The sequence below is a fragment of the Morchella importuna genome, assembly GCF_003444635.1.
Source record: "Morchella importuna strain M04M26 chromosome Unknown Morimp01GS071, whole genome shotgun sequence".
In the NCBI taxonomy this organism is placed as follows: Eukaryota; Fungi; Ascomycota; class Pezizomycetes; order Pezizales; family Morchellaceae; genus Morchella; species Morchella importuna.
This window is the reverse complement of record NW_025763467.1, coordinates 801-71,689: the sequence shown is the minus strand read 5'-3', so window position 1 is coordinate 71,689 and position 70,889 is coordinate 801. Positions and strand designations below refer to the sequence as shown.

General features: G+C 46.9%; 12 protein-coding genes across 12 annotated transcripts; 6 read left to right on the top strand and 6 right to left on the bottom strand.

Annotated features, from left to right (window-relative positions):
* Positions 1-6,160: 6,160 nt before the first annotated feature.
* Positions 6,161-7,495, top strand: LAJ45_11507 (uncharacterized protein; the record flags this gene model as incomplete). Its single annotated transcript, XM_046121014.1, has 1 exon — positions 6,161-7,495. One exon carries the CDS (start codon positions 6,161-6,163, stop codon positions 7,493-7,495), a length of 1,335 nt encoding a protein of 444 aa, XP_045965800.1.
* A 4,419-nt stretch (positions 7,496-11,914) lies between these two features.
* LAJ45_11506 (uncharacterized protein) lies at positions 11,915-12,265 on the bottom strand (the record flags this gene model as incomplete). Its single annotated transcript, XM_046121013.1, has 1 exon — positions 11,915-12,265. One exon carries the CDS (start codon positions 12,263-12,265, stop codon positions 11,915-11,917), a length of 351 nt encoding a protein of 116 aa, XP_045965799.1.
* Positions 12,266-14,251: 1,986 nt separating this feature from the next.
* Positions 14,252-16,714, top strand: LAJ45_11505 (uncharacterized protein; the record flags this gene model as incomplete). Its single annotated transcript, XM_046121012.1, has 13 exons — positions 14,252-14,420; positions 14,479-14,557; positions 14,661-14,706; positions 14,770-14,864; positions 14,937-15,087; positions 15,167-15,228; positions 15,288-15,400; positions 15,460-15,517; positions 15,580-15,585; positions 15,641-15,817; positions 15,870-16,057; positions 16,116-16,447; positions 16,502-16,714. 13 exons carry the CDS (start codon positions 14,252-14,254, stop codon positions 16,712-16,714), a joined length of 1,689 nt encoding a protein of 562 aa, XP_045965798.1.
* Positions 16,715-19,561: 2,847 nt separating this feature from the next.
* On the bottom strand, positions 19,562-21,993 carry LAJ45_11504 (uncharacterized protein; the record flags this gene model as incomplete). Its single annotated transcript, XM_046121011.1, has 3 exons — positions 19,562-19,820; positions 20,249-21,171; positions 21,229-21,993. The coding sequence occupies 3 exons, from the start codon at positions 21,991-21,993 to the stop codon at positions 19,562-19,564; spliced, it is 1,947 nt and encodes a 648-aa protein (XP_045965797.1).
* A 6,279-nt stretch (positions 21,994-28,272) lies between these two features.
* On the bottom strand, positions 28,273-28,515 carry LAJ45_11503 (uncharacterized protein; the record flags this gene model as incomplete). The annotated part of the gene is made up of 1 exon (XM_046121010.1): positions 28,273-28,515. One exon carries the CDS (start codon positions 28,513-28,515, stop codon positions 28,273-28,275), a length of 243 nt encoding a protein of 80 aa, XP_045965796.1.
* Positions 28,516-30,034: 1,519 nt separating this feature from the next.
* LAJ45_11502 (uncharacterized protein) lies at positions 30,035-30,627 on the bottom strand (the record flags this gene model as incomplete). Its single annotated transcript, XM_046121009.1, has 3 exons — positions 30,035-30,153; positions 30,208-30,399; positions 30,468-30,627. 3 exons carry the CDS (start codon positions 30,625-30,627, stop codon positions 30,035-30,037), a joined length of 471 nt encoding a protein of 156 aa, XP_045965795.1.
* A 7,954-nt stretch (positions 30,628-38,581) lies between these two features.
* Positions 38,582-40,431, bottom strand: LAJ45_11501 (uncharacterized protein; the record flags this gene model as incomplete). Its single annotated transcript, XM_046121008.1, has 5 exons — positions 38,582-39,085; positions 39,159-39,476; positions 39,545-39,875; positions 40,017-40,048; positions 40,297-40,431. 5 exons carry the CDS (start codon positions 40,429-40,431, stop codon positions 38,582-38,584), a joined length of 1,320 nt encoding a protein of 439 aa, XP_045965794.1.
* Positions 40,432-41,946: 1,515 nt separating this feature from the next.
* Positions 41,947-44,115, top strand: LAJ45_11500 (uncharacterized protein; the record flags this gene model as incomplete). Its single annotated transcript, XM_046121007.1, has 6 exons — positions 41,947-42,393; positions 42,503-42,864; positions 42,923-43,151; positions 43,214-43,330; positions 43,383-43,498; positions 43,575-44,115. 6 exons carry the CDS (start codon positions 41,947-41,949, stop codon positions 44,113-44,115), a joined length of 1,812 nt encoding a protein of 603 aa, XP_045965793.1.
* A 2,579-nt stretch (positions 44,116-46,694) lies between these two features.
* On the top strand, positions 46,695-47,400 carry LAJ45_11499 (uncharacterized protein; the record flags this gene model as incomplete). The annotated part of the gene is made up of 4 exons (XM_046121006.1): positions 46,695-46,776; positions 46,852-47,019; positions 47,095-47,194; positions 47,259-47,400. The coding sequence occupies 4 exons, from the start codon at positions 46,695-46,697 to the stop codon at positions 47,398-47,400; spliced, it is 492 nt and encodes a 163-aa protein (XP_045965792.1).
* A 2,562-nt stretch (positions 47,401-49,962) lies between these two features.
* LAJ45_11498 (uncharacterized protein) lies at positions 49,963-50,510 on the top strand (the record flags this gene model as incomplete). Its single annotated transcript, XM_046121005.1, has 2 exons — positions 49,963-50,276; positions 50,336-50,510. 2 exons carry the CDS (start codon positions 49,963-49,965, stop codon positions 50,508-50,510), a joined length of 489 nt encoding a protein of 162 aa, XP_045965791.1.
* Positions 50,511-54,935: 4,425 nt separating this feature from the next.
* On the top strand, positions 54,936-55,485 carry LAJ45_11497 (uncharacterized protein; the record flags this gene model as incomplete). The annotated part of the gene is made up of 2 exons (XM_046121004.1): positions 54,936-55,249; positions 55,314-55,485. 2 exons carry the CDS (start codon positions 54,936-54,938, stop codon positions 55,483-55,485), a joined length of 486 nt encoding a protein of 161 aa, XP_045965790.1.
* Positions 55,486-58,189: 2,704 nt separating this feature from the next.
* Positions 58,190-59,020, bottom strand: LAJ45_11496 (uncharacterized protein; the record flags this gene model as incomplete). Its single annotated transcript, XM_046121003.1, has 2 exons — positions 58,190-58,456; positions 58,793-59,020. The coding sequence occupies 2 exons, from the start codon at positions 59,018-59,020 to the stop codon at positions 58,190-58,192; spliced, it is 495 nt and encodes a 164-aa protein (XP_045965789.1).
* Positions 59,021-70,889: the final 11,869 nt, after the last annotated feature.

Genomic DNA, 70,889 nt, shown 5'->3' with positions numbered 1-70,889 from the left:
TTAGTGTAACGGGGACAGTCTTTCTACGTATCGCTAGAACCCGATAGAAAGATTTGGCCGTGCAAGATAAAAATCAAGTTTAGATTATTCAAATATTCTTTGCTAAAAACTCAATAATCTTTAAGGGGTCTGCTACTGAGTAGAAATTACTTAATGGTTTTGATGAAGACTGAGGAATCCGGATAGTTGGGCGGGAAGGATCCTGAATACTTATACTTCAAAGGATTCCGTTTTGCTACTCCTACTTTCTTACTAAGTTCCGGTGATGCCTTCTAGTGGAAGGGAAGCAATACCGCCGCTACCTCAGTTCTCTCTAAGCGTTAGCAGGTGCTTCCGGTTCCGAAGGCAAATACGCTTAGTCAAAGTCTTTATAACACCTGCAGTCTTGGTTGTCGCACAACCGGGACTTGCAAGAATGAGCCATCGCTCAAGTGTAAGCTTAATCGTTGCTGTAGAGCTCGTCGCTTAGTGTAGACTTCCCAGGCAAGGTCCCTGCCACTACCGGCGGACTTATCATACTCAGATTATGTATAGAATCACCGAGCACTCAGAGCTTTACTCTGGCTGGCCTTCTAGTCGTTGGCGAGGCATAGACTCGTCAGTCATTCCTCCCATGAATAGATCCTCTTCCTAACACTCAGAATGTAGTTACTCTGACAGCTGGTAGCTAACCACAATGGTGGTAGTTGCATGTCACTGTGCAACTGGCTTCTATCAATTACTTTCAGCATGTAACCGGGCCCTGTGTATACTCATACACCAGACAGTTGAAATGGCTCTGTTACAGTTAGATACTAGGCTTTGAACCTTTTAGGGATTTAAAGGGGGTCTTTCCCTTTAGCTTACTATGAAGTAATCGGTTTTTGAAATGGACAGCTGTTGAGTATGTTTCACCCCATAACGATTTAGGATGGTCCATGATCATACACATGACCTTTGTTGTCATCGTCCTATTGAATCGTTCTGCAACTCCATTTGATTCAGGAGTGTATGAGGGAGTCTGTTCGTGGACTATTCCTTGTAGGTTGGAGTAATCCATTGTGTCTTTATTGACGTATTCAACACGACCATCAGTTCTGATTCTCGGTATTGTTGTATTATACTGTTTCTCAATTTCGTTACGTAGTCTTTGATGGCTTTTATCGCATCGTCTTTCTATTTTAGCAGATATATCCAGGCGAAGTGGGTGTAATCGTCAATGAAGAACATGTAGTACAGGATCCTTCCTTGGGATTTTGTGCCGGATTTTCCAGATAGGTCTGAGTGGATTAGTTCGAATGCTCGCTGGGATATTGTACTAATTGTTGCAAGTCTCTTGTGTAAACTTTTTGATAGTGCGCATTGACTGCAATGGAATGTTTCTGGTTTGAGAGGTAGCTTATGGATGTCTTCGTACAAGTTATCTTGTTTCGCAGGGTGGCTTAGTGTTTGATGCCATTCAGAATAAGTGTGCAAGCGAATTGTATTACTAACTACTTGTACATTCCAGAGTCCCTTATCCAATTTTGCCTAAATTATTCCTTTCTTCTCTTTTGTTACCAATTTGTTTCCTCCTCCTGACTCCGTTATAAACCCCTTTTCCTTGAGTATGTTTTCTAAAAACAATCCCTCATTTCCCAACCAGCAGCACGTCGGTGAGGACAACTGTAGATTTATCTCCATTGGGAAAGTAGCATTCGTAACTAGCGTTTCCCAATCCGATTATAGCGTGGGTGGTGCCGTCGGCTGTTTGGACTGTTCTGATTTAAGAACGGATGTTGAGGAGTAGGTCTTTGAAAGGTGTTACGTGAGAAGTAGCTTCAGAATCAAGGATACAGGCAAGGGGCAGGGAAGGTGAGAAGTCGGTTCGTACCATGCATACCGTTGTGGACAATTCGTTGATTACTACCGATGCTGAGTTATCACTGCCTGATCCCCTCCTGTTTGGGTCCCTTGTCTTATTCTGTTCTCAGAGCAATCTGCACTACTTGTACTTGTGTCCTTGGTACGGTTGGTTCAGTTTCTTGTACTAGGTGCATTCCTTGCCATTTGGTATGGGTGTATTTCTGGTATGAAGTACCCTTTTGTTGCCGGTGAAAAGGATTTCCTCTTGTAGGTTTTGTAGCCATTGGCCTACATTTTCATATGTAACATCTTGTTTGGTCTAGATGTTATCGACGACGTTGCTCACCGAGTTCGGCAATAAAGTTAGTAGGAATTCTACCATCGCTTCGTTGGATTTGGTGAGGCGTAGTAGGGCTGAAACGAGTTTGTGGTCACCGCTCTGACACCTGGTCTTTAGAGTGTTCCAGTTCGTGTTGACGGTCTTGAAATTTTCAGTTAGGTTACTATTGTCTTGAATCTTCGTGTCCAGAACACGGCTGAGGACGGTGATCGTCGTGTTTGGTGATATGCAATCATAGATGTCTTTGAGCGCCTTCCATGCGTGATAAGCATTTTCGGCGAGGATGACTGTTGGTTGTATGTCTTCGGCTACAGCTCCGATGAGAAGGCTGTACATTTGTTTTTGGGCCTTTTTGATTTCGGCCTTGTTGAGGTCTGTGTCATCTTCTGTGGGGTTTTTGATGCTCAATGTTTCCCAACAGTCTCCTGTATCGAATGTAATCCTCCAGGCAGACCTACAAGTTTGGTAGTTGGATTGTCCCTTTAATTTGGGGAGTGCATCAAACTTTATGCGAATGTTACAGGGGCTCGTGTTGTCTGAGGATTTAATCCCCACGGCCTTAAATGATTCACCAGCATCAGACATGATATTGTATGAAGTGTAATTGAGTTAATCGAGGTGGTGAGTATTGTGCGGATTTTATATGGCAAAACCTGGGCTCATAACCTGAAGTTTGAAGTATGCGAGAAAATGAGTTGAGTGTGAATTGAACACGTGACCATAAGGGAGGATGTGTTTTGTAATGTGAAGAAGATACTATTGCACCACTAAAGTTCCAGCAACAATGAGGGCGTTTGAGCACTCTATATATACAGATATTCTAATACCACCTGATCCTCCGATTACATAATCCCTGACACTAAGCCTTGTCTGAATCCCTGTTCCTTCTATGAGTCATCCCTTATATAGGAGAAATTCCATATATAACCGATGTCGCAATGTCCCATTTCTATAAGGGTGAGTACTAAAGCCTCCGGGCGCCACATATATACGTTGTGATATAATAAGTCCATCAATCCCGAGGTTATTCTAGGACTTTCAATATTCAGTCTCGAGATATCTCTTCCTGTGGAAAGCGGGTTTCGTTAAATCCCGGGATTCAGTCCTCTTAAGATTGCTGGAACATCTCGTTACGTGCTCACCACTATTCTCACGCTTAGCGCCCTTGCGATATTTACTAATGTGAAGCCGGTTAAAATAGGAATGCGCAGTTCGGGATAGACTCCAACCGCAAAGACATGGGTTGCGTTCTCCCTCGATCTCTCTAACCTTTCAATTAGGTTCTCGGTCTCCCTAACTTGCCAATTGGGCGAAAGTGCCTCACATATCTAAAACTCTGGAACTGGGACACGAACGATAGCTTCCGCCCTGTCTAACACTGCCTAGCTCTCTTCCCCTCCATTTCCTGCCTTTGTTTCTGGGCACTCCAACTGAAATTTATTTTAACTCTTTTGATGTTTGTACAGTACGATGCCAGTCGTGAGCGTCAGGCACAGCATCACAATGCCACGCGTGCAACCAGATTTCCACAACCTTTTCACGGAGGGTTGGTATACAAGCTATTAAATGTCAAATTATTGTTATTTATCTACTATTTAAAAAGTATACAAAAAGTCAGTTCACCAAAGGATCAATTGTGGTTGCTGTACTGGTACCCATAGTGGTTTGGGCGCATTGAAATGCCGCGCCACATGCTCACGACTGGCATCGTACTGTACCTTCTGAATATATATCACTTCCCTAACTATACCGCATATAAAAGGGCCCTACCTCTCACTAGGCTCATCTAGATTGTCATGTCGATATACTAGCCCCTCCACAACACAGATATATATATACTTATTCTTTGAAAATGCCAGAAGAGTCTCTGAGCCACGAAAACGATCATAGAAGATTTGTGGCAATATTTTCTGGGACTACAGTCACGCACACCGGTATACAACGCGACGGTACACCTTTCTTGCAGGTATGGAAAACAATAGACTCTCTTGGGTCAGGAACATACGGGGACGTAGTCCTCCAGGAGCTACAAGGCAGTCCAGGAGGCGGACGCCTCCGTGCAGTCAAGTCGATAACCAAAAAGGCTCACAAGAATAACAAAAAGATCCTGACGAATGAGTTGAAGGTACTGATCGCCGTGAAGAAAGTTTGATACCATCTCCAAGTTTATAACGTTCCCCGGTTCATGCGCTAATGTATATGTTCATGTCCCTCTATAGCACCCGAACAAGTTTGGCACTTTCCACAGATGTTACCAGGACCCTCAGCAAACCATGTTCATCGCCATGGAATATGTCTCTAGTGGCAGTTTGGAAAAGTACATGAGAAAGCTGGAGAGAGTTGAGGTGAAAGAAATATGCCGTGAAAGAAATATCCCGTGAGGTCACTGCACAGCTGCTGGAAGCACTTGTGGAACTGCAAAGAAAGCAAATAGCGCATCGTGATCCGAAGCCATCGGTTTACCACCCCAACATCCTTGTTTGGTATTTGTGATTTATGTTTCATGATGCTGATTTGATGTACAGCGGGAAGACATAACTGACCGAAAGTGCGGCAACATCGCAACGCGGTAACCATGATTTTCACAACCTTGACAAGCACGATGCCATCACCCCATACCACCAGAGACAGAAAACCCCGCCAGATAGATAGGAGGGAGTGCCTGGAATCCCTCCTATGGCAAGCAATCGGAATGAGAAGGGTTGGGACCACTTATTCGGCAATTCCTAGGCTTACTTGTATACCAATTTCAACCCTTGCCACTGCCTGGGCAAGGTATGAGAAGACTGACCAGGTTAAACCCACAACCAGAACCGGCAGACCCCTAGAGACTACAGTTAGAGAAGATAGACAGCTTCTTATCACCAGTAAAAGAGAGAGGAAAATCACCTATGAACAATTGCGCCAGAATTTCGCAGGCAATGTATCAGTCAAAACGATCAAGAGGAGGCGTGATACCTTTGGTGTGCACAAGCACATAATGGCTGAGAAGCCCAAGCTGACACCTTATAATGCAAGAAGGTGCCTGCGATAGTGTATTGCACATAAGGATTGCACTGTTGCTCGCTGGAATCGGGTGGTATGGAGTGATGAGTGTAGTGTGGTCAAATTTGCAGATCCATCTGTCACTTGGGTCTTCAGAACAGCAAAGGAAAAATGGCTTCCTTAGTTAATTAAAGGTGTCAGAAAATCGGGGGGGGGTATCAAAGATAATGTGGGCATGCTTTGCAGGGGAATTGAAGGGCACCTGTAATGGGGTTATGGTGGAAGAAGGGGGGTGGGTAAATGCAGAGGCATATATCAGGACTCTTGACTTTTTGCCTCCTTGATTTTTTGGCAGAGCTACAGGAGAAGGGTCTCAGATCAATATTTATGCAGGATAATGCTAAGGTACACACTGCTGAAATTACCACTCAATGGTTGGAGGAGAATGGGGTTGATGTTCTGAAGGACTGGCCTGCCTATTCACCTGACCTAAATCCCATTGAGCATGTTTGGGTACACCTCAAGAAGCTTTACCATCAACACTACCCCCATTTGGCATATGATACTAGATCCCCAAAAGTAATTAAGCCCCTCATGGAGGCAGCTCTTATTCATTGCTGGGAACTGTTACCTGATGATTTATTTGGTAGGCTGGTTGAAAGTATGCCTAGGAGGATGGAGGCTGTAATAAAGGCAAGGGGCTGGTACACAAGATATTAAATGTCATTTATTCTCTCTTTATACACTAAATAACTATTCTACAAATTATCAGCTCCTCAAAGGATCAATTGTGGCCTTTGTGCTCATAATCGTTGTCCAGCGGGTTGTGGTCGAACCCGTTGCTACGCCCCACTTTCGGTCAGTTACGTCCTGGGGCCGTATCTCACTGACTAGAACATCCTCATCTCGTCCATCTCGCCACTACTTGTCAAGATTTGCGACTTCGGCATTGCAAAGTCAGCGGATATCGATGCCAGTGGCTTGAAGACCTATGCTGGTACGGTGAAGTATATGGCTCCAGAGATACAGGGCTATCTCCCCACCGAAAAGTATGAATCACGGGGAACGTACACCATCGCGGTTGATATGTGGTCACTGGGAATGGTCTGCCACGAGCTCCATACCGGGTCTGTACCGTTTTGGAAGACGGTGGATGAAATGGATGATGATAATGACGACGATGACATATCCGGGCTCTTTAGGTCGTCACTATCTCTGAAGGACCAGGAACCAAGATATGAAACCGTGTACACATCGGTCAAGACCCATTTAGACCAGAGTAAAATAGGATATGAAACCGCGCACACATCGGTCAAGATCTACTTAGACCAGACCGAATTTCGGCGCTACTGCAACGGAAGCGCGTTTCCGGACAAGCTTTTGAACAAAAGCGGCGTGTCAGAGGACGCCAAAGAGTTCATCCTCTCCTTGTTAGAAGTCGACCCTATGGAACGTCCGTTTGCGCAGCAGGCACTCAGGCACCGCTGGATTACCGGAGGTGGATCGGCTGCTAATAGGAGTCCTCAGCAATCACGCTCCTCGTCCCAATGCAATACGCCCCAACCAACTCGCTTGAGTGTTACTTCACCCCAGGTTAACTATAACAAACAACAACAACCTCCGAACCCGGGAGTGAATGGATCTTGGAATCCTCAACGGATATCCTCACCCCACAATTGCAATACCAGTGCATCTCCTTCCGGATCAGCTCAGAGAAGGCGCCATGCTGATAATTACCCTCCCCGTTCGTCCTATAATCCTAATGGCTATGCATCCTCCAGCCTCAATCCCAATGGCTATCAGTTGCCTGGCCCTAATACCCATGGCCATGTGCCTCCACAGTCGGGGCCCAATCCGAACGGCTACCTATATCAATCTCCAGATCCTAATTCCGGTGGCTATCCGCTGTCTAGCCCTGATTTGAACGTCTACCAGTCACCCGGCTATAGCCCTAATGGATATCAAGATTCAGTCCATAACACCAATAGTTTGCAGCCTTCGAACGGGATGATGAGTTATGGTGGGCAGCCCCACCAAAACATGGGCCCAGCCCCAGGGGAAGGGAATCCATATTTCTCTCAATCTCCGATATATACCCAGCAGGGAATGCCGTCCCAACAACCAGCTGGCTATGAAGGTCCCCCACGCGGGTACGAAGGACCTATGCACCCGGGTGCGATGATAGGCAGTCCTTGCTCTTGTCCAGAGTGCTATGAGTCAGACTCTAGCTCTGATGATAACGGAATGCATCTTATGCCTATGCCGGGGGGCATGGGACCCCCGGCGATGGTACCCACGATGGTGGGTCAGTCACCATCTGGTGTTATCACATACTACTGGACATAAATAGCAGAGCCTGAGAGGTCGTGGTAATTGTACACGTTTGGAGGAGAGATGGCTATGGACTGTTTGCGTTAGGTTAATCTCGGTAGGTGAAGAAGGGGGCCGGGGAGTATGGGAGGAAGGGGGGTGGGTGCCAAAAGGGGACGATACCGGTTGTGTTGGAGGGATTGATTTTGGTGCTGGAAAAGGTCAACGCGGAGAGCTTACTGTTGAACAGTACCACATTCGTTTTCTCAATTTTCATAACATTAGTATTTTGAGTTTTATAATATTTCTCATCCTTTTTCGTCATATGTTAACGCCCTCTTTCTTCCAATTTAACCATTTTGTAACTCCTTCCTTGTTCTCTCTTTACTGTGTGGAAGCGTAGATGTTATGTCTTTCAATAGTGATATCTGGGTCGGCAAAAGGACTTTTGAATCTCAACTTTTTTTAGTAAATATCGATGCTTCATTTCTATGCATGCGAGTATGCCCAATCATGGAACTGCTATATTGCCAATGTCGGTTAATGGCTAGCCCGCCATGGGGTCTTTCGGCAATGAATCTCATGATGACTTACTTTCAAACGGTGATGATAGGAAGTAGCGCCACTCATGATTTACCAACGCCGCTTTCAAGATATCAGAGAACAATTGAAAGAAAGGCTGGCTCTCTATCAATGTGTGGCGGCACGTACATGATGGGACTGACGCAATATATGGCTCATTGAATAATGGCACTGAGACTCGCGTGTTAATTATATGGTCGGATGTCATTGCGACCACGAGCGAGCGAGACCGTACTGATATTGTCTGCGTGCAAGGAAGAAACGACCTGAGCCCAAAACTGGACCCGTCACACGGCTGGCGCCTTGGCTTAGCATTTGTGAGGTACATATATACAGTTCGAGCCCTTCTCTGCTCGCGAGCTAGCTGGGAGTCAGGTGCTTGCCAAGCTTACACTCCCGCACACAACTGTTTTCTTTCTTTTATTTCCTCATCTAGTTGCAGCTGAAGGAGACCTCGGAGGCGGGCCATAGTAGTTATCAGGGCGAACGGATAGGCCAGGCCCCGGTTCAAGGGCGGAAGCTGGTCCTTGATCCTATGTACCCATCTCCTCTGGATTGTAATTAGCGACTTGAATTTTGCTATCAATGAATACCTCGACTCCCCCCCTCCTGTCCCGGGGGAGGGTGTAAGATGATGATATGACGGAAGCGCGTGCGCTCGCCCTAGCCAAGTTGGCTGTCTCTCTTGCTTTATTGCGTGTAGGTATATTGATAGCTGGGTAATATATAACTTTGCGTGTCTGTGTTGTAATCAAAGCCGACCCAACCCCACCCCGCGATCTGCATGTTTCACGGAGTGAAACGTGAGGATAAACATACCTGGGCCGCATATGTTACAAGATTATGTAGCTACATTATAGCAAGCGTACGTCCAGCCGAATGGTAATACCAGGATTACTCCGACGAAGAGCGCATCCTGCTCCGTGCGTTTCTTTTCTTTTGTTCTGTCAACGCGACCTGTACTGTCGTTCACGGGGTATTGGCGGGTACTGGGTGTTGGCGGATAAGCCTAAAAAGAGACAGCCAAGCCAATTTTTGGCTTCAATCCGCCAACACCCAGTATCCGCCAATACCTCGTGAACGACAGTACTAGCCGCGTGACAAACTCGGAAGGTTCAAACCGAGTTACTAACAGACAAGTTTAAACTAGTTAAAAACTGTGCTGAGGTAAGTTGGGTGTCATGGTCATGAACTAGCTACTGGCCAGTAGTGGAAAAGGAGTTTTTTTGGTATGGGTTAGGGTAATTTGGAGTGTAAAAACTGGAATTTGAGGTGGACTAGGGTAATTTTGACGTAAAATTGGAGTTGACATCGATCAGGGTTAGTTCTAGACATTGACAGTTTAGGAACTACTATTTATGACAGGCTGAGTTTGTTACGGGTCACTAGAAGGGATGGCCCTGTGCGGCGCCTATCGGGCCTACTTGCGCGGGGGCGGGGCAGAATAACAATGCATATGGCAAGGTACAGGGGGTAAGACGTCAATGTGCTACTCGAGAGTGGCGCAATATGGATATAGGAAAGCTTGTTTTGACGTCGCGGACAGTGTGCTCCTTTATTGATTGGGCCCAGCTTCCGCCCTCTCATAAGCGGAAGATAGATAGATGTTAGGTGTAAACTTGTTGGGGTTTAGTTTGCCGCGGGGGCGCCTGTTCCGGCTCATTCATAAAGTCGGTTTATTCATGCCCATTTTCGCTTAACACCTCATCTATGCTAACGCAGTGCTCCTCTACTCCCAGACGGCCTTCTTTATCGTATAGTTGGGGAATAACCTTTGCAATACGCGGATCAGCAGATTAGGAGAATAATCTTGCAGTACACCGTGGAGAGAGATCAGCTGGAAGAGCTCACCATCTTAATCCGTAACAATCAATACTTCCTGATTGAACTGGTTCACGCATGAAACTCTGCGAGTGAACTGTCTTCGTGAATGAGCCGTAACATCGCTTGAGTCTGTATCGTTGCCACTAGCTAGCTAGTGATGTTAGTTATCACATGTGTAAGATCTACTAGCTATAGACATGCAGCGGAGCATCACTTCCTTCTTTTTCCCCCGCAAATCTTGGGATGATTGGTCACTTCGCAGTTGGCCAATTGGCACTGAAAATGGCTCACTACCTATGTTCCTACCGAGTACTACTAGGAGTACTATCACAAGTAGCTGTGGTCCTGTGGACGGCGCGATTGTGTGCTATCAGTTACACATGTTACAGAATTACAGAACTCAAGATCTCAAAAAGTCATGGCGGCCGATTGCGATACGAATGGATATATGATACGCTTCTTTGATCTGAAAGCTTGATTCGATTGCACGCGCAGCAAAATTGCGGAGTACCTGCCTTAATTATATGTAACGGTGGACTCCCGACAGTTACTATAAGAAAGACCTCATTCTCCACCTCTACCCCTCCCCATACTCTCCCCAGGGGCAAGACGGTATTTGTGCGGACGACCTTCCGACTGGCATGTGTACCCTCACTGGGATGGTTATCGACGTTTGCGGCTGGGACACATAAAAAGAAGGTTTAACACTGTCTTCAACTCGTCCCGGATGTCGCAGCACTAGGCCAAGTCTGTTTCACGTGTCTAATCCTAGCGAACTTAGAATTATAGTTAGGGCTTCTCTCAATACCGTAGCTTACGCTTGAATACCGGGCTTGGACTACTTAGGACTTCGGGCAAAGAGGAGATAGCCGTGAAAGCTGGTGGTTGATTAGGAAATACATGATTGCCGAAATCTGTCACCGGTGCTCTGCCCCGACGTCATTCCACCTGGTCCCGCGAAGATTGCGGGTGATACAGGTGGGCATATATATATCGGTGGATATTCAGATTCAGCGCACCCCATCTCCACGCGCAGCGTTGCGTTTTACCTGTTACTGACGGTAGGAGGTGGCGCGGGGGCTTAGGCTAGAGGTGTTGACAATTGGGAATGCCGAGAGAGGGACGGAGGGGGTTTCTACGTTTCAACAAACGCTCGGTGCTTGTTCCCCTCCAGCATCGTCGAGAACACTAGGAAAACACGGCATGATTCGGGCTTTATAATATTCTCCGACATGATGACGCGCCGGTGTTCCATCTTGTTTATTGGGTAGTTGTATGTTTTTCTGACTTCCTTATGCTTTTATTTCTCCCTATTTCTCCTTCCTCGAATCGTGATGTTGCCAGAAAGATGCTTATACAGCAAATGGTGTGATTATTCTACAGGGGCCTAAAAACAGGTTCCTATGGTCGGGCAAGCTAGAAGGACTCCTCCTATCATAATCCTCAGTGAATCATTCCAGCCGCAACCTTGGTTAAAACAATCCCCACGCGTAATTCTTTGGGTCGTCTCAATGTCACGAACCGCCGTTTCAGGGTTAGGGTTGAGTCGGCAAGTTCCGAAGCTCGACTCCCCCGGCCCAATCTATTTAGCGCGCTATTTACATAGTGAATGAGCATGTAGATCTTAATCTCTCTGCCTGGAATTGAGCCTCACAATCTAATTTATTCATTTAAACCGCAAACTAGACAAGAGTTATCATCGGGATTAAATGGGCTTTTGTCCTTCGTTGCGCTTGACCGCACCTCATCCTACCATCTCCTAAACATACAGCAGGCGAAACTTGGCTAACGGACATTTTGTTTATTCACCATCTCTATATCTGGAGAGGGCTGGCCACACCGTTTGACCATTTATCACGAATCTAAGCACTGAGTCATGGGTTGTTGAAAGGCTAGCAACAATAGTTTCATCAGAAGACTGGTACATTGTCAATTCAACACTACGTATACTATCACAGCCCAAAGTGCATATATCTCAAATCTCCAAATTCTTGCCAAACAACCAGCGCAACGATATCCGACAACTACCTTCATAATCCTAACCGCCTGCTACTCCGGGCAGTTGTTATCCATCCACGTCTTGAAGAGCGCCACCGCTTCCGGAGGGAATTTCTCGGTGGAGTCGTATGTCCTTGGCATATCGCCGGAATATATTGCGTCGTAGATGACCTTAGCTTGTGTAGAAACATCTGGATATTGATCGAGGTTGAGGTTATAGGGCCGCATTTTGAGGATCCAGTAACTGCCGACGATTGTCCGATCACCGTCGGGTAGCCAGAACGGGGACTGGAACAAAGCCGCAATGTCTTTCCACGTCGGGTTGGTTGGGAGAGGAGGTGCGGAGGCCCCAGATGATTCTGTCGGAAGAGTGGATTGAATACTGCCTTTGGAATTTTCCATTTGGGGGACTAGGAAAGGTATGAAGGGTAGAGGTATCTAGTCTTTTCCAACGCTAAGGGCTCCAGTTAATTTCTTAACCAAAATACTGCGCTTCCACTTGTCTTATATCTTGAATTTGGTACTCACTATTCCGGGTATCGGGTGAATGTCTTACTATGAACAGTTAGAATATGGTAACCACGCTCCTTACCTATTCATAGGAAAGCTGGGATGTAACCAATGAACGCTTGGGGGACTGTGCTGACCTCTTCGTTAGACCGTCCTATCGGTCTGGCCCTGATCGGCAACTGTGTCCGTGATGCTGTAACTGGGGGGGACATATGTTTTCTTTTCAAGTTCCCCTTCTATTTCGTAACAAAGACAAAAGTTTTATGAGAGACAGTCTTACACAAGCACAGGAATCCTGGGCGAAACTTGCACTCTAGGTAGGAGGCACAATCCACCCTGCGGGCATATCTACATTGGGCTCGATTACAGCGTCCATATTCCCGTTTGGTTTCACGTGAAGAGCCTAAGGCTAGACAAGCAGGGCTCATTACGCACGGATTTACCAAAAAAGATTAACGTTGTAGACCATAGCAATGGTGTGTGGTTCACCCTCGCAATCGCGAGCTAGCGCGTCAGGTGTAGCTGAAGATTTGTAGCTTAAGAATGTTTTATAACAATACTATCGCGGGCGCCATGCGTAATAGTAACAATGACATTAACCATGCTCAGCCCGCAGGATGAATGCCATTTGAACATCCATCTATCCTATTACTCGTTGGAAGAAACTCAGTATTAAAGGACAAAAGCCCATACTCAACCTTCCACCAATCTCATCCTCATGTAATGTTTGCCAGGTATAGTACAGCGAAAATCTCCCACAGGCCGGATAGGTAATTCGCGGTTCACATCCTTCTGCCAATCCCGTGGGGTTCAAGGATTCATCCCATTCGCCGAGGGTGTTCAGCTGGTAGCAAGTCACTCAGATCTAGACCTATGTACCCCGCAACGTTTCAGCTGTAATCGGTTGCCTCTGCAGTGTAAAATATATTATGATAGGTCTTCTTTGTGCAAAGAGTCTTCTTTAGTGGCTTGGCTTGTGCTCGTTGCGCTGTGACCTCCAGCATCCAGCCCGGTGGTCAAATCGACGAATTTGACGTCTGAATTTCAAACTCCTGTAGCTTCATCAGTTTGTGCCCAATTCCCTTCATTTTTAACTCACTCAGACGCGGGTTTCGACGGGAAGCTAGGTCACATATGGAGAGTACTATAGGAGGCAGCGCTATATTGTGAAAATGCGCCTTGCTACTAAGTCTTCGGTCGAGAAAAGCAACACCTGGTGGCGACCTGTTAGAGCCGGATGGGTTACCTATTGCAGGTAGGTATTCTAGTTGGATCAGATCCGAAAATTGGTTCTAGATTATCCCGTGATGAGATAGTCCGCCTAACCGATGCATTGCAACTCCACCCTGTTTCTATGGCGAGAACAGAATCAAGGTTGCCCTACCCCACTTGGTATTGCACGGGCCTGTCTCACAAAGTCACAGACCGACCCTTTCCTTCATTGGTTTTCTTACATGTTGGCGACCAACAAAGGGGTGTCAGAATTGTCTCAAAGGTTTATGGTCTGCTCTTGGCCTCCGTAATGGGCGTTTCAATATCGTACAGAACGACACTTGCTAGGTCTTACTGTCTCACATTTCTTACACATTAGCGGCGGGGTTTCTGAAAGCTTTTTACCACTGGCTGTTCCATTTTGAGCATCATACATCGGTGGTAGTCTGTAAACTTTCCTACTTGAAAGGGCTGCATATGTGCCAGCTAGGTTCGAAACTGGGGGAGGATAACTACTGACCTATTTGAGAATACCACGAGGTAGTTGTCGCATATTGATCAGTTTAAAAGCGACCAAAGCCGTCCTCAGACATCACTCAAGATATTACAGTTCATCGCATCTCATTAAACTACCCCAAAATCCTATCCTAAAACCCCGCATTCAATATGGAGGACTATGCCATCGAAGGCACGGGAGATCCTAATACCCGACTCGATATTGATGACTTCAGCACAAACCCTGAATATACAATCCAGTGGGGTCTTTTTTTACGTTCTCTCGCAAAGCTTCAGCTCGCGCCTCCGGAAGAAGCCATCGGTTATTACAGAATCGCCGGTATCAACTCGTTTTTCTTTGATACTAATTTTACAAAAACAACTCTGACAATGGTAAGGTATTCATGGTTGGCCACTGGTCACATGGCCGGAACTTGAAGCACAGCCTGGGAAGACAATGTATTGCTCGCATGGAAAGTAAGCTTCCCCGTCTTTCAAATTTCCATATAATCTAGCTTGTCCTAGTCGCTGTGCATAATGCTAGATTCTGACTACACTATGTACTGGGTTCTGTAAATAGTACACGGTTTCTTACCTGGCACCGCGCCTACCTTCTTCTAATTGAGGTAGGTATCATCCAGCATACTGACGTATGGAACCAAACGCCGGTACTGAACAAGTACTTCTAGCAACGCATTGTTGAAATAGCCCTCGAGTTGGCGGCGGGTGCACCCCCTGCCTTGCAGGACCAATACACGGAGGAAGCAAAGAAAATCAGAGTCCCGTAAGTCAATAGCACACCTTTCGGTTCAGCTCGTTGACCTAAGCGGAAAATATGTGGCATTGACATATGCAGAATCTGGGATTGGGCATGTAAACCAGCTTTGCCTGCCTCCATGGTTAAGCCAGACGCTCACGTCATTATTCCGGAGAATGACCCCGTGAACCCAACCAGCATACCCAACCCTCTGTACTCATATAAGTCTACGGGTGATTCTAGGGATCCTGTACACCTCCCCTGCTCCAGAGGACCCGAGTTCCCTTGAAAGCATAGTCACCCAGTAACTGACAAGATCTGGTTGATAGTTCATAAATGAGACCACGCGTTTCCCGGATGACGAGGTAGAGAAGAATATGATCAATTCCAAGTGAGCAGAAACTAGGCTTGGTATCACTACGTGGTTATTGGCTAATAGTGTGTACTTAGCCTTCGCTCCCTCGTCTACCACGCGATCACTCAGAATAAAGAATATAATGACTTCAGCAACACAATATCTGGCGGGGCAAGCTCAATAGAGCAACCACATAACAACGTTCACAGTAGGTTCTTCCTTCATTTCCGGTGTATTTCTTGGGTTGGGTTGTTAATGTGCTCTTAGACGCAATCAGTGCCATAATGCAGGACCCTATGGTTACTGCATTTGATCCGGTATTCTGGTAAGTACAATCGCAGATACGACAGTGGTGCTTGGAGAGGGTTGCTAACGTGGGTTGGTTAGGGTTGTGTATGCATTACCCGAGCATTTGCTATGACATTATCGCTAACGATGCGACTTCTAGTCATGTTGCTATAGACTACTACTATGTAATGTGGCAGACGATCAACCCTGATGTATTGTACAGCGACAATTGGGGTACCGACACTCTCAACTTGCACCTCCGCCCCTTCAACCGCGCACCGCCGACTGGTCCGTGGACAAGCCGTATGGTCCAACGGTCTGAGGACTTTTTTCCAACGTGTGTATACACTGAAACCGTAAGAATAGTTGCCAAGAGCTAACCCCGAAAGTACATGGCAATTCGGATTCCAATACCCTGAAACATTAGTCGATTGGACGCCGGATCAACGACTGAAAGCTGTGCAGGACGCCATCAAGCGCTATGCACCCCCGCCTAAATCTACTGGCGAATACCCCCCCGGGGCAACGAAAAGAGAGGATCTGGTAGATCTCCCCGGATATCGTTCAGGTTTCCCAGGTATTGCCATCCTGCCCCATGTTGGTCGTATGGCTGACTAACCGATACTGTGTTGTAGACGAGGCCACCTTTCGGCGCGAATGGCGGGTGGTGATCAAGGTTAAGAAGAACCTCCTCGATAGCAACTTTACTATTTTTTTCTTCCTCGGCCAATCAAACGACAATCCCGGGGAGTGGGGTACCCACCCGAACACTGTTGGGTCGTTCAATAGTTTAAAGGCCCCTCTTGAGAGCTGCAAAAATTGCCAAGATCACGAGGCACACCTGATGCATGGCTCGATATATTTGACGGATAGGATGCATCATTCGTTACCCGATGGGACCCAGCTTCATGATAAAGAGCCGGTGTCGCGTTGGCTGACGGAAAGGTTAGACTGGAGGATACGCAAAGTAAGTCGGATAAGTTGGATGCAAAATAGTAACGTCCCTAACTGATACATATAGGCGGACGGAACGGAGTTTCACCTTCCAGATGGCGATACGACGAGCCTTTCTGTCGGAGTTGAGAGCTTCATGGAGGCCTACGCCCCCATCGATCGGAATCGTGTTCCTATCGAGTCTGATGATAAGAATATTCTTGGCCACACATTCGACCACGAGAAGCACCCGATGATAACTGCTCCAAGGTCTTCCAAAGGAGGCGATACTATTTCCTAGCCCTCAAGAACCAGATTTTTCCCGAGAAAAGTTGACTCATCTAACCTCCGATGAGACTGTCGTATACGATTTTGTTATGTAGCAGTGCTATTGGAGAAATGGATTATGATATAGCAAAATAAATTGACAAGCTGATGGATGACTAAACTGAATGGCCGCATCATCATGTGACGAGCTTCGTGAACAGAGCCGCGCTTAGTTTCTATTGCCTACTATCAGTGTTGTGTCGTGCCGTAGGACTGGTGGGTCAAGGTCTGATTCTTTGAATTCGGCCTAGGTCTTTCTTACTTTCCAAGACGACTTCGGTAGTGCGGGTGATCAATGGGTGGCGGTGCTTGTGGCGGTGGAAGCGTCTAGGGTGCAGAATACCTACATCAGAAGCCCTGTGCGCCAAACAGGCTCCAGGCTGCCAATGGTTCCTACAATGTATTAATCAATGAAATCCCCCACCCCGCAAACTACATATTGCTGCATGTTGCACAGAGTGAAATGTGGGGTAAGCATACCCGGCACCGCATATGTTACAGGTTTAGCTACATATCAAGCGCTCTTATACAGCTCGCTTAGCACCCCGCGCTTCCTGCCCCGTGCCATTTCTTGTCTTTTTTTTTCTTTTTTCTTTTGGTTTCATCGATGCTAGTGCCCCGTAACGAACTCAGTTTGAAACTCCCGAGTCACGGGCCTCTAATCGATGCAACCTCCCGCGCATAACCGTGATGAGGCTCGAGCTCTAAGCCGCGCCAAAAACAGCGGGTACCTGCGTCAAGATTGACAACCGGGCTGCATGTGTAGATCGACAGGGATGTACCGAACAGGGCGGGGAGGAGCGTTGTACCAGGATCTCTACCCATGTCACGACGAACAGGGGTACGAAATAAGTCAACAATACATGTATATATCTGGGCACGTATAATACCTTGTTACAAAGGAAGCGATAAAGCTCTCGCATACTCAAAGAACGCATCAAGTATTCCATCAATCGGAACTGCCGGAAAGGGCTTAAATGAGAAATGAGACCCTGTGCGGTGCGGGTTCCGGGGTCTCTTAATCGGCTTGGCGTGAAGATGCTGAGAGATCCGGCTCTCCATCCCATCTTCTAACCCCCAGAGAGACGGCTAATCGCGAAACTAGACCGCCACTACTAGTTCTAATATTTGTATAATTACTAAATGAAGGCTTTTTTCTTCTCGATAACCCCGTTGATCCCTGTCCAATAACCAGTGCCTTGACAGATAGATACCAGAGGGACGTCAATATGACTGTGGCGGGCGTCTGCACGGCCAGGTGTTGCAGTGTTCGGGGTCCGTTTTTTTTTTTTTTTTTGGATAAATATTAGTCTCGTGCCAGACTACACGGGCGCAGGGTTTTTAGGGTTAGGGTTGTACGCAGGGCTAAGAAACCGGGAAAGCGACTGAGTTTATCGAGACTAGATAAATTGGGCCTATATTTATTGATAGGAGGCAATTAATCAAGCGTTCCGGTCTGTATTTATTTTATGATTTGGAACACCGACCCAACGCGGCACCCCGCCAAATACTGCTGAAATGGTTCCGTGATGGAAAGAAATGATTGATCGTCAAGTACAGTAATGACTCGGGTTGAAAGACCGAATAGAAGGAGAAATGGAAAGTGGTGTTGTGTGCGGGTACAGGTCAAGAACATTCATACAGAGCTCCGGCCTTGCATACTTACGCTAATGAACGCAACTCCAATATATGGGCACGTGGAGGTGTGGAGGCGTGAAGACGTGGTCAAGGTGGGGGTAGAGGTGGGCGCAAGGTGGAGGTGCAGGTGGTGCGTGTTCGTGGTCTGGGCGCGAGGTTATAGTATATACAGGCGGACTGAGTTGGGCGCAAGGTGGCGGAGTTGGTGGGCGCAGGTTGGCAGGGATTCCGTTCCCTATACGTCTCAGCTCACAGTAACTCCTATCATCTGAGCTGTGATGCGGGCTTCCGCATTGCTGGCGGGAGGCGGAGGTGCTGGTGGTCACTAATACTTTCGAGAAACCCTACCCTAGCTCACTGACTGTCGAAGATTAAGACAGCCGTTGTGGTGCTGTATGAAGTCCTAACGCTATGACAATGTCGGACATTCTATTCCCAGAACATCCTCTCACCACCATGATAGTGTCCTAATGATAAGAATATAAAGTTATAGAAAAACAAGATCATAACGAAATTTCCTTTATCACAGCTCCTGTTGTCCTGTTACGGCTGATTCACGAAGCCGAGTAATTCACGAAGTTCGATGAGTGAACTAGTTCATCCAGGAAGTAAGATATATATCGGAACGTCCCAGCTCTATCAGGAATAATTCAGCCCATTCACAAAGTCAGCGGCGAACTATAAGGTAAAAAAACCTCATGCCAATTGTCGCTTATCACATTACACATGCTTCCAGGCACTCATACAAGGTACCACAGTGCCCCTCCGGGTCTGAAGGGTTTTCTTTGCTGTGTAACCGTGATCAGGAAATAATCCCCGCAATACACTGAGGAGGGAGGTCAGTTCCAAGAGCCTAAGGTTATCCTATCTTCGTGAATGAGCCGTAACGGTCTTAAGATGACTGTTCAAAGGTGATGCCAAAGACAACTTATATAAGCTCCATTCAAGTTGGCCCAATCCAACCCTGTTCCATCTCCTCCGCTTCTTTGTTTTCTCTTCGTCTTCTCTTTGCCCAGTGCTTGGAACGCACTTCTTGCACGGGCACTCCATCATTTAAACACAATCATCTCATCCTCACCCTTGTCCTCGTTCATACCCGGTCCTCATACTCATCCTACTCAGGCACATCCTCATCCTCACCCATATCCCCACCCCGACCCTCATCCACCAATTCAAGCATACTTTAATCCGCATAATCTTCATCTTCACTGGGTCCATCCCAACCACCTTCACTAAGTTCATCCTCATCACCCTCATCTTCACCAGGCCGGGCCCTGTAGCACCACTCGTACTCTGCTATCTCATCCACGCACGACTCAATGTGTCTACATCTAAAGTCGAGGTCTTCAAAGTTTAAACCCCCTTCCATCTCTAGCGAGGCGTCCTCGTCAGGCGAATTTGGGTTTATGTTTATCACCAGCATCTTCCTTTCTAAGAATTCCCTTCCATCACGCGAGACGATTTAGAACGGTGTAGAACCGCGTATACCCTTGCGATACGGATCTACACCTATCTTTGGCAAGCAGCGCGTAGTTTTATGGTTCACGCAGTGAACAGAGTAATGAAGAGGAGTTAATCCGTAGTTGTCTATGCATTGACTTCCGCATGTTGTTCCCTAATCAAAGCCCTCGCTTGTACTAATCTGGACACCACAGAGGCTACATGCAGTGGTGTCAATCCATGTTGTTCTCTGCAGTTCGGGTCCCCTTTTATGGCTAGTAGCAGGCTCACCAGCTTGGGATCTTCATCCTCACATGTCATTGCATAATGAAGTGGGGTCCATCCATGCATATACTGTGAACCGGGGTTTGCAATCCCCCCCACCAAGTCATTCTTGCCACAAAGGATGTCTATATGCAGTGGTGAATACCCTCTTTTGTCTTTCAAATTGGGGTTCGCACCCGTTACGAGTAACAACAAAGTAGGGTCTGGATCCTGGAGCTCACTCGCGAGGTGAAGGGGGGTCAATCCAGTCTTATCCCCCAGATCTAGATGCGGCTTCATTTCTAGCATCACGTGCAACAATTCGAGATTCCCGCCCTCAATTGCAAGATGAAATGGTGTCTGACCATTCTTTGCTTGTGGACTGGTGTTAATGTCGAGGTCAAGAAAGCACTTTAAAACCTCGACCGGACCCCCAGACACGGCGAAATGAAGTGCAGTCCACCCATCCTTAGATTCTATCTCAAGCGCCGCGCCCCCAGCTATGAGAGCTTTGATAATATTGACATTCCTTTGTTTACAGGCGATATGTAAGGCTGTCTCTCCATTTCGGTCCTTTGTCGCAGTGCTTGCGCCCTCGGCCAACAGATCCCCGATTTGCTTTATGTCTCCTAACACTGAGGTCTGGATTAAAATGATACCCAGCTGCTCAGCATCTCTCCCAGGCCACTGTCGGTATTGGTATGTGATCCTTTCCCAGGCCCCTGGGATGGTACTCAAACGACAGTGGTTGGGACTCCGCAGGCGAACCTTGCCAAAAGGGCTTCGAGAAAGAAGATGAGCTGGCAGTCTCTGTAATATCCCAGCGAAGGAAATCATGTCGGATTTGACTAAGGGCGTGATAGCTAAACGTGGAAAGGCAGTCCCATGACTGTAGTCCCTAATAATCCGCTGCCGCTTTTCGACGCTTTCTGTCTTGAACAGCAAGTGCAGTGCATAGAGGAATGAACCCGATGTTACTGCAACACCCAGGATCGACGCTGTTTGCCCCCAACTCTTTACATCCTGAGCACCTTTGTACCACATCAATGTTGACTCGCGGTTGATGACTGAAAATACGATCACCGGGATCTATTCTTGATACTTGGTGGTAGCCGTAGCAGGAATTGAATTGTGAACTGTCTTTACAATTCGAGTGCTAGGGACGAGGCAATCACTTCTCTCTGCCTTCTCGCATTCGTCATAGAGTCCCGTATAGTGAAGTGATAGCCAAGACCCGTGGAGTGCGCCAGTAGCTCGGAGGAGATAATATACAACGAGGCTTGGCGAGATTCCATGGCAGGAATCTATCACACCCCACCAGTAGATTTGAAAGCAGTCACATGTGAGAGGACTGTCAGATTCCAATGTTTCGGGAGCTATGACGGCGCTTCTAGAGCGTTGAATAAGCACGAAGGTCACTACTAGGCCGAAGTATTGAGTGAGATTTGCCAATCGAATTATGTGGCGAGCTGATAAGCACTCCTTCATGGAGGTTGGCACCGAGTCGATCATCAACAGGCAGTCGAGAACCATTGCACCAATCACTTGGCCAACTGGCATGATATCCTGAATAAGATTACACCCGTATATTATCAGGGCGCCGAACAACGCTAAATGAACATTCTTAGCACCCATAACCTCCCTATGGAAGTGCCCCAGCCCCGCAGTGAGGATAACAATTCCAGCAGGAATCCATAAGCTTACCCGAGCCCCAAGGCCAGCTATATATGGATTGGGACTTTCGCAAGCTTGGGCAAGCGTAGGCCGCTGGAGAAATAGCATGATGAGGTTCATCACACAAAGGATCGCCCACACAGCTTTGGGGGCATTGGGACCTAGAATCCGGTAGTTGGGAGAAGAGGGTTCTTCGCCACTGTTCGGCGCCCCAACTGATGAAGGAATGGATCCCATCTCGAGGCGCCGAGTCTCCAAGTACTCGTAAACGTATGCAACTATCGAAATACATGCTCCTAAAATGAGGAAAGAGAATAGGGCCTTGCTGTATAGATCTGTTCCAGAGCTCCTGGGAGTGTTGGGGAGTAAAGAATTAGGGTGGCAGTGAGAAGTTAAAATGGGCGAGGCACTGATCCCCGGTATAAAGGGTATCAAGGATAAGACAAAAAACACTGGGGAGTTGTGCAGCTATGTTAAAAATGTTAGCTCCTGGTCACGCCTGCACTCAAATTTACACTAACCTGTCTAGCACGGCGAGCAAGAATTATTTGGCCGTTCAACATCCCTAGGATTTGATAACATGCATCCTAAAATGTAACCTTGTTTAGCCGCAAAGTCCCATGAGTATTGAGTGTGTGTAACACTAGATACCGGAGGAACAAGTGAATCATTACTTATTTTATCATCTCGATCGAACGATGCTAGGGGGTCTTGGAGCAGCAAAAAGTCCACATGGACTCTCTGTTTCTGAGGCCCAGCCAAAGCCCTTCCTGTATGTCAAAGTCATCTTAGCTATCCTTTCATGAAAGGAGATGATAAATAGAGAGGTAATTAATTGATTAACTATGGACGTTGAGAATGTAAAAGTGAGAGAAAAGTGGAGTTGCCCCCCCCGGGCACTGCGCATGCTGAAACACGTGGTTCCTGATTATTGGTGTTTGAAATGTGGGGTAAATATACCCGGCACTGCATATGTTACCAGTTGAGCCACCGCCATAACTCGAAAAATTGGCTAGCTTCCGGAGATCAAAATTACTTATATGAGAAACCTCTGAAGCAGATCGATGTCATTCAACCAACCACTAGAGCGATTATCCCTGGCCGGAGACAGCCAATCCCTTTGCTCGTTCCCCCAATTCACAACTTTTTGCCGAAGAAACGGCGTGGCGATATTCAGTATACTAGCCGCGATTGGATTGTAACGCTGCCAAAAAGAGAATAAACTCATTCAAAAAACGAAACAATCTGAAGGAAGGGTGGCGAGCGTTACATTCACACTAAAGCGGTTCACAGCGCGAGAATTAGGTTTATTAGTAGAGGATTTACAAGAGATTTTGCTTGACCGGTTTAGTCTCTCCAAATAGCGCCCGGTCCTGAAAGATTACTCTGATGAAGAGCGCATCCTGCTCCATGCGTTTCCTTTCTTTTTTTAGCCGAGGCGACCTCTAGCGCACAACCGCAATGAGGCTCAAGCCATGAGCCGTGCATGCCAAGACCAGCGGGTACCTGCATCAAGATTCACAACCGGGCTGCATGTGTGGGTGGGATCGGTGCTGGTACTTGCATGTCACTGTGCAACTGGCTTCTAACAATAACTCTCAGCATGTAACCTGGCCCTGTATGTACTACAATATCGACACTCCTCTACGTACGTTGTAGATTGAAGAGTCGCAGTACACCTACATTACTCTAGCACGTTTACTAACGTCATCGCAACAGAACTGCCTCACATCCCTACACTCTTGGCCCTGGCCACCCCTGTCGCAATAAGTTCAAGCAGCATGGTCTCAGAGTTTCAACACCACAAGTGCTTGGTGTGGCGGTGCGGTCCGAGCACCTTCCGGATTAAGATATGGTCCTTAAAATACCCCGTTAAAAAATATATAGTCACACACAGTTGCTCCCATAGGTGGTATGTAAACTTCATTATCGTCTTGTAAGATAGAGAATGTTAAAGTTGGCTATTTTCATCGAGAATGAACCACTCATAATGAAAAAAATTGATAATTTTTTGACTGTCTCTAAATATATCTATAAGTATACTATTTATTTTTGCCAAATTCACTACTTATTTTAGAGGTATGGTAGTGGAAAATCACGAATTTCAGGCTTGCAAAATCGAGTGCTTTTATGACCTCGGTTGCTATGTTTGGGCAACGCCCTCGGGTGGGCTACGCCCTGCTTTAATTTCCTTAAGCAACACCGCGGACATCGCGCTCAGGACAGGGTCTGTGTAGGGTGATAGCTCTTCAGGCTCGCTCGGAGGTCTTGGCGCTAGTGATATCGTGTTTGGCTGTAGATTACGAGATAGGGCCGATAATTCTGTGAAGGGGATGAGGAAGGGGCGATATATATATCGCGGGTTATTTGTTAGGAGTAGACATGGGGGATGATATAGCACCTCTGGTGAGCTCTGATGAGATGTCATGCTACGATCCCGGCATTGCGTGGTTGCTAATCGGGCGGGGCGGGCTAATGCTGTGTTTGTTGGTAAGATTCCCGGTTGCTTGCAGGAGCAACGCCGTGGTGGAACGGGAGTTGTGCGGGCTGCGGCGCTTGGCAATGGCGTTGGCTTTCTTGTACTACTGCTGTGGACAACCGCTTGGTACTGTACTGGGAACGCCGTAGAGCTAGCCGCTCTGCTGCGTGTTTCTTGGCTGCTGTAGCAGCGCCGCCGCGCTTGGCATAGCCGGAGACCTGACTGTACTACGCCGTACTATTGCTGTATGATCGCCTTGGTGGTGGGCAACGCCATAGAGATTTCTACAATTTACTTTTGGTGGGACAGAACTGTGGTGTTGGGAATGCCGCTCGCATGGTGCCGGTCAACGCTGAGACGTGCTACGCCTTTCCTTTCTGGCGGAGCAACGGCGGGGGTGCTGGGCAACGCCATAGTCCCGACCGCTCTGCTGGTCTGTGGCTGCGGGTGGCGTTTCTGGACCAAAGCCGTATATTTGTCTCTGGTGCTACCCCTTGCTTTTTGATATATCAGCGCCGTGGATATCGCGCTCAGGGCTGGGTTAGTATAGGGCGACCGGAGGTTTGGCGCGAGTGATATCGTCTATGGGCAGTCGAGATGGTTGGGCAGTGCTTTTTGCTTGGTGCCATAGGGTGGTGGTGGTGTAGAGACAGAGTTCGAGGCATTTGGTGCCAGGATTACAGCGACAAAATTCGGGGGGCATACTCGATCTCGGGTGGAGGTCTTGGCGCGAGTTATCTCATATGACTAGACGTATTTGGACCATGAGGTTTGCCAGTGCCTGATTATTAGGACTAGCGGTTGAGCGACAGCGTAGTTTCTACTCCTCAGTCAGGGTGTTCTCTGCGGGAAGGTTCAGCTTCGAGACATGACCAGTCACTGGTGGAGGACTATTCACGGTCGGAGGTCTTGGGAGCGAGTGATATTTTATGATTACCTGCACCGATTCTACGGGCGGGGATGAAAGCGGGGCGATATGATATCATGGGATATTTACTAGCTGTGGGCGTGGGTATGGCAGGGTTGAAGGACCGTTGTCTCGTGCTGAGGATTGAGGCGTCGAGGCGCTGATGGCAGCCCCGGGCGGGCTCCTACCGCCGAAAGCGGGCCGGTCTGCATGCGGCGTAGACGCGTAGACGTTGCTCGCGGCCCCGGCCCGTTGGGGATACACACGCTGGCGGCCGGCATGTATGTGGGGAGGCTATCATTGGTACCCTGCCTGATTCCAACCCACCCTGTGGGAAATATTGGTCAGCGAATCTGGCCTGATTCAGGGACTATTCGATAAAGTCATTCTTGCGGGCTGTGAGAATAATGCCCAAACGTCCCCGCTGGTCCCCAAGGAAGGAGGAAGCTATCCGGTCGATGTATTTTGAAGCGCTTTACAAGATCGGCCTGCGCTTTAAGACCCGGTTCTAGGAGCGTGTTGCTACCCCGTCATTTGAAGGACAATCTATAACCGACCTACCAATCCGATGTATTGTGTACCCATCCTACGGCATCGAGACCGATGAACCCGGGGTTCTCTTGCTCTATTCGTGGATGACGGACGCCTCATTGTTGTCTTTTGTCACGTTCAGCGATCGTGTAAGATGCGCCCTACAACACCTCGCCGAAGTCTACAAAGACGAAGATGTCGACGTGTTTGGCGAGTTTATGGCAGCGAACGATATGCCTTGGGCCGAACATAGCCCTACAGGTGATTGTATGTTCCTCCCGGACAGTTCACAGAGTTTTTCGAGATCGCCCAGCAACCCGAGGGTAACATTTATTTCGCGGGCGAGCACCTGAGCCGCCACCACACCTGGAGCACTGACGCGCTCGATTCTGGGAGGGCTACTGCGACCGCTGTTTTCAAGATTTGCAGCCTGCGGAGTTCAAGTTGGCGGCTTATAATGGGTGGATCCCTCAAAGAGGTGGACCACCTGAGGGAGATTACGATCCTGAGGGTCAGAGGAAGAAGCTCATCAAAGAAGGGTTAAACCGCATTTCTGCGGGTCCCCAGAGTTTCGAGAGTGCCTCCTTTCTTCGTTGCTCTGGCTAGATCTAGGTCTGTTGTTTCTTTCTTGTTGCTTATGAGGTGTCGACAGTTCTGATTAGGGAGGTAGTGATGGAAGGAGTTGGGAAAGGGATGGAAGGCAAGTGCTTGGCAGTACGGTAGTGTAGTGAGAGCTGGGTTTGTTACAACACTAGGAGCCGCCAGTAGTTAGGTATGCTTTGTTCGTAGTTGGGAAACAATACGCAATTCCAGTTGTCTTGATCAAATGTAATAATATCATTTCGATGGGTTGAGTTGTCTCCTTGAGGACCTTTTGCTTGCGCTGGCCGGTATGAACAATGGGGTGTAGGGGCTTTTAGATTAGCATCATAGTCTTCAATGATAAGGGTTGTTACCTTTCGCAATTGTGACGGCTTCGAGGTTCGCTGCTGTCTATTTTCTCGGAACAGGAATAGAGAGTTTAAGCCACCCGAATTTTTGGCAAACAAAAAATATCGTCAGACAAAAAAGATCAGTGGTCTAGGGTTAAAAGAGCAAAACTAACGCAGGGTTGGTAATCTTTTACGCTGATCTTTTTTGTTCTTGCGAGAAATATCTGGTGGCTTAAACTCTCTACTGTGAACAGTATCTCACCAGCTATCTGGATATGCAATTAATGAATTAAACAAAAAAAAAAAAAAAAAACCAGCTATCTGGGTTCCTCAGCGAACCCTTACCCTGACTCACAAACCCTCGCCCACCTCTCAAACGAACCCTTCGTTCGTGCCCGGTTTTCTCAAGAAAAAGCCGAGTTGATATTGAAATACTAACTGCTACAGGCAGTGGATATGCTCTAGGAGTGGAAAGGTCTGTTGGAAAAGAGGTCACAAACGTGACTTTGAGGTTCGTGGAGTATGGGTTAGGTGTAGTAGAGGTGAAAGTCGCTGGAACAAGTTAAACACCCCAAATAGCATTTCTCGTCAAAACGAACGAAGGGATGTCACAAGTTACAACTGGCCCAGGGGTCCCCAACCATATGTAGCAGTGGATTTGCCAACTTGGGGCGTCAAATCAAGCTTCCATCCGGCCCGCCCCGCCTGCATGTCTCACCCCGTATCTTGGCATATGCAATGTGAGGTAAGACGCGATCGACAACGTAGAGCACTCTAGAGCACTTGTCCAAGACAATGGTGCACATCATATTTTGTCTTTTCCGTAGAATACGATATGGTGTCTTACTTATCAAGATAATTACGCCGATTCTTTTGAATGCGCAGTCTAGGTCAATGGTCTAGGTCTTTAGTTATAGAATACTTTATACAATGGTTCACACACCATACGCCTCTCTTCGTAGAAACGCCAAGTGTCGCTAGGGGAGTGGGGAGGGAAAATATTTGTTTATGGTACAGGACTCGGTGGTAGGAGAAGTAGACGCAATATGGGCGCGAGGGAGAGGGGTGCAAGGGCGGATTGATGTGGGTCGTGGTGGACGCGAGTCGGTGGAGTGGAGGTGGCGGTGCAGCGGACAGTAAGGTACAGGGTGGGTGTGAGCTTGAGGTTGAGCTGGAGGTGGGCGTGGCGGGTACGAGGTGCTGGTGAAGTTCGCGAACTCATTTCTTAGGCACCAAGAATCAGACAGCGTTCCACCTTTTTGTGTGTGTAACGGTAGCGCCCCCGATATTTTGTATGGAGGGGGCGGAATGCTGGAACTTGGTCGGTCATGGACCTGGTGCAAGTGATGTCGTGTGATCCTCTGTAGAATTATACGGTTGAGCGTGAAGTTTCAATTAATCGGGTTTATAGGTTTAAGCGAGAGCCATGTTTCGCTTCTACGATCTCCAGCTGTGCGTGGGCGTTCGATATTGGTGAGAATTTCTCGTTCAGCACAGAAGCAGTGCTAGTTTATGATTAACTATACGGAGTTTACAGGCAGGGAGGAGAAACGGCGATATTGCCAGGAGAGATTGTGTGTGTGTGTGGGGGGTGCCGTGCAGATATGGCACTCGCTGTCCTGCTGCCCATAGTCTTGAGAATGTGAAATGCCGAAATTCTGGAGCGATTACGTGGCCCTGGACAAAACAGCGTGGTATTGGGGCGGTGTCGCGGTGCTCCAAAAAAAGGCGTAGTGTTGTAGCAATGCCGCGGTAGTGGCCATACACTCGGGAGTGTTCAAGCCATGGTGTAGGAGTCGTGGTGAGGCATCACCGTTAAGGTTGTGATGCCCGCCGTAGTTCGGCAATGCCGTTGTAATGAATGTTTTTCGCAGTGCCGCGACCTTCCCCAGCACGCCGGGCCTCTCCATATTGCCGCGAGAGAGCTTAATGTCCGCAAGAAAAATTCTCAAGCGAGGAGGTTGGAGGGGGCCGCGAGTTTACAGCTAGGAGGTTGAGGATTTCGTTCAAGAGTGCCATCACCCAATGGGAAGTCTTGGCGCGAGTGATAATGTATGATTGCCTGTACCGATTTATGTGCGGGCAGGAAAAAGCGACGACATCACCCGTCCACAGCTAAGCAACGGGGGCGTGGACAACAGGGTGGACAGATTAGGGTGTCGTGGGGAAATTTCGCCGGTGCGGCGTTGCGGGCAGCCACTGGCGGCCTGGGACTGCTGAAAGCGGGCGACCGCGGCCCGGTCACATTAACGTGCTCAGGGTGAGGCCCACCGCATGCCCGGCATAGCGGTTAGGCAGTATTAACAGCGTGAGTGATAAACCGACCAAACACCATATTCCCACACTAATCAAATCACCAGATACCTTCATCTATAAGGAAAACCAGAAACACTACCCTACCAGCCAGAGCACTAGTATCGCCACAGCTTTAAGGCCGCTTGCGGTCAATGAATGAAAAAAAGAAAAAGAAAAAAAAAATGAGAGCTCGAGTCATTCTGCATTGAGAAATGTAGTGCAATCAAAAGAGAAGGTGCCTGCAATCTTCTTAGAGTTGGGCACGACCTCTTGGTCACATATTTTCAAATTGTTGAGTTAGTCACGAGAATAGGAAACTCGGTTTTTAGTGTCACATTATTGCCTCAACCACCTAAGCTCTCAAATGTTGCTGTTACGGGAATTACGGAACACTGTTCTAAAGGCTTAATGCAGTGAGGATTACGAGTGACGGGTTATGATGCGAGGACGGTCGGGTAACGGAAGGACAAGCATAGAAAGGTATAGGGTAGTGTGGGGGCACGCGGTGTCACCACGCTAGTCCCATACTATTATGACGGCACGCTTACTGTTGGGTGTCTCACCCGAAACAGAATAGGTAGCGGGGCTTACGGCTGTAGGCTGTTCTACTTAGAGAAGTAGGTCTAGGATAATAGTATGGTACAGCCCGATGACTGGCAATTGCAAGGTTCATGGTTACGTGTCGGAATTAGAATGGAGGACGGGACTATGCGGGGGCGCTTTTCTATCTGGGTTATCTTCGGGAGCGTTATCTTATTCTATTATCGTTGTATCAGTTAGTATTAGAAAGCGGGCCTTGGCATAGGTTCCAACATGTATAAATAGGGCTTGATTCTCCGAAGACTTGAGGGTATCTTCAACCATCAAGTCAAGGGAATCCGGTTTACAATATCATCAGTTTAAACGCTACAGAATTATCGCTTAGCACTAGCCATTTCCTTAACAGTTGCACTGCCCCCGCATAAAAGTTCTCATATGGTTCACAGAGAGGAGGTACATAAATGGGAAAACGCATTTCATTTAATTCCTAAGATCATATCCTGTTTGAAGCCCTCCAATCACGTCATGTATAGGAAATGCCAAGTCATATATCTGTTTCACCTTGGAACACAACATGGTGTTTGAAAAAGGTCTCTAGCACTCTTCCTCAGTGGTGTCTTCATAGCTGGTGCACAACATAAAGGGTTCGTTGTCGATGTTGGTGGTATCGAGTGAGCTGAAAGGTCTCCAGGTGCGCTGAATGACAAAGCGAACTGTATGTTTCGTTAGCTTTGATTATTTATATGGGTGTGGAATGGCACACAAACCCTGAATATGATGCCCACTACCGGGGTCCCCATTCGCGTTCGAGATCTGGAACCTATTGGTCTGGGGTTGGACTCGCCAAGAGACTTCGTTTCGTCCTTCTCTGGTAGCGTGGAACTGGAGCTCAAAACGGAAAATACTGTTGTCAGGTTCGTTGAGTTGATAGATCATTCGTCCGTGGGCTCCAGAGTCACCTGACCGCATTCCGTCGTTACTATCTGTACCCTGATGTGACGAAGTATAGTTGAGTTATTTCACTTACCACTAGTATCCTCCACTCGTGTAGGCCTGGCGTTTTCACCAGGTCTAATGGTTCTTTGAGGAGCAGGGCTCCAATTGCCGGCGATATTGATTTGGTTGTGTAGAATAAGATGTTGCCCAGTATTGTTCTGGACAGTGGCGGTTGCTGAGAATGGAGCCATATTGGATGTTTGTACGTTGATTCGTAATTTGGAAAGGATGATAGTATTGAAAGGCTTCGGAATGTTGTGGGAGCGGAGACTGTGCTGTAAAAATTCGATGGGGAAGGCACTGGCCTTTATAGTTGACTACACGTATATATAAAATATCTCAACCACTCCCCAACATCTCGAGTTACAAAGGCTGTGGACTGTAAACCCTTTTCCTCCGTAGCACGAAGGCCCTCCCACACTAAGGCCAAGAAAAATGTGAGTATGAGGTATTTTCATCTTGCATGGCTCGATGTCATACAGAACCCCGCAGTACTACTTTCCTCCAATGTCTTTTGCTAGCTCGCAGATCGAGTATGATGGGCACGATAGATATCCTCGTATCATGTTCCGTTAAGGATGTGAACCACATGTACGAAATGCACGACAGAAGGCGTCCCACATAGAATACACCATGATATCATCCGTGAGAACTGAATAGTTTAGGTATGTCACACGTATTGCGTATGCGAAGGCCCCAATAGTTAAGAGTATATAGTTCATCGGGAGTTTATCTCTTTACGTTTGACAGAGTTCAATTTTGGACGGAAGACGCGCGGGTTGTGTCACGTTGCGGGGGCCTGGCCGGTCGTGTTTGGGGGTATCATGCAGTCTCTCTAATGGGCTGGACCGGTCTATATTTGACCTTTGACCGGCCCAGCCCAGCCCACCAAGGAATAGGCCCGGATGGACTGGCCCATATAGAGCCAGGACTGGTCACAGAAAAATAAATATATGGTCCCTCCAAAGATATTTATTGAAGTCGAAAGGGCTAAAGGGAATTTGAAACCTGTTTTTCTCTCAAAATCAGTGGGGAAATATATCGATAAACCGGCTCATATACTACTCTGCTTGACCGGTCCAAAAAACCATCAGGACCGGCCCAGCCCAGAAAGGACCGGCCCATCGCCCATAGATCTCGCGGCCCATTAAAAGGCCTGACAACATGCACGACACCAGTACCCCGCAATATTGCGGTCATGGCCACGAACCTGAATGATTTCTGGGATGATGCAGTAAGAAAACCAGCAATAATACATACATGTGCCCATCCACATGACGAAGTGAAGTTTTAGCCTTGTTTCGAGGGAACATTTTCCTTGCCGCTCTGATTTCAACTCTTAGCTGTGGTCGGCCGGTGTGTGCGGTCTTTCACCTGGCTTTTAGCGGGCAATTGACTTTATGGCGCGCCAGATCTTAATGGTGATAAAAGGGCAATCTCTTGTAACTTCACAACCAGACAAGATACTGAAATTCGGTCGGTTATAAGAGATTAAAATGGACTATTTTTATATGCAAGGTTGGGCAGTATGGAGCGGTACATGTATCAAAAGTAATTTTACCAACGGTAGTAAATTGTTTACCACTGGTGGTATAAACACTGAATTTCAGTCCTTGTATCACGCTATACTACATTAGTTCATTTCCCACCGGTAGTATAAACACTGAATTTCAGTCTTCATATATATGCTCTGCTATACTAGATTAGTAAATGTGCAATCATCAACGACAAAACTTATGATATAGGGCGGTAAATGTGTCAAAAGTAATTTTACCACCGGTGGTATAAGCATTGAATTTCAGCCCTTGTGCCAGTATCAACACTGAATTTGAGTCTTTATACTGCGCTATACTACATAAGTAAATGTTCAAAAAACTTATGAGAATTTCCCACTGGTGGTGAAGTTCCCCACCGGTGGACAATGTTCATATATAGTGGCATTATATGGTCCCTTCTGGCCATATATTGGCATTCTATGGCCCATTTTGGCCATATATTGGCGTTCTACGGCCCCTTTTGCCCAAAAGGTCTGTGCTTTTATCATAAAAGTTTTTATTATTTTCACCACCGGTGGAAAAATAATTTACTACCGTTGGTAAAATTACTTTTGACACATTTACCGCGCCATACAGAATCATCCTTTACCGGTATTCTTTATGATATACCGGTCAAGGCCCCCGCATACATGAAGGACAATCAATAGAAGCGATCGATTTTCATCGGCTTAGGGCAGGTATAAATGACGAATCAAGCTTTTGAATTCATATTAGACACATATTCAACAATCATAGCAGGGCATTTCTGTCTTTCCCTCAGCTGAAATAAATTATTTAACCCAATGGCGAGCATCGATAAAAATTCCACCCGCATGGATTCACCCCTTATTTTATCACATGATACCTGAATTTCTCTATATGTTATATACTTACTCAGCTGATATTGCCATAGCTGTAATGTTGCATGCAACTAATTAATTAAAAACACAAAAATACTTACTCAGATAATAGTACTACAATCCACTAGTGCGGTCTCATGTCTTGGGAGATACAAGCGCTGCCTGTGCGTCGCTTGGAAAAAGCGAATGGTACCGCGAGTATCTAATATATCTCGTTGTTAATTGGCGTACTACAGTTCAATTTGTAATTGACTCATATTGGTCTAAGGTAGCACCGGAAATCAATGTGTAAAACAGAAAAATTGTAAAAACACGGGTCTAAAATGGATGGCCGACCAATAGGATACTTACCATACTTCTACAATCTTTGATGTGTTCCGAACCCCATACCTGCTACGTTGGGGGGTTGGAAGGAGTCCCCTCCACCAAATGCTTTTTATTTATTTAATCCTCATAATCCAATGTGGCTGCACACCCTTAGTAACGTAGGGTACTAGATTAGTCGGGTCATATTCGCCAAGCCAGCATCCGCCGAGGCTAATAGCGGGCTATACCGAGCGCACTGCATGCAGTCCAGATCTCAATATGTCAAATTAACCCCGCTCCTCACCATAGTATCCCATCTACTACTCTAAACCTCTGCATCTGGGGCAGAATTTTGTCGCTCAGCCGTGCCTTGGCGATATGCAGACACAAACCAAGTCGGAAACGATCTGAAGCTATAAGAACCTCCGAGCTATCGGTAATAAAACAATTTTTGAAACTCCCATACCGATCACAGGCGGCTGCAGGTGGCCCAAAAGGGTCTCAAATCAAATCGCCAAGAGTCCATCTGGATCGTGGCGCACTGCGTCCGACGGAAACGGGCTGCTGTTATGCACCCCACATCCCACCCTTGTGTCGCCCCCTGCATAAGTATGGGAAAACTCCTATTGGCCGAGGTAGCTACATACCTAAACTCTTGTTTTTACTATCGTGCCCTCTGTCTCTAACCTCCACATCAAACCCCCTCATCATCACCAGCGAAAAAAGCATTAACTATAGATTACAAGCTACAGTGATTGTGGTGGCTAAAATCTTTTTATTTTATCATAAATCTAATCTACGATTCCTTAATTCATTAGGCGGCTTAAAATATCCGTTTCGGTATTTAAATTTAAACTTTCTATTAGATTGCCTCATGAAATTATGGCCGGGAGTTACCTACAGAGGCAATCCACTGAATATTCGGGCTATGTGCTATATATAACGCTAGGCTGGGGCCAGTATTATAAGAACAACTATGAGCATATTTTAGGTTTTGTGCTGCCCGCAGCCTGTCCGTTCCTTTGTTCTACTAGACGGAGCGGGTTGGCTGCAAGCAGTTCATGCAGGTCAATACATCGTTTGCTTGCTTGGCACAGTAGGCTGTACTCGACTGCACTAGTATTAGGTAATTGGCAGTGCGACACCTCCCTAAAACAGTAGTCCTTTCCCCTGCCGATTGTGCTCCCTCGATAATGTTACGGTGAGTGCGGGGCTCACTAGACAGAGAAACGGAGCAGATGCCAGAAATACATCACTCTGCTCTCGTATACGGGGCGCGTCGTCCCACAGATGCATACGGAGGGGGTCTTACTCCTCATGGTCTTGATGGTTTCTGGGAAACATGGTCAGTGGACAGTCCTTTGACAAATCTTCAGCTGGCTGCAGCAAACATTATGCATGCGCGAGCATATTTACTGGATTATACTGATATTCTTTTAGCAGTAACGTAGTATATTCAATAGGATATATTATCACACGGTCCGAAATCTGCAAGATTGCGCGTGCTAACATACAATTGACCTTCCTTCTCTACTTAGAGTGTGATGTGTCCTCATTGCTTGAGCTGGTTGAAACATGCAGCTGGTCTGCCGGTTTACATTCTAGCTCGGCGACTTATCGTTTTGCAGCCGTAGCCGTAACGAAAATGAGCGAGTTTGTAAAAAAACTGAAAAGAAACAGGAGTTACTTGCACAGAAAGATCTTGAATAAATGACCCATTTGCGCTTTTATGCAGACAGAATATCATAAAATGATAGACGCCTGTGCCCGGTCATTTCTTGAAGTTTGGACAGCAGGCCCAGGCACCTTAAGCCAGTGGTTACAAGGATGTAGCTTATAGGCCTTGCAGGTTCTTTATGGAAATGCTAGATAATGGGGAAGATGATCATCCGACCTTCAATCAGTAGGAAGGCCACAGTGTGTGATTCCATCTGCCATCATTTAGCCTCTAAATCAATTGCTACAAGTAGCCATCAAGAACAAACCACCGATCCCTGTGGTCTATGGGTGCTGCATCTTCCAGTATCAACTTCACACGATCCTCACGACTCGTATTCAGAGTTCATATCCTCGCCAAGTGCGCTGCCGTATGTACTGTGCTTGAGCGCGAGGTCTTATTCCTTGCGGAGGAGCCTTTTTTGTTGCCCACTAAGTCGCACAAATTATACATTCGTATTATTGGACAGTTTCGGTAATTGAATGAGTATGACTTGATTTGTTACATGACATGAGTTGATTCCATTAGCCATGAAAAATCAAATCAATTTTAATCGTGCATCGCACCGTCTATGAGAGTAGTTTGTGAACAAATAGCGAGTAATACCCTATAACTGAAAGCATAAGTGGTTACTCGGTGACCGCCTGATTCATGTGATAGCATCACAAGGGCTCACTCGATGACTAATCTGATTCATGCACTGTCACTCGACTCATGAATCATCACTCGACCTTACCGCACTTACTGAGTCTATGGATTGATTGATTCGTTGATTGATTGGGTAGTTAGATAGACTTATTTGGCTTGCTTCAACGGGGCTGGGAAATGTTACCAAGCACGTAATGTCGTTCTTAATTGGCCAAATGATTACAACCCCCTCACGGTGGGTTACGTTCCAGGACAAAGTAATGATTTTCACTAGCATTAGCTATAATCTTAGAGAATGCGTACCAATTCTAATCTATTCAGACCCCATACGACTTTGATGATCATTCTAGAGATCTTTCCCCATTATCTTTCATTCATTAATTCTACATTTAGAAAGATACATTAATCCTCATGCATGGCGTAGTAGATAGGACATTGAGTACTTCAGAGATTGGCTCTAGTTCAAATCCCCAACGCTCACTTTTTGTTTTTATTAACGCGGCGGGCAACAACCATAGCCACTAAGTAATATATGGTTTCAATGTCAGCGTGTAGTGTGGCGCACCCATAATACTGATTTTATTAAAGTTGAGATTCAAAAAGATAACAAAAAATATACAATATAGTTCGTGAAAAAAAAGAAGATAGGTCATTGATCTCATTCTTCATTGGTTTGAGTGCCATTGATTACTAGGAAAGTCTTCTCTTTGGGTGTTCTTGATGGCCAGCCACGGTTACATATGGAGAAATGTCTTACCCCGAAATCGGAATCGCTAACACTGTTGCAGAGTGGCTGTAAATGCGTACTTTTGATGCAGCAATTTAATGCATCAATCGATGCATTTAATGACGCATTAAAAGATTCGTTGTTTGATCCATTATTGATGCATTTCCACGTATAACACATTTAAGTACGACTTTCGGACGACCTTACCCACACAAGAAAATGATGTATCTACATGTCTAGTAGAGATCCCTGCCTACAACAACTACGAGATCACTTTGGTTACCCGACCCCGCGACCCTCACCCACTCCATATACGCACCCTCGTAACGACCCACTTGCCGCACCATTTTCTCAACCAGCTCAGCCGAGCCAAAACCCGCGACCGAGGCCTGTTAAAATATCGGTAAAAACCAGATCACCGCGTCCTCCACCGTATCGACAATCTTCCACTTCCACTTACATTGTCAACTGCGCACCCGTTGTCGGAGTCGCAACATGCTAACCGCCGCACGTTCACTATCGTCGTCGCAGCAGAGCCGCCTCCTACCCTTGCACGCTTCCCTTACAGCGACGGGAATGATCTATGGAAAAACAAGGGGGTGATATTGTATGGCGAAATATCTGTGCACCATATAACTGTTTTTTCCTTAGATCATTCCTATCGCTGTACAGGGGGTTAACCTTAAATACCGAGACGCCTTGGATTTTCTATGGGAACCGCCCATGGCAACCGCCCATGGCAACCAAAAAGCAGCCAATGAATTTTGGTCTTGGCCCTGAAATTTGTATGGGGAAAAAAATACGAAGACACTTCATATATACTCACTCAAAAATCTAAATATTTTCCTAAAAATACAAAAAAATAACTCAATGATAGCACTTGCTCTGGCCATCATCTTAATAGCAATCCTAAACTTTCAAACATGTTTTTCGTGGAGTTCGGAAAGAGCATTAGTGGAAAAGAGGGGATGGAGGTTGCATTGCAAAAGCTGCAACACACACAATTCAAATAACCTCTTGGCCGCCAAGTGTCCTTTTTTTTTGAATCGACCAATAGCAGATGCCAACTGGCCCTTAGAACCCAAAATGGGGTTCTCAGTACTTACCCTTAACCCCCGGTACATGCTACCCCTGTTCGGTACCTGACGATCTCGCGCGCATGCAGCCCATCCCGGTTGTGAACCATGACGCAGGTACCGTTCTTAGCGCAATCAATGCAAGTATGGTGCCGGGTAAGAGCTCGGGCCTCATTAGAGACTTTTAGCCAAAACCTTAAAGCAACGAACAAAAAATTATTCCTAACCCCGACGTGATATAATATTTTCGAGACTCAAGGCTACGCCTAGAGATATTTTCGGTCCCGGTGCCTAAGATTCCCATCTTAGAGTAATTTTGAGACGATCTGGGGTAAGGAATTAACTAGCTCATGCACAATGGTCTTGGGAATCAATAATTCATTGTTTGTGGATTTTTTTGTTGCTGGTGGCTAAACGTCTCTATTGCAGTTGTGCGAGCCCGTCCTAAAAATTAAAAAGAGAAAAAAAAAAGAAAAGCAGGGGCAGGAAGAAGGAAGCGCCCTTCGTGGCTCGGAAACATTAATCTCCCGCCACAAACCCTACCCCACATGTCCCTTCGTACGTTTCCCTTTGCTCGTTCCCGCAATTCACAACTTTTTGCCGAACAAATGGTGTGGTGATATTCATTATACTAGCCGTTATCGGATTTTAACGCTGCCACAAAGGGAAGAAACTCGCTCAAAAAACAGGAAGATCTACTGAAGGAAGGGTGGCGAGCGTTACATTCACACTAAAGAGGTTCACGGAGTAAGGGTTAGGTTTATTAGTAGAGGATTTACGAGAGATTTTGCTCGACCGGTTTAGTCTCTCTAAATAGAGCGCGCTCCTGAAAACGCACGACATATGGCGATTAGTAGCTCACCATATACATTGTAGAATTTAACCGCAAATGTGGACTGGCGTTGCAAGATGGACCCGCTTGTCATGTAGGATGTCTCTAAAAGGTAGTGGGGTAAACTGTTTTTCGTTAAAGATTTTGTCTATCACGATGCCGTCGTGGGCCTAACATGTTGTGATTACCGGGAATAGATGAATGGATATACTTTAGCGCTCTCAGCACCTGAGAAGCAAGTTGATAACATCGCTCTCACGTGTATATATAGCTGCGCTGCCCGTTCTATATAGGTGTGTGTCATTCCGCATGTCAAGAGTGCCAAAATTGCATTGTGCACCGTACTCGATCGCGAATCAAGCTACATAAAACAGATGTATAGCACAGCTGAGGTACACTGGGCAAAGAGGCGGCCACAACCCGGACCACCGCCACCACCCGTCCTCAATAACAGCAGAACCCAGGGTCCTCGATGCCATGAACTCTATCACACACCTCCCCCTCCTCATCCTTCTCCAACGACCCATCCCCAATCTTCACGGATGCCGCCATCGCCTTCGCCTCCGGCATGGACATGACCATCGGGTCGGTAAGGCAATGCTGCGCCTCCGCTGTGTGCAGCCCAGGCCTGATTATCTGCCCCGTTACCCGCACCTGGATATGATCGGCCAGTTGGCTCCCCCACTGGATGCGGTTTCCGTTCTGGTCCTCAATGTCACCGACGACGTAGCCCTTCTCATCTGGCACCTCGAATACTGCGCGCAGCCAGTATGCCTCGCGCCCCTCGCAGGCAGGCGTGCCCCGCGTCCAGGTCCAGAAGTCGTTGACGTTGGCGCCATCGGGCGCGCGGAAGGTGTTGCCGTCAAAGGAGTGGAGGTAGAGCCCAACGGGGTCCGCAACTGTTATGAGTGTTCCGAGATGGGCAAGATCGTTGATCTTGATCCCGATCTGTATTTGACGGGAGAGTCAGAACCTGTGCTGCTGTCGGGAGAGAAAGAGGGGGAACGGGCAAACAGCTCACATGTGGATCAGAGTTCCTGTCAGGACCACCGAGCCGACTGCAGCGGATGAGGCGGTCGGCATCTCTGATTGGTCTACCGGCGGCATCGATGCGGAGGACAGTGGAATCTGCGGCGAGTTTGAACTGGGCCCCCAGCGTGTTGTTTCTGTGGGCTAAGTGCATGATGCAGCCCGGGACCGACGAGTCGTTCCATTTGTTGTATCGAGTGTACGTGCCGTTTGGGAAAAGATCTTCCTTCTTGATGTCGAAGCCGGGGTTGTGCTTTCTGTACAGCTCGAGGACAGTGTCCGGCTGCATTTCCGCCAGGCGATCCCAGTACTTGAGGTGATTTTATCAATCAGCCCACCACAGATACCCAAGCAGGATAAGATAAACTCCAGGCATACCTCTGGGCCTTCGGCCGTAAACACAACCCGGACAATCTCGTTCTTCTCGTTGCGCTGCACGGTCCATTCACAATACTCATCCTGTACGCCTCTTAGGTCCGCCCTCCTCCATCTTGCCCTATCGCTCCCCTCGGAGATCGCGATGTTATTGGGGAAGGCCACCCAGGTGATGGATGCTGGTGTTGGCGTTTCTGTCCAGCTACTCATGAGCTCGTTGTAGAATTGCGAGATTTCCTGCCTTTCGGCTTGCGCCGTTATCTGAGGGCTGACGTATTCGGTGGACCAACGCTTTGCGTTTTTCGGCGTGAAGTCGGTGAGGAAGGCTGGCGCGCTAAACTGGGTCAGCGGGCTCATCTTGGAGACGGTTGCGAAGTAATTGGCTTTGTGAGTGTGTGTAATTGGGTATGAGAAGATGGAGGATGAGAGGGCGGTGATGAGGATAAGGAGAAGGAATCAGTCCCATGTTTTATACCCTGGTGAGCCAGGAACAAGCCCAAATCCTCGCTAGGCGAACTCGGAAACCCCGCAGTTTCACACCATTCCATGTCACATGTCTATGTCTATGTCATGTCAATCGTTTATAACCATAGACACAGGTTAGCCGCAATCACTCCCGGTCCGGGTCGGAGGTCATGGCAATGATGGGCATGTATATATGTAACGAAGGATGCACATATCGCTGCACAAAACACGAGGGGGATGGCGGTGGGGCGCGGGGCGCGGGGGAGAGACGGAGGGACAGATCAGCAAACCACCGGCGAATTGAAACGAAACATGCAGTTGTCATCCAAAATCAAGTCCTCACCGTTACACTCGCCCGTTGTTTGCAGGTTCAGCAGTGTTGCGCGCTTTGAGTGGCCTGCCTGCATGTGCGTCATGCGGAACATGATTATTAATCTATACTGGACATATATATATAGGACGGCTCATTGTATGATCGCGGCGAGAGCAAGCAGTGAAACCAACATCAACCTCTAACCCCTCTTTCCCGGAGGTATTGCTGTTCTGCCCGGCCGGCGAAGTTTTCAATCTCACGAAGTGGACGCACCGGTCAGGTTACTCCGCCAGTGGGTTGTCCTACTCAAGTAACCCATATGGTACTCCGGTCGGTCAGCCAGCCCACGAAGTGCTTGTCCTGTTCAACAAGCATGATCCGATTGGCATACGCTACAACTTCGGTAGAATGCGAAAAAAGATAGGGTAAACTCATTCTCATATATATATATAATTTAGCAGGAAATCCGTAAGGAAATATCAGTACCATTTTTGGGACTGTAATTAAATATCACTAGGTTGTATAAAAGTTCTGATCCTTCCATGCTATCTGCTAGAGTACCAAGCTCGTATATTAATGTTTGACACAGTATATAGTACAGTGGTTCATAAGACATATACTCTGCCAACCTCACGAACGGTGTCCCTCCCACGAAATCCGTCCTCTTCACGAAGGGGCCAACCTGGTGGCGGAGCAACCTCATTGGGGCGCCCACTTCGTGAAACTGGGGCTTCGCCGGTCGGGCATAGCAGGCCCATACTATAGTCGCTTGGGCTAGCCAGTCAGGAATCCCGGAATCATAGGCTCTGTGGTCTATCCTATATTACTGCTGCGGCGGCGGCGGTACCGGTGGGTATAGCTTGAAGTTGCACAGGACTGTCCCGCACCCGCATAGCTATAGAGGCTCCCGGTCATTCCCACCACCACCCTCCCCGCGGCCGCAACCTCTAGACGGGTGGCCGGTCATATATCCCAGGTCCTGTACGTCCAGGTCCTTATGTCCAGGTTCTATATGTCCAGGATCGGGCCGGTTGAAGTTCAATTGGCAAATCCTATTACACAGGACTCAGATACAGGCCATAACGAGCCTCCGCCCCAGGAATCCAGACCTACGTAATGATCAGCCGGTGTAACTGTTTTCACATGTGAGAATCGTGAAATGTTGGAGATGACTCTCCACCGGCAATCGAATATTCTACCTACATCGGAGGTCGTCTTGATCCCCCCAATATCCTAACAGGACTCTCCCGCGCATCCAGCGTCCTTCATACACCTTTCCATGCCTGTCCCCGGCCTTGTCAAACTTCAAATCGGACAGTCCAGGAAGGACTTCCCCACATGATTGTGGGTAGGTAGCATCTGAACAGCACGGGCACTATGCAGTAGCAGCTGAACAACTTTCCAACAGTAGCTTGGAAGTGTGCCCACGAGAAGCCTCGTCTGAACGCGGAATGGAAGGTTAGAGCAGGATATCGAGCAGAGCACTGGCTTATTCACGCTCATGCCGCGTGCTGGGGATAGATATCAGCCTGCTCACAGATAAAGTGCAGGCCACAGCCCATCACCAGCGCACAGTTTGGAAAATATCGACAACTCAGACACGGTGATACATCCACGCTGCCTCGTCATGACAAGCCACACAATCTACTCCAAAATCGATGGGCGGGACACCAAGCCCATCCCCGTTTCCGAGGTGCTCGCCGACTGGTTTGGTCAGTGGCTCAGCAAGAACGCACAAGCAGCCCATCCTGCCACGCTGCGAGACCTCCTTACCAAGGTCTTGCCGCGCAATACATGGGTACCGTTTGCTCTTGGTGATGGAATGTATCTACAATTCTCCGAGGAAAACAAACACATCCCCCGGGACCTACGATTTGCCATTGTCAGCACCCCCGAGAATACCTCCGACCCACCGAACCCCGATGCGCTGGTTGGGAATGTGGAGAACGTCGTGCAACGGGCGTTTAACAGCCCGACAGTTTGCGTTGTTGCAAGCTCCGAGTTTGACAACCGAAACCGTTTCATGCAGGTTGCAAGTTGGGATGCAACCAAGCGCCGGCTGAACTTTTATGAGGTATGATGTTCGATCTTGCAAGCTCTCCTGTATTAGGTGGTAGTGCCGGTGGTAGTGATGGTGGTGTACCGGTAGTCTTAGCGGTTCAGGTGCTAACGTTCGCTGGCAGCGTGTGAGGAACACCACTGGTTACAGCGCCAGCCAAACGGCGTCGAATAAATATGCGGAGAAGGAGGACAACAGCCCAGCTGTATGGCACTACCTCGGTTCGTCGTTTGATGCGTTTTCTGCGGATACGGAGGGGCGAGGTCCTTTCTGCGGCCATGTCAACGGAGCACTGGTGATGAAGGAGCTCGGTCTCCCGTGGATGCACTGGCACAGCACCAGGCACCGGATCAACTCGACGCTCTCACCGACCAATCCCCTTCTCAGTGATGAACTGCTTCAACCAGCTGGCAGTCGTGGGAAACTGTCATACATCGCCAACGGCGATCGGTTCGAGCGAATAGTGAGGAATGCGGCCTTTCAATGGTAACGAGCCTCAGCTCTCCAGCATTGTGTCCTTCTGTGAGCTGAACAAATTGCCCAGGTACAATTCTCGTCTCGATAAGGATCTTGGACCGCGGATATCTCCCCATCCAACTGCCAACAACGTGGTTTCGTGGATGCGCCATGTACTCACCACCACCACCGTGAACATTGCAGGGTCGCCCGCCAACTCGGATATAATCATCACCGAACAGGGGAACACACGCATCCCGCATGGCTTCTTCTTCAACGAGAGCGTTATTGAAGATCTGTTACCGGAACACATCGAGGTGAGCAATTCTCTCCCATCTTCAGGTGTTTCAATTGCTGAGACATGGGCAACGCGACCCAGATTCCAAGGACAGGTAACGTCAACTCGGTGTACTATAATGAGTCCAGGACCAAGCTTGGTTTGAAGACAATCTATCAATGGGATCCCATGAGGGTAGCATTTGACCATGAGGGCCAGGTATGTGTCTTTACACGGTGAACTTCATTTGACGAATCATTGATTGGGACAGACACCGTGGTGCGTGATAGTTCCGAGTCTGGAGGACCGGCAGGGAGTCAACATGATCAGGATGAGAAAACTACTAAGTGTACATGAGCTCTTGTCCTTGCTCATGATAGACTTCCCGTACGTCGTCACACCACCCCCCCCCCCCCCCCTTTCCCCACTTCCCTTGCCAGATATATATCTCTAACATGGGCAGCAATCCCGTCTACTCCCATCGCCGCGCCAAGCTCCTCAAATACGTCCCTGCCACCTCTACCGTTACCAGTGCCGGCGCCTATACCCTTGGCGACTCCTTCCGCGCCTCCATCGCCGCCAGCCCCGCCGCCGAAGACCCATGCTCCTCCGAGTCCGAGTTCCTTCACAACCTCACCCTCTCCGACACTGAATTTGCCTCGCGCATCGTAGCTTACATGGACAAGGTCGCCGAACGGCTCCGTACCCCCGCCGGTGTCGAGGACTACATGCACCTGGCCGAATCGCGCCGCCGCATCTTTCGCCCCTATCCAGGCAGCAAAAGCCCCACCGCCAGCCCCCTGTCAGAGTTTTTGATGACTCTGCCCTATGCCACGGCAATTCCCCAGGATTGGAAGCCTGTGGAGATGACGGAGGACGGACAGGTGAGTGTCATGGCGGAGGAGAGCCAGGATTATGTCAAACGGAAGATTGCAGAAAGATTCAGGCAGACACCGAAACAGTGCCATACTGTTGTCGCGGGGAGCGGCGGTTGTCCTTACTAGAGATATGGAAGTGTGGGGGCGGAGGCACGCGGTCCTTCATGCAGAACATTGCGCATCTTTGTATTTCGTTGGGAATTATGATGTGCTCATCATGGAAGATTCTCAGTACGTAGTAAGGGGCTGGTTGAATATACGATGGATACAAATGATGCGAGCTCTAAATATGTGTGCATGTGTGGCCAACAGGTCCCGAATGTGATGACGCCAGCTAGTTGAATTCCACGTATTCAAGCGATCATAAGAACCCAATTATATAGCTACTGTACTCCTAGGGTCCTTGTAGTTTTCTCTCGAGAGAAAGCGATGTGCTTGGTTAAAAATTAAGAAATTGTTCCAATAGAGTCTTTTAGCGCCCCGCCGTAATCCATTTTCAAAGTAAACGGGAAATCCATGCAGCGAAAAATACACCCGAGATATATGAATCTATTACCGCAGAAAACCTAGCATCTCCATGCAAAGAATCATTGGAGGACTGAAGATTCGACATTGCGTAGCTCTGGTGAGGTGAGATGTCAGCTACAATGCAGGCTACATGCTGGTAGTACCCATCTCAATGGTTTTTTTCGCCGCGGATGGCTTGGACCCGTTATGTACTCACGTATAGCAGATAGGACCAGAATAGGTAATTGATGAGCACTCCCGGGAGGCCTATCGGCGCGACACTGCGGTGGCGGGTGGCTGATGGCCACTAGTAGGAAACGTGCGACACTCTGTTTCATTCGCCCTTGGACTGTTTCGTTTTAGAACACAGCCTTGGACCAGTCGCTCGTGTCGCCTCGATCGGTGACGTCTGCCGCGCCCCGTGCCTTACCCCACATTCCGTAAGCGGGGGCGTTGCACGTGCCAAGCTGCAGGGCGAGACAAGGGCGCGGGCCGGGCCGCACCTCGAAAGCGGAGCTTGTTTTGACGAGACCTAATGTGTTTTCACATGTGTCGTGTAACATTAGAATCGTTTATCGCACTGATGATCACTCGAAGGTTGAAATGGGTATCGAGGCAAACCGGGAGCTGTATGCACAAGGAAAGAATATGGAGTAGATTAATATGGAAGGGCTAATTAACTGACGGGGCTCACTCTTCTCTTAGCGTAATTCTGAGAAATTAGGCACATCATATTTCCTCAACTCACTAAAATCCAGGTTAGGCAAAGATCCTGGTCGTTTTGCCTCGATTTCCATCTTTCAACCATCGATGAAGGTCTGTAAGCGAGAACTGGATAGATGTAAGGTGCGGCAATCTGGTGATCTATTATCGGTGTGGCGCCATTCATGCCCTGTGGCGCCAGCAGCCCCGGGAGCTGTGCGATTACTACACTCCCGCTAACCAAAACACAAGCGATCTGCACTGTTACCTACGCGTCGCTCGCCTATTTTCTGATCGATCGCGGTTAAGCATATTTCTCTTGTCGGGTTTTGTTCTTTAGATGAGGTATAGTATTACGACGTATTTAGTTAGGTCTGTACTTCAATAATAGGGATAGCTGGCAGCGTTAGGTATCCTAAGAATTACCTCACCCTCTCCTAATATTTACATGATTGGTTATCCACCGAGCTGCAAGTCGCGTTACAATGCGCTTTAATATCTAGAAATATAATGTTCGTCATCCCCCAAAATGTTTACTCTCTCGTTTGGCTTGAAACCCTATCGCACGTAGCACGTGGCGTATGATAAGGCTTAACACGTGGCTGAATAAGTGGCTAAGGGGGGGGTGTCGACAAGAAGCAACGTAAGAGAGAAGCTACACACTAGATTAGTCTTCCTATATCCGTAGTTCATCGTCACCAATACATCGTCTGTCTTGTCTTAGTCTACGTCGAGTTTGATTGATCGTCATTTTGTGATCAGTTGGAACGAGACTCTAGAGAATACAGAAAACAGCCAGCAACGTTTCTACCGGGTACTACATTGATTTAGATAAGAGATTGCGTGATAGCAATTACCCAACCGTAAACAACGGTGTTACGGAGGCAATCGATCCCGGCGTGCTATGCGGCGCCGGTGGGTATTTGGTAGTCTTCCTTGAGCTGCCGCTGTCATAGGTGTCTCAAGCCTAGCTTGATTGAACTGCACGCGCAGCCGAATTGCGGGGTGCATGATCACCTGCCGTAATAACCTGCTCATGCGCATGAAGGAACAGCCCGAATCATAATACCCGAAGCCTACGTACTGCGCACTAGTAACCAACGAACGCCGGCCTTAGACAACCACCCGTCCTCGTTTATTTCAAAGTTGAGATCACAGCAAACCCTTCGATTCTTTTCACGCTGAAGCTAGAGGAGGTGCGAGAATGATTTGCGCATGGATACCTGATTTGAAGCATTTGTCCCGATCCAGAGACAGAGAGTTGGGATTTCAGGACTAGAAACAACCAGCACATCATTGAACGATCTTTTACGGGACCGACATCATATGTAACGGTGGACTCCCGACAGTTATCATAGTATAAAAGGAATACCCAATATAAACCTCATTCCACACCTCTATCCCTCCACAGACCCTCCCCGGAGAACACCCCTTGCCTCACTTCGAAACATCTTACAAGACATCCCTTCCTCGAACAAACCAAAGCCAGCCCGAATATGGAGTCCGAATCCCCGTTTAGCAGAAAGGCTATCGAAGAAGACCTCCACTGCCCCATCCCAAAGAAAAGTCTTGCCATAGGTCCGTATATCTAACATCCAAGCTTAGCGCCTCGCCATTGAAATACTAACGACACCTTCAACCCTAAATATATAGTGACATGCATGGACGCCTGGATCCATCCACGCGATGCATTTGACGTTGAGCTCGGCGACGCACACGTGATCCGTAACGCCGGGGGAAGCGCAAGAGAGGCGCTGAGGAGCATAATCATCTCGCAGCAGTTTCTGGATACTAGAGTGATTATGGTGGTCAAGCATACGGGTAAGCAATCACCTTGTCTCCCGGCGAGATTGTATGGAAAATCTTGAACCTTGCTGACTCTGTTGCCGTGGGTAGAATGTGGTATGATGGGACTCACAAACGAGGACGCACATGCTAAAATCAAAAATAATCTCGGTGTATCCGCTGATCATATTGACTTTATGGGATTCGAAGAGTATGTTATAGTACCCTTCCGGTTCGAGGTGTTGAAGCTTTCATCAAATTCTAACGCCTACTAGGTTGGAGCAATCGGTCAGGGACGATGTCGCTTGGCTCAAGGAGCAGGACCTCATACATCCGGAATCGAAAGAAAAGATCAAAGGCTATATATTCCACGTCAATAGGGACCCAGCATTGAGAAAGCTAGTACCCGTAGTGTAGTCTATAGGGACAGCGATTCTTCCATAGCAGTCGGGTGCTTCCGGGGAATATTTATGCGCTGTATTATGATCTTCTTGTTTTGGTATGGAGGAGTGCTACCTGTGTTGATTTTGAAATGTCTCTCTGAGTACTGCGCATTCTGCTGTATCCTGATTCCTTTGTGAATTGATTGATTTTTAAAAGATTATCGATGATCCAACTGAACTATTTGCTGGTGATCCATGAATGGAAGGACAAAAGCCATACAAGCATTTATTCTCAGTGTGAAAACCCCATGGGTCAATGAATTAAATATCTATATTAACATATTGCTAGTGGAATATTATAGAAATACTACGGGGTAGGAAGTATTGCTTGTATGTGTTCTGTTTGGCAATGTATCGGGGCAAACTATGGTAGTATTAAACCAAAAGTAATATTTTAAATGGTCAGATACATAGAAAAGAGGAACATATTGATGATTTAGAGAGGCAAACGACAACAAAGAATTTACGCTTTGAAAGACCTCCGGAACATGCAGATCTAGGAGGAAATTCCGGCCCCATTACACGAGGAATCGCAGCTAACCAACGCAACTGAATTGGGTATCGTTTTTGCTGTGCTTAAACCAATCTCAGGTTGAGATTACCTTCCTGGCTGTCCGAAAGACGGCTAATCGTATGAGGGCATGGTGCTCGAGAGAATGAAGGCGGTACCACGTCATGTGGTCGGTACCAGCAGGGTTACAAACGGCGGGAGTGCTACTATGTACATGTACTTACGTAGGATTTTAATTTTGGTTTGGTCGTGACAAGAGGACGTGGACTGCACGGGAATCACATATTCGAGTGCTTACCCTGCCGGTACAGTTGCATGATTGATCGGGAATCTTCAGCGTATCAATAATTTAGAGATGATATAAGCTACTCCCTGGGTAGTACATGCGACGCTTACCTACCGCATTAATTCGTTCGAACGGCCGGTCACACAAGACGTTGAAATTCCCGTATTTGGTTATTTGTCTTGAATACGCCCCCTAATCTTCCCTCATATTAGCTTGAAAAGGCAACTTCGACGTCTTGTGTGACCGGCCGTTCGAACAAATTAATGCGGTAGGGATACGCCGGTTAAATACGAGATGTGTAAGATGTTAATTAGCCGGCTTATCGTACCATTCTACAGTGTTATACTTTTCACATTACCCGATCTTACTCAGATTCTTGTTAGCCATGTGATCCTTGTTTATTGATTGAAATTCGCTACTCACTAGTAATGCGCTACTCAACCGGTAGTCATCTACCCCACTATGGTTGGGGACATTTTGAACCTGTTTGGTTTCCGGGGTCAGCTTCAGCCGCTAATGACTTTCCCCAACCACACCCTAATCGATTCTTCTCTCTGTTTTGCGATAATTGTACTTTTCCTCTAGAACATGACAGAGCTGGAATAATTTATCTCTTGTTATGGTGGAGGTATTGATTTTCTAAAAGTTGGGCTTTTGGTGGGACCCAACAATGTCACCCCATAATTCCCTATCAGGGTAGCTAAACTTCCCTATTAAGAAGGTTTGTGTCTGGGTTGGGTGGAAAGCTCTCCTCTAAGAGCGCCAAGGGGCCTCTCCTTGCAAGCCACTAGCAGTAAAATAATAAATTGTTACCAGATTAAGAAATTGATCCTCAGAAACCAATATCGCGGTTTAAGGCGTCCCAACCATATTTGATGCAAATGCCTGCAGCGACGAAGTAAATGTTCTGATATGGACTGTATTGCCGCCCTGGAATGGTTCTCAACACGACTGGTCTTCACTACCACACAATATTATGGGCTTGTTCCGTTTTTTGGAGTTCTATCCTACAGTAAAATTTGTGGAAAAAAGCTTATCTGCCTTAAGGGGTAACGCCCAGGGATTGGGCTATCCCAATATCGAGCGCTTTTCATCCTCTATTAGAGATGGCTACAAAAGAACAGTGTGCCAGGAGGGATGGGTTACCACAGGTAGTATGTTACCCTCTAACAGGGGTAATATCTAATATGCTGAAGAATAAAAAATAGGCATGCAGTATGGATTGACCCTGCATTCATATAGATGCTTATACACAGCCTATCCACTACACTATCCCTTCCACGGATGAATATTGTCAGATTCGCGACCTGGACTGTGCACCATTTAGTAGGGGAATTGTATTGCTTTTTACAATCGATAACAGCAGAGAGCCAATCAAATATTAGCAACAGTTACCACACAAGGCTATTGATAGCTGAAAGAGGGAATTTGCGAATCTGAAAGCTTTCACCCGTGGAAGGAATAATTCGAGATACATCTTGTGAGGGTGGGGGAGAAACTTACCTCTGTGTCCAAATTGGGAAGCTTGAGCCGGCGGTATCAGCTTACATTCCTCTGACGATAGATAAACTAGAAATTTTGTATCACCTACTAATCGAGGACCGCCCGAGTAGGGCGGAACACACAGCAGAGTAAAATGTTATATATATCCCGCGGACGCTCTATCTCAAAAGCTCAATTGATCAACACATTCAACACTACCACACTCAAACCCAAATTCTCCACAGATATCATTCACCATGTCCGTCCACGCAGAGGAAGGAACTACTATTATCTCTCTCGGCGAAAATAACTTCCTCACCGAACACGATGGTCACGCTGTAGTTGGGCTGAGCACAGAGACAAAGTGGCGCATCAAGGCCTACCAACCCTCTGACGACAGTCCCCCATTTTTCATGATCCTCCTGAATAGCGAGGGCCCAGAAGAACTGTGTTTGGCCCTGGATACCAACGAGGGGGACAACGAGAACAACGTTATGCTAGAGCTACTTGAGACGCCGAGGCCAAAGACGTGTCAGTTATGGACCTTTGAGGAGAAGGCGGTAATGGAACGGTTTGTACTGCCTCTCAATGCAAAGTTTCTTTAATACAACCGGTGACTAACGATACCAGATTGCCTCCGATCATGAAAGCCCGTATACAGAGCGCTGCTAGGCCTTGGCTCTCGGCCGCCATTGGTGGAGACGTGCCTTTACCAAGGCTTTATCAAAACATCGCAGCTGTCCCGAATGACACCGGGTCGCAAGCCCAGAAGTGGAAGCTTGATTACGTGGCCGTTAATGAATGAGCGATAGATGTCATGCTATCCGGTCACAGTAAATGGTTTATGTCAGAATATTAGTTATTGATTGTAACAGAATGTATTTTCTTTCCTAGTGCGGAAGTTTTATTATTGCATTAGTACAAATATATAGTTCGTCTTATATCGGGAATCGCCAGTTTATCAGTGATATGAGGTACTCCTCAGGTAGTACATGCGATGCTCACCTGGGGATACGCTAGTTGTATATGAGATGGTGTAGGATGTTGATACCCACTTAGTGGGCTGGATCTTTGCCTGTTCTTCAGCTGTTGTACCATTCAACACTCTATGTATTACGCTTTTCGCATCATCTGATATCACTCGGATTCCTATCATTTTTTTTTTCCCCTTAATTCATTAATTGTATGCAAACCGTAGTCTATGACAATATCGCTGCCTCTGAACTTCCCATCTGCGTCCACCGCCTCGCACTTTGGATTCCTATTAATGACGCGGGGCTTGTTTATCGATTGAAATTCGCTGCTCATTGGTAAATTCGCTACTCAACCCATACTGCGATGAATGATTTGAGGACTGTTATCTAATGGGAGAGCGGCGATAGAGCGATGGAGGGTCGATATAAGAACGAGACTTGGCGACGGGTAAGCGACTGTCCCTATATACCTGCAAAAATCTTTTTATTTCAAAGTTGTGGTTAGGTTCCGCACTTGAGGAGTTCCCTTAGTGTTTTCCTAGCGGTAACACTAACTATTAGCAAAGGCCTTATTAGTAGTGATGGGCACGAGACGAGGAAAGACTCAATCCCAGGACCGTACCTGCCAGGATAGCAATAAAGATATTTATTTGATCTGCAGAAAATTGATTCAAATAGCTCGAGAGTAAATCCAAAGAACCCTAACCCTGGTGACATTTATTATTTGCTCATTTCATGACCTTTGCCGCGCGCATAACCATAGCTCGACGAGAATATGAGATCCAAAGCAATACTAGGCACATGTCTCAAGATTAGGAATCAGAACCAGACCACCATCATTTAAGCCTTGTCTCGTCTCGTGCCCATCACTACTTATTAGCCCTCATATGGCCAATTCTGAGCATATATAGGTGTATTCATTAGCCATGTGCAGTGTGCAACACCCTTATAGGTCACAAACTCTGCATGTAGGCCTATAAATTCTCCCAACTTGTATTTTTTTGACTCAAAGCCAAGTGATATCCGATGACCCTATAGATATACTCTCTACCAGCCATGGAAATGAATCTTTTGATGCCTTTCGAACCAAACCGATTTTGGGAAACGAATCAATTGATTCCTTTCCCCGGGGCGCTTGTGGAAAAGACAGGAAGGATTCATGTCCATCGCCGAAAAGCCATTTTCTGAATTCATTTCTAGAGTTGCGCCGCTTATGTACTGCCTATTTTGTACAGTACGATGCCAGTCGTGAGTGTCAGGCGCGGCATCGCAACGCCCCCCGAACCATCACGGGTACCAGCACAGCAACCACAATTGATCCTTTGGAGAGCTGAATTTTTGTATAGTTGTTAAATAGTAGATAAATAACAATAATTTGACATTTAATATCTTGTGTACCAACCCGCCGTGAAAAGGTTGTGGAAATCTGGTTGCGCGCGGCGTTGCGACGCCGCGCCTGACGCTCACGACTGGCATCGTACTGTACAAGTGCGCGTCGTCATCTCAAAGTGCCTTTTTAATGCCTTTTCTTATATGCCTTTTCCTGTGCCTTTTCCTGTGATTTTTCTACAGTAAATACGGTTTATGAGGAACGTACGGAGCTTAATATATCAATTGATGGCTAGGTGATAAGATGTGGACTGTCTAATCGTAGTTCCCCAGGTTCAACCCCGATTCTTTTTTTATTTTCTTATTTTTACGTAAAACCTTGGTGTGAGATGAATCATCGGAAATGTGTTTAGTAATTGAACTTACTGTCTTTACTAAGGAAATGAATCTTTTTAGTATAGGGAAGTGAATACCGAAATGATTCTTAAGTCTCATATATTACTTTAATAAACTTGAACGCATTATTTATAAACCTCGAAGTTTATATATAAGTTGTATATACAGAAAAAATTAGAAAATAAAAAAGGAATCGGGGTTGAACCTGGGGAACTACGATTAGACAGTCCACATCTTATCACCTAGCCATTGATTGATATATTAAGCCCTGTATCTTTGGCTTATCACATTGACGCTGGGAAAATCTATTTCTGGTCCGCGGTGCAGCAGTGGAAAAGTCATAAGAAAAGGCATTTCTGGTCTCCACGCAACCCGAGGAAAGGCATCAAGAAAAGGTATCAGAAAAGACATTTAGGGTGACGACGCACCCTTGTCTAGAATAGGTGGTACATAAGCGGAAATGAATCAAGAAAGGGGATTTTCGGCTTTGGAAATGAATGTTTTATGCCTTTTCCACAAGCGTCCCCGGAAATGAATGAATTTATTCGTTTCCAAAAGTTCGCTTGGTTGGAAACGAATCAAATGATTCATTTCCATGGCTGGTAGAGATATATAGCCCGCCGCTTTGTCTTCAGTCCTGGCAAGTCAGCTATCAGGCGAACCACAATCATATAGTCCGTCCAGTGTGAGGCCGCTGTCAGGATAGTTAAAGATATAAATACCCGGAGCTGACCGTTGCGAACACATAACTTCAACTTTAACCCTAACCTGTAGTTAGTGATTCTGCGGAATAAGAATTTAGCTGAAGTCACCATTCTACGAGATCAACCACTAGTTGCATGCAATTAATGAATTAAACAAAAAAAAAAAAGATCGACCACTACTTACTCTTTGGGTGAGTACCAGCCAAGCACACGAGCACGAGCTACTTGTTACTAAAAGAAATTAGGCCAGGATACACAACGGTACTTTTTACATGAACGGAAGATATCACCTGTCTGAGTACGAGACAACATCAAATATGTAAGCATGTCGAGGCCCGTTTGTGTTTTCAGATGATCTATATATGTGTGAGAAATATCGATTGCCTACAGCGCTTTAAGCAAGTTCTGTCACGAGATTTGTGGTTCGAGTTCAGTAAGTTGTCAGCGACCTCAGGTTGTCTTCAACTGTCGGGTCGACATTTTTCAATTTCAGTGGCGATCTCTCCAGTATCCCTAGTGTCTCATCGTTCCTTTGTCCGGAGTCAGGACTGGGGAAAGCTATCAGTATCTGATAGCCATGTTGCATGACCAGGCGTTTTTTCCTTCTAAACACATCAAGTAAAAAATCGATAGGTTGTTCAAAAACTCCATTTAAAAAAGGAAAAAGAAAAAGAAAAAAACATTCACAGCGCAGCTTGCGTTAATTTAACAAAAACAGAGGTCAGCCTAGCAAAAGAAAAATATGGAGTTGACTTTGCTCTTTACTTGTGCTGCATGAATCTGGCACATCAAGTGGACATGTATAAGAAATATTGTCATCATGTAAAATAGGTTGCTAGGTCGTCGGGATAGATTTGAACGTGTTACATGCATCTGCAGTGTTGAGATAATTGAGAGGATGGTGTACTCTACATCGTGTAAGCCGTTGTCGGAGTTGCACCGTGAACGGAAGATGCTAAACGTATATGGCAAGTTTCACACGCCCGTTTGGGCAATACTGCAAAATCTCGAGTTAGTCGTGGGGGCGAAGGCAAAAACCGAGGATCTTCACCCTTTAGAGGAAGAGATCTTCCCTTTTCTGCGGGATCTACAGTCTCCCTCCGCTATAACGAACCTGTATATTGGAAAATTTCTCGTTCGATACAGCAGATTATTTGGTACAGCAGATAAAACTCCATCATGTTCTATGTGAAATTGAAATTCGGATCATCAAAACCTGTTCGTAATAGTAGATTTGTGGCGGAGGTAGACTGTAAACTAAATTTCGCTTAGCAGGTGGCCTTGGCAACCCCCCCCCCCCCTCCGGAGATTCTGCGATAGCTATCTCTCATCTCTGCCCCACCAGCTGATTTGAATCCCTGCAGCGATGAAGGAAATACTCTGATACAGACTGCATTGCCGCCAGTAGTGGTTTTAAACACGGCCGGTCTTGACTACCATATGGCTGGGGACACCGTGAACCGGAGTGGTTCCGGGAGTCAACTCCAACCGCTAATGACTTTCCCCAACCACACCCTAACTTTTTCTCTCTCTGTTATTCGATAGCCCTGCTTGTGGTGGTGCTATGAATTTTCTAAAGGTTGGGGAAACCCAACCAATGTCGCACTAGATTAATTACCAGATTGGGAATTGATCGTCAGAAACCAATGTCTTGACACTCCGGTTCAAGTTGTCCCCCGCCATACAATATTGTTCGACCGCGTAGGACGAAACAGACAGCAGGAGCAAAATACTATATATATGCCGCCGATGCTCTAGCTATGAAAGCTCAAAACATCCCAACACCACACTCAAAGCCCAAGGTTTTCAAAGATATCCTCATTCATCATGTCCGGAGGCCAGGAAGGAACTGCTCATATCTCTCTCGGCGAAGATAACTTCCTCACCGAATACAACAATCACGCTGTAGTTGGGCTGGGTACAAAGACTGAATGGCACGTCAAGGCCTATCAAATCACTGACGACAGTCCCCCACTTTTCATGATCCTCATGAAGAGCGATGGCTCGACAGAAGAACGGTGTTTGACCCTAGATACCAACCCTGGGGAGAGTGAAAACAACATAATGTTAGAACCACCAGAGACGCCGAGGCCAAAGACGTCTCAGTTATGGACCTTTGAGGAAGCGATAGTAATGAAACGGTTTGTACTGCCTCTCAATGACGAGTTAGTGTGCCTTAATACAACCGGTGACTAACGACACCAGATATCCTCCAATCATGCTCGCCCGTATTCAGAGCGTTGCTAGGCCTTGGCTCTCGGCCGCCATCGGCGGCAACGTACCTTTACCAAGGCTTTATCAAAACATCGCAGGTACCCCGAATGAGCCCGGGTCGGAATCGCAGAGATGGAGGGTTGACTACATGTCGTTGGATTAATGAGCGGTGGATGTCATGCTATCCTGTCACGGGAAACGGTTCAGGTCAGAATGTTGGTTATTGATTGTGGCGAGATGTCTTTTCTTTCCTGGTGTGGAGCTTTTATTATTTCATTAGTACGAATAGTTCATCTTTGTTACCTGCAGTAGAGTCTGGAAAGCGAAATTTAAACTCGTTTTCCACTCTCGATTAAACTAGATCTGTGCAAATAAGTGTTAGAATGCCCAACCGCAATGTCAGTGGGTACTTGCACTCAGGGCGGACAAGCACATACCACCGGCTGTCACGCGCTAATCGGCACCCGATTTCCCAACCGGCAATCACGTCGATCGCAAGGACGAGGGTAGAGAACCACCTGTCATTGTCAGTTCAGAAGGCTATTCTCGGCTATGATATCTCAAGAGGTTGAGGACACGGGAGTGAGATTAAGGTGTTGGTACTTTCAGTTTGTCAGATAGAACATTTTATACATTGCATGGAATGAAATTAATCTAAGGGCAAAAGACCCATGTTAGATCTACAAGACTTACAACGTAATCATAAGAACTCCCACACAAATCTAGCTAAGACCTCAGTTGGCCTGAGGTTTCGTTTTCAAAGTGAAGGGGAAACTAATCCAGCTAAAGCTGCGTCTGCTTTTGCAGCTGACGTGTCACCTTCTGAGACAAAACTCAACGACGTTCCCGGGTATTTCTCAGTCTGCACCCGCAAGATGCTCTATTTGATAATAGTTCAATGCGCTTGGGACAGCTAGACTCTTAGCTGCAAGAGTTTCCTTTTCACTTTCACAATGGAAAACAGGGATCAGCTAAAAGCCTCTAATCCCATCGCAGAATCGACTGTATATGCGTATGTGTGCTGAATCAATCTTGGTTCGCTGAACGACGATCTCATTTTTAAAGTCCTTTTCCTTGCACAGGACGCGGCGCATAACATATGTGATACGCTCTACGCGTGAGAGAGCTGTTGCGCACCGGGGTGCCGGGAGTCAGTTTCGCAGTGAATTGGCATGTCAATCATTGACCATTAAGTATATACAAATGTTCAAGCAAATTATCAGACATCAGCCCAGAGAGACTGGGAGAGACAATCAGAAGGGTTAGTTTTGTGTCCCCTCAAGGAATCAAATCCAATTGATAAACTAACCCCGGCGCCCAGATGTCCTCGCACCTGGTACCCCCTAGTCCTAAATTTGACATTTCGGGTACCACAACCTAATCATGCATGGTGACCTCATATGAGGTGGTTCAGCTGGAGGGCGACAGCAAAGGAAGTTAGGTTTGAAGCTGAATGAAGCCTCACATTCTCGATAGAACACTTTCTACCAGACCTATGTCTCTACCCTGTCTTCAAATATGGACTTAGAGCTAGAAGATACCTCCTATCGACCTATCGTGAAGGGAATGACTGATACAAATAATTCTTAGAGTTTTTTCTCCATACTCCCTCCAAGATGGGAATCGACCAGGACTTTTGCATGAAAAGACCTAACCCTGGGCTTTAGCGAATTGAGGAAATACCATCTGTCTAATTTCTCCGAGAGAAGGATGAGTCCCTGCAGTAACTCATTGTTGCCTGTGGAATACAACCCGGTGATCGATACTCATCTTTCAACCTTTGAGTGTGTGTGGAAAAAAGACTCCACGGAGCTACTAAATGCGGGGAAGATGGGTGTGGTACCATGGTCTGGTGACACGCAGCGGTGCCGTGCATAGAGTGTGGAGGGGATCAGGGGTTGTGATCGACGGATCGACATCTGCAGTCGTATTAAGAATCGCACCTGCATGCAAATAAAAACAGTGAGCTAGTGGTCCTTGTTACTCGGAGTCTTAGACAGTGGGTCGCTTGTGTAATTGTAGAGTACAACGCTGCTTGTATATACAGTCGCTCGTAATTCGATATCTCGGATCTCTTGCTGTCTCGTACGAATTTGCGAGACGGTACTGCCCTTCTCCACCAAAAACCACTTGCTGTCTCGTATATTTGCTATCTAGTAGGGATTTGGCTCCCAGAACACACTAACGACATAACGAGGTGCGACTGTATAAGCTTAGCTCGCAATTATTCAGTAAGCCAAGTCCATTTTGCGAGTCTGGAAGCTTTGTTCGATGGATGCTGAAGCGAATAGGGAGGGCTTACAAGCTGCTGGCGCAGGACCTACTCGCTAATTCAATACTCTAGAAAATGGATAGATCGAGCGACTCCTAACTAATAACTTACATAGGTATCCGAAGAGGAGCAGGATCATTCGGGGCCGAGCCAACCTGCTGACGCCGAGTCGATATATGTCGGTCTCGTTCCCACTCGCTCGGGTACTGTGAGATGATGTCTATCCAGGAGTAGCCGCGCATAGCAGTTAAATACAGGTTAATGCTATGTAACACCGTCGACTATGCCAAGCCGCTAGCGTGACAGGTACCGGCTGATTAACCCTTTTTAAGAAGGAGGCTATACCTAGAGTAGCATGAGCAGATCGAGTGATAACTAGTGAGGATCTTAACAAAGTTGTATGGGCAACAGACTTGGTCTTTCTTCTCTTGCGCATTGTACCCGCACCCTCCACCGACCCCCCAGAGAAGCATGGCTCCCGAACCCAAAAACTTTCATTTTGTGGTGAGGGGATAGATTGGGCGTTCTTTTGTTTTTACCCCATTGTCGTGTCCCCACCAGGGATGGGATAGGTAGATCAGGGACACTCACCCCGTCACCACCGCCGCCAACGGCGCCCCCTTCCTCGCCGACAGCCATAACCCCTTGCGTCCCAATTCCCACTATCGCGGACCACCTCCCGGACAACGTCGCCTTTATTCTGGTAAAAGACCCATATCTTCGGCTCGCGCACCACGGCCGCAATACTAGTCGCCTCGGCCGCGTCCCATACCGGAAGAGCGATGGGCTTCCATGTCCTATCAAACTCGATATACTGTCCTTCGCAGATGCCGCTGTGGTACGGAGCCTTGTAGTACACCCGCTGGTACCAACTGAACGGGGTTTCCCACCGCAGCGCAGCGAGCCCAGAGTCCGGCTCGGCGGTTGCAATCTCGTCTCCCGGAACCACCCGCGCGACTCGTCCCAGCAGTATTCACGGATCTTGTGGTTGGAATCGTGGTAGGGGATGCGCATTGACTACGGGGCCCCGCCGGCGGCACGTTAGAGAACGTAATTAACGATAGCCCGCCCGCCTTCATAGGGGGCAGGGGGTGGGGAGCGGGGGATGCCTCGTGCGCAGCCAAATACTCTTGGCGCCAAGTTCGTTTATTGACTAATCAAAAAGGCTGGTGGACTGAATCAAAGGGAATATAGGTACAGCGTCGACCAAGCCCTTCGATTCAGGATATGATTGCCAGTGCAGACCCTGCTTTGCGTAGAACTTCACGTCGCAGGCTTTACCGCCGCCCCGCGCGTTGTTGACGTAGTGGAACTCGCGAACGCCACCGGAGGTGTCCTGGAAGAACACGCAAGTGGCGGTTTCAAGCATCTCGCGCCAATATGTGGCAGCGGAGCGCGGGGAGGGGAGGATAATACTGCTGGGCATTGGAAAGAGAGCGGTGTTGTAGGTGGAAAGAGATGGATAGATAAGTATTGATTGTCGTTGTTGAATATGGATATATTGGATTGTTCCGGTCGGGGGAAGATTGTGAAATATATGTGATGTATTAACAATTGTTCACATTCCATAAAACACACATAAACCGAGAGATTTCTGGTAATTACTAGTAATGTTGATGCTTATCAAATATATTCGCGACCTGATTTCGTGCCTTCGCCGAATTACATAGTAACGTTCCCACGACATGAGCGAGGGTGAGATAGACCTGGATGTAACTTTAGGTGTGTACCATAGCCTCCAGTACTATTGCGGATTTGACAATTGCTTCCAGATGATGGTATTCATGTGATGGGGTCACGTCAATTTTCCATCCGAAATTCTTCGAATCTTGGCAATGCGGCATACCGGGCTGCGACTGTATTAGTACTTGCGAAACAGACATAATCCATTTACCTGCTCAGCGAGTTCCCTACTGACCGAGACTTGGAGCCCTTTACCACGTAAAAACTGGCCGCGGAGCCTGCAGCGAAGAAATATTTGCACTGCGGTGTCAAGGATAAAGGAGTATGTAGTCTTTCCGTGGTAAACGAGTACAGTCGTTCACGGGGTGAGGACGAACACTGGGTGAAGACGGACAAGGGTTCTCAATATGGCAAGAAACAGCCAAGCTGCCAAACCGATCTTTTCCATCGTTTCCTATTTGCCCAAAACCCCTGTCCGTCTTCACCCAGTGCTCGTCTTCACCCCGTGAACGACTGTACACCTTTAGCCACACCGCCACGTTCTAGAGTACTCACTTACCCTTGACACTAGGGCTCTCGCTTAGCAGGGAAACGCAGTAGACCCGCCGTGGCGGGTGGTGGGGAAAAGCGATAAGCGGGGGTATGGCGCATCTTGGCGTCTTGGCGGTCGAGTGCTTAGCTGTGCAAATTAAGAATAACTAGGTCGCTACTACCGATCACAATCAGCTCACTGGGGTAAAGAGGATTGGTGAAAGAATCGTGAGATATGACATGATATCCCTCTCCTAAAGATCTGATAAGCTGATATAATCTCACCTCCGGATCCCCCTGATGTTGCCGCCCCGGTAGAGCCTGGATGTATCACGGTAGGCACCGGTCTCCAGTCCCGATCTGACATTCGCGGTGACGGGCTAATCCAGCTTGATATTACTGTCTAAGCCAATGAGGATGCTGCCGAAAGCAAGGGAAAGGATGTCCCTAGAGGGTACCTGAGCAGAGAAAAAAGCACAGGAGCCTTTGGTGCTGAGATGATCTCGTGATAAAAAGAACAGGTAAGCAAAGCAACGGTGATAACTCGTGATTGAAAAAGGAGGAGAAGAAGCAAATAAAAGTAACAGTATGTGCGGGTAGAGTAAAGAACAGTCAAGGAGAGTCATTGCGCCATACGTGTACTTCCTACACTGGACGCGAATGAACATCACTTAAACACATGGGACACGAGGAGAACCTTGATGCGGTAATAAATAGCCTAGTAAACGGTTGAGATCCGAAGATGTCCATGCCAAGCTGGGAGAGCTTAAAGAGAATTTCAGCCACAAACTGTGCCATATCTAGGACGATTTAATAATGTATTTGTAGAGTAAACACATACATACTGGGATTGAACAACGTATCCTTCTTATATTAGTTACGTCCCTTGCCAGTGTGAACGGTCAGTATAAATACCAGTGCAGGTTATTATCTCTTCTACCTTATAAACATACCATCCACTCGGGATACGGGAGAGAAATATTGATGTAACGTATGTATGTCGATATAATTTTCAGGCAATGTCCAATCAGGGCGTATTTCTTTCGTTTCTGGTCACCACCTTTGATTGGACCTCGCCCACATGTGTGGCCCCGCCTAGGTTATGTAATGCAGCATCGACAACACACCAAATATCATCAGCTCCGCACCAGAGAAGCCCTAGACCGCAAAGTTCAAACGCAACGCCATGGATCCCATTTCAGTCACCGCATCCATCGCTGGGTTGTTTACCGCCTCCATTGAGGTAGCGAAGCTATTTGGCGCGCTTAAATCAGCCTATGATTATGCCGGGACGGTTTATGAAGAAATACATCACTTTCGATTTATTCTCTATCGACTGGATAAATACGTTCAACCGGACTCTATGAATATTGCCCGGGCGTCGATGATTGACCTGGATCAGGTCGTGATAGTGCTCCTGGGATGCATGATCACATTCTCGGAATTCGAGAGGGAAAGTCAACGCCTAAACAACTCCAAGGAGTCAGCTCACACAACGCTGACATTATGGAGTGTGAATCGACTCCATAACACCCAGCTATGCCATCTGGTAGATCGGAGTTCCCTATAGTTATCACAATATAGACACAGAAGGGGTGTGTACGCTTCCTTGCCGATATGCAATATGGCAGGTTAACCATGCTGTATTTTCCTTCTTACCAGAGTAGCCACCTCACTCACCATCCCATCGGAGCGTCTCCTTTGCTGATTGGCTTCCACCAATGTGCTTCATTGGAGGACTGGGTGAGTGTAATACTCTCCTCCGCCCATCATGACATCTCCTTGAGCATCATACATTGTCAGAGGTTGAGCTCGCCACACTAAGAGAACACCATGCTTCCTGACAAAACTCTTGTTGAGGATTGCTCCTGTACAACCGGTGTCAAAGAGGAATGTCCCTTGGGCGTCTTCAACTTTGTTCTTGACTGTCCATGACAGTCCTGCCTTTCAGTATTGGCCTCTTGCCATGTACTGGTAAGGATGGAAGCTTCTCTTCTAACCTTCTTCGCTTCTGTGCGGGTTCTGGGGCTTGATTCTCTTTGTCTTTTCTCCATTGCTTAACAGTTGCGGGCACTACTAAGATCAAAAAGATCCTTTGGTTCTATTCACTAAGTGATGATAAAGCAATTGTATTTGTGTGGTAGTCTGGTAGCGGTTTTGGAAGTGTCTTGTAGCAAATGTAATTTTGGACAAAGCACTTACAGACCAGCTGTTTCGGGTCATAAACCCATCCTCAGAGTGCTTAGAAACAATCAAATAGGCGGAAAACACAAAAATTTTATTCCAAGAGAAACAAAGAAACAAGACCCAAAAGGGAAAACTAGTAAACATAGACTCTTAGACAGACACACTTTCTACCAGATGATTTCATTGTCCGAGTCTTGCTCAGGCTGGAAAGACGAAATCTCCTGTAACCTCTGGGAGTACAACAAGTGGTTCTTTTCTTTGCTCAACCGCAGCCACTTAGCTTTCTTACTGAGGATTGGGGCTTGCCATTTCTCTCTTTCCGCTTTTGTACGGAGGAGATATAAATAGCGTGCTGCCGCGCTCACTGGCACGTTTCATAGTTCTTGAGAAATATTCTCATCATTTCATTAACTCAGACTAGTCAGTTAGGTGTCTTACCCTTGGACAACATCGGCAAGTTACCATTTTGTGATCTGGACTTGCCCGCTCACACTACTTGTACAAGTTCAGTTCTAATGCACTTCTACCTACACTAGGGAGTGACCTTAGTGGAAGGTCATTGCATCCCTTCAAGTCATACTTCTGCTTTCTTCTTCTTCTAGGCTTAATTCCCCGGGATACTCCCACTTCAGCTTCCACCGCTCTTTTCTTGGAACTAGCTTCCTTCTAAGTTTGGAGGAGCACTGCAGGCTTCTCTCACGTTCTATGAAGTCCCATCTCTCGTTATAAGAGATTTCTTTTGAGTACTGACCACCTTTCTTTCTAGTATCACTCAAAGTACGAGGGGGAGGCATCTCTTCCGGGGTCCTCCGGTCAGCGTGAGGCTGCACTATATTCAATCAATCACCTACTACTCGTCATGGTATAACTTACTTTACTTCTCCTACATACTTTCTTTAGGTTATGAGCCCGGAGACCACTCACGCTTACACACTCTTCACCATTTTTACCACAAAGTACACTTTCTCAGAGCTATGACTATCCGCTCCATCAAGGATTTTGGCGTTGGGGGTAAAGGAAGAGCTCAACTCATGTCTAGGTCCGGCACAGAAAGGGAACTAAAGCAGATCTTATCATTCCTCCAGTATTATCATGACTTGCTCTAACATCATGTCTGAGAAGGAGCTCAAATTCCCTGCACTCCCATCAGCAGCCTCGGAGATGGTCCAAATCTTCCAGCAGCCATTACAAACGGTACTAGGACTGAAGGAATGCTATTCCAGGACCTTGCGTATAGTCTAATTCCTCCCTTAGCTGTGTGGCGCTAAGCGGCGTAATGCTCTATTGAAAGGTTCACGATCTGTGGACATACTGGATCAATGGTTCTGACCTGTAACATCAGTCAATCGCGTCCTCCGTGTTGGAAGCACAGATCAGGGCCCTTCGAGAGCCAAGGCTACGTGTACCGTAGACAAGCACTCCCCATAAGTGAATCGCAGCGCACTTGGACCATCATTACGTCATCCAATCAGGCAGCGAGGTCAGTCTGCACCAGCTGAAGATATGACGAGAGGAAGTAAGAGCCAAGAAACTTGTGTAATCCGACAGAGCACGTAAGAAGTTGGCCAAAGGGGACATATCAGAGCGACATTGAAACATGGGAGTAAGAAAAAAAAACTATAAGCAAATTGTATTCCTTCAAATCTAACAATCGAATCGGAGTTATTCCCACGCTGACACCAAAAAAGGCCGACAATTTAATTTCAGTCCCATCCATCAGGTTGGCCCACGTCACATATAACGGATACTAAACCACCTCTCGCTTCGGAACGTTCTAAACTGGACGGCATGTTCACAATGATTCGAAAGAACGTCTCCGGAAAACCGTCACCCAATTGCCGGATGAAGGTCTCCTAGTTATCTGCTTTGGCCATTAAATTGGCCGGGGTGCCTTGGCGTTCCTCATTGCCCTGGAGCGCGGAGGGGTTGTTATTAGGGGCCCACGGATATGTCTCATGAACTGGGCCTAATGGAGGCCAGAAGCTCCTTCTGCGCCTTCTAACCTTCTTTTCTGAGCGTCACTCTCTCGCCATTCCGCCAATGCGCGTCAATCATTCTGTCCTCTATTCTCTACAAGTACAGTTCCGAGTCTGAACGTCCGAGTCCCCTCACTGGGTTGGGAGACCGACACCCCGACAGGCGTATCAAACGGGGAACATGCTAACCCAGTTCCAAAGCACTCTTTGAGGGTCGGAGTGAGCTCTCTCACCCTAGAGACTCATACTGTGGGGAGAATCTCTGGGGTGACTATAATCCTGGATGCACCAGGCTGGTGGAAGCCGCAGGGACCACTTTAACCGGTGTCTGGGAGTAGTAGTTTCGTCATCATCCTATCGGTTGTCGGGGGCGGCACATAGCAGAACCAGAAAGCCCCACCTTGCCAGCCCACATCGGGCTTGCTGGAGCTCTTCTGAGCGACGAAACCTTCAACGACAAGCGAGAACCTCAGCAATGGCCTCGCATGCTAGATTCTCTAGGCAAGTCGAAGATCAGCATCGGAAAGAGCTCTCTCTGCTCTGATGCGGACTACACTGACACCTGGAATGGCTGCTCAAGGGAGTTCACGGCCACTTTGTGAGATACGGCCATTCGTACACCAAGTGCCGGTCTCCGTAGCAAACTGAGCTGCAAACCAAGCCAAGTCACCCTGGAGTTCTGTCGAGGATGGATCGTCTAACGGATTGAGGAAAGCTGTTGGATGCTACAGACTTGCCACGGCGCAACAACGATGGAGCGGCTGGCATGGAGCAAGCATCCGGAAGCCGAATGGCAAGATCCCTATGCCTTCATTGATGCGAGGCAAACCCAGTGCACATTGGATGGAACAACAACAGAGTCAGGAGCCACGTAACAACGAAAACAGGAAATCGGGACGTTACATGCCTCTGGTGCACCAAAAGAATGGAGAATATGCCAAAAGGCCACACGCACAAAATTGGCCGGAAAACTCAATAGCTTTCAGAGACATAGAGATGTAAAAGGGAGTTAGGGGGCTCGCCGGGCTTGTCCGCACGATCAAAGTCTGGCTCGCATCTGCAATCTCTATACGTCGCGATCTGGTACTGCAATTTTTCACACTACAAACTTGCGATACCTCCTCTCTAATTCATGGCACTCTGGGCTCATACAAGATTCTGTTCTATGGTGTTTCGCCTCTCCCGGAACCGAGAGACTTGCACTCTGTCTGAGCATAGAAAGCACACAGAGTGTCATCCCTGAGCAGGACTTTTCACAATGCCGGTTGACTTCGACCTCTAACTCTAAGATCGTCTCCTACCGTTGTACACACAAGGTTCACGGGATCACTTGCATTCCGATGCGAAGGAACTGAGCGCTTCTGTGCTTCATTGCAGGGATGACTTCCTGTTGCAGGCTGTGCTTTAGGCCTACCACCTAGCTGCAGAGCGTCACAAACAAGTCACTAGGTCATAGAGATGATTCGTTGATCGGTGTCCTTCGCTCCAGGTTGGGGACCAACTCACATCCACGGAGATGTAAGAAGAACATGGAGAGCGAATGACCGGATACCGCCTGTTAACCATTGTAAGACTCCCACTCCATACTCAACTGTGGTAACTGTATCTACTGCTCGGGGAGAAGGCTGCAACTCACCAGCTAGTACACCAGGATATCGCGCGACATCACTGCCATCTGAACGAAGGTCAACGCGGATCAATCTGATGCCTGAGAGACTCACGATGGCGGCACGGGACATGTGAAGTGTATTCTTTGGATGGAACGCAACAGAATTAGTGCTGAAGGTCAAGATACCAGTGAGAGCACTAAAGATTATCTGTAACGGGGGCAGCCTATCTATGTATCGCTAGAATCCAATAGAATAGATGCGGCTGTGCAAGATAGAAATGAGGTGCAGATTTATTCAAAGATACTATCGCTAGAGCTCAATACTCTTTAAGGGCTCTGCTACCGATAATAGGAGGTCATTCCAATGAATATGAGGATCAGGACAGTTGGGCGGCAATGATCCTGAGTACTTATACTCCAAAGGATTCTATTCTCTGCCATACTTCCTTACTAAGTTCCGGTGCTGCTTTCTAGCAGAAGGGAAGCAATACCATGGCTACCCCGCTTCTCTCTAAGCGTCAGCGAGTGCTTCCGGTTCCGAAAGCAATCACCCTTGGTCAAAGCCTTTGTAACACCTGCAGCCTTTGTTGCCACACAACTGGGGCCTGCAAAAATGAGCTGTCGCTCGGGTGTAAGCTTAATCATTGCTGTAGAGTATTCGCTTATTGTAGACTTCCCAGGCATAGTCCCTTCCATTACCGGCGGGCTTCCAATGCTCAGAGAATGTAGAGGATCGCCGAGCACTCAGAGCTTCACTCTGGCTGGCCTTCTAATCATTGACGAGGTACAGACTCGTCAGTCATTGCTCCCATGAGTAGATACTCTTCCTAGTGCTCAGAATGTAGTTACTCTGACAGCTGGTAGCTAACCACACTGCCGGTACTTGCATGTCACTGTGCAAGTGGCTCCTAACAATAACTCTCAGCATGTAACCGGACTCCGTGTGTACTCATATACCAGACCGTTGAAATGGCTCCGTTACAGCCGGTAGTGGAAGGGACTCTGCCTGGGAAGCTTACAATAAGCGAAAGCTCTACAACAATGATTAAGCTTACACCTGAGCGGCAGCTCATTCATGCAGGCCCCAGTTGTGTGGCAACAAAGGCTGCAGGTGTTACAAAGGCTTTGACTAAGGGTGGTTGCCTTCGGAACCGGAAGCACTCGCTAACGCTTAGATAGAATCGGGGTAGTGATGGTATTGCTTCGATTCCGCCAAGAAGTAATCGCCGGAACTGAATAAGCAAGTAGGAGCAGAGAATAGAATCCTTTGGAGTATAAGTACTCAGGATCATTCCCGGCCAACTGTCCTGATCCTCATCTCCGGTTATCGGTAGCAGAGCCCTTAAAGATTATTGAGTTCTAGCGATAGTATCTTTGAATAAATCTGCACCTGATTTCTATCTTGCACGGCCGCATCTATTCTATTGGATTCTAGCGATACATAGATAGGCTGCCCCCACTACACAGAGGATATAGGGGATCGCCGAGCACTCAGAGCTTCACTCTGGCTGGCCTTCTAATCATTGGCGAGGCATAGACTCGTCAGTCATCGCTCCCATGAGTAAATCCTCTTCCTAGCGCTCAGAATTTAGTTACTCTGGCAGCTGGTAGCTAACCACACTGCCGGTACTTGCATGTCACTGGGCAACTGGCTTCTAACAATATCTTTTAGCATGTAACCGGGCCATGTTTGTGCTTATACATCAGACAGTTGAAATAGCTCTGTTACAACAGTACATCATTGAAATAATAGTAATATTCAATCAACAAATATATTTTTCAAATTATAATATACTATAGAATCATATAGCACCACTGTTACATTATAATAAATATGTATACTGAAAAAAAATATAGTCATCTTGGAGGGATAACATTTTTTTTAAAGCAGTTGTACTAGGCTGTAGCGAAAAGTGACCAGAATCTGATAAGACAAACACACGTATTCACCACAACATTTACTTATCAGATTCTGATCACTTACCCTCTACACCCGGTACTATGCTAAATCCTATAATAATTTATTACCATGGTACCAATAACATCCCTCTTTTTCGCACTCTATGTATCCCTTAGCTGTTTCTTTCTTTTTTTTTTTATTTAATCCATTAATTGCATGCAGACCTTCAAGTTAGTCTATGGCCATGGCAATTATCCCTTGGCTGTAAAAACAAGAAAAGAAAATTTAAACTACAGTCGTAACATTCAAACGATCTAACAACATATGAGGGTAGTTTTAAGCCACTAGTCATTATATATCGGTTTGAATACATGTAACTATAATACCTATAGCTAATCTGCATGTAGTAACTGTGAAACGTGACCACGATCTTATCCTTACCGAACTTGAATCTTTATTTCCCATATTTTCGTACTAAATTTTAGTTAATTGATAAATGGGCGCGGTCATATGCATGGCCGGTAAGACGCCATTGACCCTATATAAAAGTGCATTGATCATAATTATAAAGCAAAAAGAGGGGGAAAACGGTGAGTTGATCATGAGAAATCACTCGTTTGCTTCCTGGCCTAACTGCATGTACGCATGCTATATCCAGGCACCGTAACGTACACCTCTTCATCTAGTAACGTGGATTAAAAGATGTCTCCGGCTAGACGCGATCGAATTAGAGTTTATTGCTATAGCTCTAAATTCAAATATAGCGCAAACGTTTACAATAGTCAGGTGTAAATAGCCGCGATCATGATCATATCATACAATCTCGCAATTGCAGCGCCGGTGAAAAAAATATTCTTCTATAATCTAATATGTAATACACTTATAAATACAGAACTGACAAAAAGAAGGGGCCTCCGGCCCCAAGAGGCTAGTATTTGCAGAGAAATCTTTAAAATCCAAAGCCCTAAACACATCTCTAATTCAGCGCGTGTATGGTCGCCATATGTGTGCGTAGCTCCGATATGATAACGACCGCTGAGAAAAAATTCAGTCTCCTAATCTCTCTGTCTCCGCGTGTATACCAGTATATATATAGTTGATGCTCTCGGGCCCCAATCATTAACTCTGCGACTCCCCAGGGCGTGTCTTATTTACTTCGATTTCAAACTTAATTGCATATTATTATTGATCATGCGAACGGCGAAAGACCAACCAGAAAGTTAACTATATACCTACAGTGATTAGATATATAAGCAATAAAGTGTATACAAACGTATTGCTTATGCCAGCCTAGCGTTAAGCCTTCGTTCCAGATATATCTAGAGATGATCGTTCTTAACACCAAAATTCATGTTATCAACCAATCAATCAATTATCGACACCAATATATACGGTAGTATTACTATTGGCTAGTGTGATAGACTACTACGCTAACTATTTGTACTTCGATTCAAATCATATAAGGCGTACAAATAGGTAGGTAGGCCTAGTTAGATCTCGAGTAACTATGTACCTACATATGGTCACGTGGATAGCCTAGGCCGAGTATATATACAAGCTTAATTATAAGGCTGTCCTCAGGTAGAAATTCCAGATCAGCTGCTAACCTGAAATGATAAACGAGTGCCATATTCATAAGTATGTATCCTTTAAACCGTCAGTTAAATGCTAACCCCAGAGAAAAAAAATTTAGTGTAGCTTTACTAACAGATCTTCTTATCTTCTTATTATATAATAAATCTTCCACACAACTGAACCCCTATATCGATCATCGGGGTCGGCAACTGACGTTTAAGGGATAGTACATGTACCTACATACTTACTACGCACGTACATTGTATCAAAAGTTGGATCACTTACAATTGAACCGAGGCATGCATTATATTCTAGTAGTAAATGTTAGAACATACAGTACCGTACTCGCGACCAGCAACAAGAACCCGAATATGCAGCTGCAAGTCTTTGGTGTATTTCCGGCCTCTACTCCAATGGAAATTGCAGATTAGGACGTGCATTTTCGGGTTCTTGTTGCTGGTCGCGAGTATATATACGCATGCGCTAAGTAATATTAGCTGACCCCCACGCCGATTACTGATAGACCAGACTACGATATGTCGCTATCGGTATGCAAAAGTTCTGGCAAATTGCAGCCAAATACCCCATGTTTAGCCTTAGACAAAAAAAAAACTCAACTCTTGCACGAACATTGTAAACTGCCTCAAAAGATCCCGGGATTTCAAAACAATGTTTTTAGATGTGTGATATACTTTTCAAAAGTGGTGGTTCAGGTGTTGCTTTTTAATAATTACCAAAACTTTAATATCGCGGTGGGCTATGGGATTCGAGGGACATTTCACAACCAGAATCTACGTACATACCTACAGCAAGTATGTACATGTAGGTATGTACCGGTCTAAGCGAAGTTTAATACCTAACCAAAAATTCCAATAAATTAGTCCCTGCGATGTGTTGTCAGATATTTCCAGGTTGTTATGCACTTTCGATAACCAGCTGCTGCCACTAGAATAGTAGATAAATTTGCAAATTTGTATTGGAGTATTGTGTAGAATTTTAACATCTATTAAGTATATAATTATAACCTGCATATGCAATGTGCTTTTATAGTCCTCTGATTGGCTCATTGAGAGAGGTTTGTTTCACTTGAAACATGTTGTGTTGGATATTAACATATGGTATTAATTGTGGCTGTTAAAGGGATATACTTGCAGCTTGAACTGCTGATATATGGGGGATATCAGAAAAGGCAAATATCGACCAGAGCAGATCTAGATATAGTGATGGACTTTGCCTGCCAGGCAAATAGAGAAAAATAAGCCTGTATATTGGACTGATTGATACACATACTCGCCAAAAAATAAAGTCTGGGGGTGAATCAAGTATCTGGCCGAATGGCTGCGTTGCAACGGTACTTATTTCACCGCCAGACTTTATTTTTTGGCGAGTATAGTACCGGCCGAAGGCCGGAAACTACTTGTAGAATATATGTGCCTACCTGCCTAGAGTACATGTACAATAGGTAATAACTCTTTATATAGTTCTAGGCAAGGATCTTTGGGTTTCAAGAAAATCGTTGGCCCGTTCGTCGGATACTGATCAGTGAATGACACACGTAGGGTATGTAGCTACTTCACACCGATGCAAGGAAATGTTGTGGAATCACCACTACATCGGACCAGACTCTGACCATTGATCGTCACTTGATTCGAATTCCATAATACCGTGTTCGTCCCGAACGCTCAAATGATACCAGGCATGTAGAGTACCCGAAAACCAGAACCCAGTCATTCCTCTTGCACCTAGGGCTTCTTCGGAACCAGCCAGGATCGCTGCCGCACGGCTTGTAATTTCAGCGGCAACCGCGCAACCGTCCCGATACTTAGGGAGAGCG